Source organism: Phalangium opilio, unplaced genomic scaffold (assembly GCF_054372755.1).
Source record: "Phalangium opilio isolate 3A_F unplaced genomic scaffold, DU_Popi_V2 ptg000037l_1, whole genome shotgun sequence".
Taxonomy (NCBI): domain Eukaryota; kingdom Metazoa; phylum Arthropoda; class Arachnida; order Opiliones; family Phalangiidae; genus Phalangium; species Phalangium opilio.
In genome coordinates, this window is record NW_028324160.1 from 850,047 (window position 1) to 922,135 (window position 72,089).

General features: G+C 37.2%; 2 protein-coding genes and 1 long non-coding RNA gene across 3 annotated transcripts; all 3 read right to left on the minus strand.

Moving 5' to 3' along the window:
• Window positions 1-6,419: 6,419 nt before the first annotated feature.
• Window positions 6,420-7,261, minus strand: LOC149682867 (uncharacterized). The gene is made up of 2 exons (XR_016384199.1): window positions 6,669-7,261; window positions 6,420-6,574 (listed from the first exon to the last, which is right to left on the minus strand). It is a non-coding gene; the product is annotated as an uncharacterized LOC149682867 (long non-coding RNA).
• A 19,906-nt stretch (window positions 7,262-27,167) lies between these two features.
• Window positions 27,168-27,723, minus strand: LOC149682868 (uncharacterized). The gene is made up of 2 exons (XM_089871326.1): window positions 27,448-27,723; window positions 27,168-27,352 (listed from the first exon to the last, which is right to left on the minus strand). Exons 1-2 carry the CDS (start codon window positions 27,544-27,546, stop codon window positions 27,170-27,172), a joined length of 282 nt encoding a protein of 93 aa, XP_089727452.1. The 5' UTR covers window positions 27,547-27,723; the 3' UTR covers window positions 27,168-27,169.
• Window positions 27,724-37,343: 9,620 nt separating this feature from the next.
• Window positions 37,344-41,655, minus strand: LOC149682869 (cytochrome P450 3A5-like). Its single transcript, XM_089871327.1, has 14 exons — window positions 41,388-41,655; window positions 41,178-41,277; window positions 40,748-40,800; window positions 40,592-40,688; window positions 40,411-40,530; window positions 40,250-40,338; window positions 40,015-40,160; window positions 39,835-39,950; window positions 38,795-38,921; window positions 38,573-38,733; window positions 38,287-38,375; window positions 38,081-38,224; window positions 37,776-37,941; window positions 37,344-37,576 (listed from the first exon to the last, which is right to left on the minus strand). Exons 1-14 carry the CDS (start codon window positions 41,459-41,461, stop codon window positions 37,502-37,504), a joined length of 1,557 nt encoding a protein of 518 aa, XP_089727453.1. The 5' UTR covers window positions 41,462-41,655; the 3' UTR covers window positions 37,344-37,501.
• Window positions 41,656-72,089: the final 30,434 nt, after the last annotated feature.

A 72,089-nucleotide genomic window follows, 5' to 3' on the forward strand; every position in this document is an offset into this window, starting at 1 on the left:
AGCACTTTGAACAATTCTTGTAAACTGCATTTCAAGCTCTCTGCTGTACAACCTGTGTTAATAAGAATTAAATGTACCTGTGTTAATAAGAATTAAATGTACCTGTGTTAATAAGAATTAAATGTACCTGTGTTCATAAGAACTAAATGTACCTGTGTTAATAAGAATTAAATGTACCTGTGTTAATAGGAATTAAATGTACCTGTGTTAATAAGAATTAAATGTACCTGTGTTAATAAGAATTAAATGTACCTGTGTTAATAAGAATTAAATGTACCTGTGTTATTAAGAATTAAATGTACCTGTGTTAATAAGAATTAAATGTACCTGTGTTAATAAGAATTAAATGTACCTGTGTTAATAAGAATTAAATGTACCTGTGTTAATAAGAATTAAATGTACCTGTGTTAATAAGAATTAAATGTACCTGTGTTAATAAGAATTAAATGTACCTGTGTTAATAAGAATTAAATGTACCTGTGTTAATAAGAATTAAATGTACCTGTGTTAATAAGAATTAAATGTACCTGTGTTAATAAGAATTAAATGTACCTGTGTTAATAAGAATTAAATGTACCTGTGTTAATAAGAATTAAATGTACCTGTGTTAATAAGAATTAAATGTACCTGTGTTAATAAGAATTAAATGTACCTGTGCTAATAAGAATTAAATGTACCTGTGCTAATAAGAATTAAATGTACCTGTGGTAATAAACATTAAAGATACTTGTGTTAATAACAATTAAAAGTACAGTCGCGATCAAAAGTTTCCGGCCGTTTTCATTCGGTCGCCATTTTTTTTTCTATAATAGCTAGAGCGACGAGTAAGACGTTTTTGGAGAGGCTGAACCCTTGAAAACCCGATGCCATCAAAATTAATAGAAAATCTTGAAAAGAGCACGAGCAACACATGAATGTGTAAATTATCGCAAAATGACGTCACGAAATATTTCTTCGAATTTGTTGTGGTTGGTCTCAATTTATGCATAACGTTACTCAGAAAACGAATCTGTTTTCAAAATTAAAATCGGATTTGAACTTCAAAGGTTATTAAGGAAATAGTGACGCAAAAAACACTTTTTCATTAGTTAAAATTAAATTAGAGTCAACCCTACTATGCTTAAGCTAAAGCTGGGAAAAACAAGTTGGGGCACACCGTATTAAAATCTAGCTTCACCCTAGAACGTAAACTTATACAACTGTAATGGAAATGTTCACTAGTTGTCTAAATCGCGGATATTTGTTTAGACATGTGAAGGTGGAAGGGTAGACTAACGGGAGACGTCTGGAAACTTGAATTTCGTTTCGGTGGCGCTTATTGACGATTTCGACATTAAAGTCTCAAAGAGTCATGTTGGTAGGTGATTCGCAAATTTGAGAATCATCCACGCTTTGGATGACTGAATGAGAATTGAGTGCTTACCGATTCATGATCGACAGTGTCTCATAATGGCTGGTTGCTGGTCGGGGTTTCTAGACAGCCGGGCAGAATCTGAATGATTTTGTTTGGGTGACTACTGTTCAATAACAGTGATAGAACTGGACAGGGCGAATGTTTATAGAATGGAGTAATTGACGAAGGACGTTTAATGTCGGGGTTGGGCAGGGAATGTGGAGTTGTGGAATTGTGGCTGATATTGATCCTCAGCATGACAAAATATGCCCACGGCAACGTTGAAACCTCATTGCCAGCTTTTTGGCCAGGGAAAAACTACAAGGTAGGACACGTGTGACGCGTGATATTATTTAAGCAGACAGTGTCTGTTGCATTTGGACAACCGCCATAGAATGTTGTTGCGCAAAGATAGGGCAAAATTTGCATACCCGCGCGTTCAAGTTTACTTGACATATCAACAAGAAAAGTCGAAAGCACTCACTCACTGTGTTTGTAACGCGTAAGAGAATTTAGAAATAAGAGAGAAGCAACGGTTTTAGGTTTTTACCGGCTTTACGTGTTTATCTCATCGCATTGAGTTCCGATTTTAATTTTTTTGCCTTAGAAAATATAAGGAAGGAATAGCAGATAGACCAATTTTTAAAGGTTTCTGTTAATTTCAACCTCTCACGGCTTATACAACTCTGCTGCTGGAAAACAACTCTTATACTACTTAAGAAACTGTGTTTCACGTTTTTACCAGTGGGCAGCTGTCCGAATCGAGCAGGGCGGGTGAGCCGCTCCCAAACAAATTACCTTGAAAAATAATAGGCCTATTTCATGTTTTTATAGTTTGACCTATCAGAAACAGTACGAATCTGTTTGAAAGAGTATAGTGTTGAATCTCCTCTAGATGGGGTAGATTTCCCTTTTCGAAGCCCGATTTTTCCTCGTTAATCTTTACTATTTGCCTACTAAATTTTCAATTGTTAGGCAACAACTAGTCTGTTGTCAAAGCTACTTGAATTAAGGATATAGATTAATTTCAAAAGAAGGTTCGCATGCGGTTGCAGAGTTGTAGGATTGAGTTTCCGCTGGTGTAGTATTCCGCTTTCAAAACGGATCCCTTCTTACAAGTCAGTGGCGGCTCCTTTTGACCCGCCTTTCTATGTTTATCAGTAGGGTGTTTTCGTGGTTCAATGATTAGAAGAAACGGTGATAATAACGTTTCCCGAATCGAACTCAATTCGGTTTTGGCAGAATTTAATGTGGCCGCTATATATTTATATTGCAAATGTGTAAAATCAGTTTGGTGGAATCTGTTTTAATTAATTAATTCCGGTTCTGTGGGCATGCTTTATTTATAAATAGACCGAAAAATAACACAGTTGGAAAATAATGATAATGTTTATTCAATTTTATTTTGTTTTCGACTTCAAAGATTATTTTGTTTTCTACTTCAAAGATAATCATCCGGCACATTTTAAAGGAATCAGTGTTAATAATTAACTAATACTACAATTTATACTTAATAATGCGACCAGTAACCGCCATTATCGAACACTTCTCTTACTCGATTGGGCATTGACTCATTGTAGGATTGGAATAATTCCTCCTTCAGCTATAGATTTCGCCAAGCATTTTGCACAGCCTCCAACAACTCTTGGACATTTCTCACGTTTCTGTGGTCAATAACACGAACCATTTCCGCCCAAAGATTCTCAATTGGATTCATGTCGCATCCCTTAGCAGACCAATTCATGACCTTCAAATAAAATAAACCATTAACTACAAGGGCGCAATGTCCAATTGATTTAAATACTTATACAAAAGTAAACAACATAACTTACTCTAAATCCATGGATTTCCTTAAGCCTTTCCAATGCTTGGGTTGCGACGAACCATACGTAACCGAGGTTCAAAGAAGCGGTCGGTTTTCCGTAAACTGTTGGGGCTGGCTATCGGCAGCTAACTCCGGATGTCTTGTTCACATCCAAGGGAGAAATACCGCGCAACGATACGTCGAGTTATTGGAGAACGATGGCCTTCCAAGCATCCTGGAAAGGTTTCCCAACGGGGACTTTATGAACGACAGGGCCCCGATTCACACGGCAAGAATCGCAACCCAAGCATTGGAAAGGCTTAGGGAAATCCATGGATTTAGAGTAAGTTATGTTGTTTACTTTTGTATAAGTATTTAAATCAATTGGACATTGCGACCTTGTAGTTAATGGTTTATTTTATTTGAAGGTCATGAATTGGCCTGCTAAGGGATGCGACATGAATCCAATTGAGAATCTTTGGGCGGAAATGGTTCGTGTTATTGACCACAGAAACGTGAGAAATGTCCAAGAGTTGTTGGAGGTTGTGCAAAATGCTTGGCGAGACCTAAAGCTGAAGGAGGAATTATTCCAATCCTACAATGAGTCAATGCCCAATCGAGTAAGAGAAGTGTTCGATAATGGCGGTTATTGGTCGCATTATTAAGTATAAATTGTAGTATTAGTTAATTTTTAACACTGATTCCTTTAAAATGTGCCGAATGATTATCTTTGAAGTAGAAAACAAAATAAAATTGAATAAACATTATCATTATTTTCCAACTGTGTTATTTTTTCGGTCTATTTATAAATAAAGCATGCCCACAGAACCGGAATTAATTAATTAAAACAGATTCCACCAAACTTATTTTACACATTTGCAATATAAATATATAGCGGCCACATTAAATTCTGCCAAAACCGAATTGAGTTCGATTCGGGAAACGTTATTATCACCGTTTCTTCTAATCATTGAACCACGAAAACACCCTACTGATAAACATAGAAAGGCGGGTCAAAAGTAGCCGCCACTGACTTGTAAGAAGGGATCCGTTTTGAAAGCGGAATACTACACCAGCGGAAACTCAATCCTACAACTCTGCAACCGCATGCGAACCTTCTTTTGAAATTAATCTATATCCTTAATTCAAGTAGCTTTGACAACAGATTAGTTGTTGCCTAACAATTGAAAATTTAGTAGGCAAATAGTAAAGATTAACGAGGAAAAATCGGGCTTCGAAAAGGGAAATCTACCCCATCTAGAGGCGATTCAACACTATACTCTTTCAAACAGATTCGTACTGTTTCTGATAGGTCAAACTATAAGAACATGAAATAGGCCCATTATTTTTCAAGGCAATTTGTTTGGGAGCGGCTCACCCGCCCTGCTCGATTCGGACAGCTGCCCACTGGTAAAAACGTGAAACACAGTTTCTTAAGTAGTATAAGAGTCGTTTTCCAGCAGCAGAGTTGTATAAGCCGTGAGAGGTTGAAATTAACAGTAAACCTTTAAAAATTGGTCTATCTGCTATTCCTTCCTTATATTGTCTAAGGCAAAAAAATTAAAATCGGAACTCAATGCGAAGAGAAAAACACGTAAAGCCGGTAGAAACCTAAAACCGTTGCTTCTCTCTTATTTCTAAATTCTCTTACGCGTTACAAACACAGTGAGTGAGTGCTTTCGACTTTTCTTGTTGATATGTCAAGTAAACTTGAACGCGCGGTGATATGTCAAGTAAACTTGAACGCACGGGTATACAAATTTTGCCCTATCTTTGCGCAACAACATTCTATGGCGGTTGTCCAAATGCAACAGACACTGTCTGCTTAAATAATATCACGCGTCACACGTGTCCTACCTTGTAGTTTTTCCCTGGCCAAAAAGCTGGCAATGAGGTTTCAACGTTGCCGTGGGCATATTTTGTCATGCTGAGGATCAATATCAGCCACAACTCCACATTCCCTGCCCAACCCCGACATTAAACGTCTTTCGACAATTACACCATTCTATAAACATTCACCCTGTCCAGTTCTATCACTGTTATTGAACAGTAGTCACCCAAACAAAATCATTCAGATTCTGTCCGGCTGTCTAGAAATCCCGACCAGCAACCAGCCATTATGAAACACTGTCGATCATGAATCGGTAAGCACTCAATTCTCATTCAGTCATCCAAAGCGTGGATGATTCTCAAATTTGCGAATCACCTACCAACATGACTCTTTGAGACTTTAATGTCGAAAACGTCAATAAGCGCCACGGAAACGAAATTCAAGTTTCCAGACGTCTCCCGTTAGTCTACCCTTCCACCTTCACATGTCTAAACAAATATCCGCGATTTAGAAAACTTGTGAACATTTCCATTACAATTGTATAAGTTTACGTTCTAGGGTGAAGCTAGATTTTAATACGGTGTGCCCCAACTTGTTTTTCCCAGCTTTAGCTTAAGCATAGTAGGGTTGACTCTAGTTTAATTTTAATTAATGAAAAAGTGTTTTTTTGCGTCACTATTTCCTTAATAACCTTTGAAGTTCAAATCCGATTTTAATTTTGAAAACAGATTCGGTTTCTGGGTAACGTTATGCATAAAATGAGACCAACCACAACAAATTCGAAGAAATATTTCGTGACGTCATTTTGCGATAATTTACACATTCATGTGTTGCTCGTGCTCTTTTCAAGATTTTCTATTAATTTCGATGGCATCGGGTTTTCAAGGGTTCAGCCTCTCCAAAAACGTCTTACTCGTCGCTCTAGCTATTATAGAAAAAAAATGGCGACCGAATGAAAACGGCCGGAAACTTTTGATCGCGACTGTACCTGTGTTAATGACCATTAAAACAACCTGTGTTAATGAAATGTAAACATGTTTCTTAGCGACAGCACACTTCTACACACAATCGCCGCCTTCTGTTTCCAAACTTTTAGTCTCTCATTTCTTTCGGTTGGCCTATACAATTGAGCGTTTTATCGAAAACAAGATGAGCAAGCCATAATACAATATTCACAATTTTGTTGATTTTGGGGCTACTTTTGAAAGCTCATAACTCTAAAATGGCGTAATTTAGGTACATGGTTCTTTGGAATTTTTCACTCGGAGTGACTCCAAGAACACGCTACCTAAATTTGACCAGACTTTTCAAAAACACCCTGTATTTTACACAAATAGGCTAATGTTACTTCATTTGCGATGACAAATCCTGTATATTAAGATCAAAATATAGTGTAGCCTTAAACAATTATTATATTTTTGAAAAGATTCTAAATAAAATGGTAAATACATAGTATTTGATGTTGATTATAAAAATTAAAAGTTGGTATTATAGATTGAAGCGTGGACGTCATCAATATTGACTGTAGTAGCCCATTCGTGTGGCACTGTAAATTATACCACTGTTTTATTGGAAATATTTAGCTTAACAAAGAATCATTCACATTTATATTATTAGACAAGTTCAGTAACCATATTTACCAGTTGAACCACGGGCCACTAAACTAATACGACAGTTCACCTCTAGCTTTTCGTATACAATCGGCTCGTCCCTTCAAAGAAACGGGCTGCTATGTGAGTTAGGACGGGAAAAGGTGGTTAAACCGAACTTGTAATACGTACCGCAGCGCCATCTACCCCGAAATACATTTAACACGTGAACTTTGACTCTGTCTTCTGCTTCAGTTTATACCGATGGCTGGCGTGCTAAGACGTTTACATTTTTACCCTAGTGGTAGGATTTAATTTAACTTTGTAATTTAAATGGGTGTATATCTGTTTTGTATATTAATCACAATTATAAACTATTACATTTAAAATGTAAACTAACCTTTTGAAACACCACACCAGCAACTCACAGCCGTACAGATAGCCCGCTTTTCTCGAGCTACGGGATATTTAAAAATGGCCGCTTTCCTTCAAAAATACTATTCTCCAGCCTCACTCGGCTTACTACCGAAATGACGTTCTTCCGCTTTTTAAAAAAGCCCGCTAGAGGCGACACTAGTAAAAACCGTTTGCCTAGAGAGACGCACGATAACAGAGCTGGAATATCCTCATAGGTTAGTGGCCCGTATAGAGTATGCAGCCAGTATGGCATGCAAGATGGCGGCCACTGTTAAGTCGGAGGAGCCGTGTTTTTTTACGCTCTCGTCTTTTTTTGGTGGGGATATTATTTAAAGATATAAATGAAGACCATGATATAAAGTGCAAAGTTATTTATTTTCTTTAAAAGTATAGGTTTTAATATTAAAGATACATTTTCAATTTTCATTTTAAAATGTATTTGATTTATTCTAAAATAATTTCTTCTATCTTCGTAAGGAAGAAGATAAATTTTAATATTATTTTTAAATCTTACGCAAGGCATTAAGTTGTTCTTTGATATACAAAGCGTTAAGTTGTTTTCTAACGTAGAGTTCTAGGACTAGTCTTTCGAGATCTTTAGTTTTAACTTTAAAGGTATGATAAAGTTCTTCGGTGTTTTCCATGGGTTTTTCTGGTGTTTCTTCCTCGGTTTTAATGTCGTTATTTATATTTTTGGTGTATGTTTCTGTTTCATCAAAACTGAAGGGTATATTTTTTGTTTGCCCACCTCTAATAAAGTTGCATTTGGGGAAATGTTTTAAATGTTCTTCGTAGGGATTATCATCGGGTTTCCATGCTAATAATATTCCATCGCATTCGAAGCACTGTACTAGATCGTCGGTATGTAGGGAATAAAATCCCGCTCTGCTTAAAGTTTTTATATAGTTTCCGTCTTGAGGCCAGGAGTAAAAAGTACGATATCTCTGCAGCTCTAATCTTAACTGTTCCTGCTTCGTAGGACTCCAATGATCGGAATGACTCGCGCTACCGTCAGGTGTCAAGTCTAAACAGTATATGGCGAAGCCCGAGGCAAAGTCATCCATAGAGATATTGTTCCCCTTGTCGTTGTAGTGACTGTTTGACCCCGAAAATAAAATGTAGTAGCTTCGGACAAATTGCTTTTTACTGTAGTGGGGTTTTAAGGCTTTGGACGGGTATTGTTCGGAATTGATGAATGCTGCTAGATGATTGACATTATAATGTCCAAAGTCAAAGGGGTTACTATCCAAGGTTCCATTGTAAGAGGTGTGTTTACAATAGCGATTGTAACCCGTGAAGGCTGGGTACCTAGGTAGATGTTTCCGATTGATGTGTTTAAGATATTTGGCGCAATTGTGAATATTTTAGTTTCCGTTCTAGTGTAACTATATTGGGCGGCTTTAATGCTTAAAGCTTGTTCGTGAGCAAATAGAATTTTAGGAGCTAATTGAAGCTTTAAGACGTATAATACGGCTTCAACGATTACGGGTTTATAACCATTGCCTGACGCGTTAAGTTTACCCATAAGACAAAAACTAGCTTTGCTTCTATGTAATTTTAATTTCATAGAAACGCCGTTTATCAGGTATCGGGGGATATTGAACATATCTACGTAAAGGCTGAAATACATTTCAATTTCCTCGCATAATGCTGCGAGTTTCTGGCGTTTAACAAAACCCATATTTTCTGTAAGCGAATCCATGCTTCCACCTGTATCCTTGTAAAACAAGGAGGCACCCAAATGGGATTCTTTAGCTGCCGGACCGTATGACGTCAGGGCCGAAAGCGAAGCAGTGTACGCGTAGTTACTAGCAGCGGGTGTTGTTGCGCAATCGCCCAACTCCAAATCGACACGCTCAAATTGACTATGCTGAAAATTATTTACGGGTCCAACTTCGTCAGTAGCTGTTAAAGCAGTTCCATCTTCATTTACAATTTTAGTTCTGGTGTACAGCATTGTTAAGGCTGTATCCACGTATTCGCTACCGCTAGACGTTACTTCAAATTCAATAGGTTGGTCGCCATTCAAAGATGTCAAAGGTTGATAAGGAACCCATTTGGAATTTTCGATGGCTGTTTGAAGGGGAGGGGGAGCGAAAATATCGAAACCCGTGCTGCAAGCTTCAGTCATTTTTACGGAAAAAAAATATCACGAACCGTTTTGAACGAAAGTTTACGTTTATCTGATTTAAATTTGTTTGTGTTGTTTTGTTTTATAGATTTCTTTCTCTTTGGTATTTTTTTCTTTTTAGCTGGTCTTTTCTTTTGTTTCGCACCCCCTCTACCGTATTGTTGTTGTACATCATCCAGCGTTTCGATGAACCTTCTTTTAGCAGAAGTTTTCAGATCCTTTCCAGAGGCGACATCGTTTATAATCTCTGAAGATGTGCCCAGAAGCTGTTTACCAAGGAACTTTGCCCCTTTAATTAAGAAAGGTGATACGTATCTTCCGAAAGATTTCAAGAACGAGCCTATCCCGTGTCCATTTTGTCCGTGGCCGTGTTGTCCTTGTTTTCCGACGTAAAAACTCAGACCACCACCACCTGACATCGCTTGTTGAGTATAATAATCCGTGTAGACACATCTTTTGTTATCTAACGCGTTTGACTTGCGCATCTTAAATGAACTTTACAGTGCAACAGTCCAAACTGAAATAAAGCCGGTTCACCCATTACGTCCCTTTGTCAAAACATTATATTAGCGAGGTTGGCATTTATATAAAGGATCACATGGGTGAACCGGCTTTATTTCAGTTTGGACTGTTGCACTGTAAAGTTCATTTAAAGGCCGACTTCCCACGAAAAGGGTTCTTACGAACTGAAAACCGAGCATCGAGACTAACAATGGGGCGACCGTGCCGATTTTCGAGTTCATGCTGAGACCAAATTTTGAAGCGTTCTTACTAACTTAAAACCTTGCAAGGAGGGTTCTTGCGAACTGAAGATAAACAATAGAGGGTCTCTTAATATTTTTCCCCCAAATTTTGCATCCATCTGACGTAAAACTAGGGGTTCTTACGAACTGAAAACCGTGCAAGGCGGGCTCTAGCGAACTGAAGATAAACAATAGGGGATCCTCGGCTCTGACGGGAACCGATAGGTTCGAGGCTTATTGATATCCCCGCCTACTCTCTTAAAACTCATGGGTTGAATGAGTTGGGCTATTTGAATTTTAACTAAAATTTTGTTAAAAAATAACCCAGTAGCAGTTGAATAAACATTCCCTGGTAGTTTGGTATGGGGTTGCTTCAAAGCCCAGAAATTTGGTTATTGCAGTAACCCAAATTGGGTCATTTGCAATTTTAGGCAAACCTAGGATACAAATACACGATATTGTACACTAAATGGATGTTGAGGCGACTTTGTTACTCTTTCTCTATTAACTTTGAGTTGATAAACATGACTATCTTAAATATTAAAATAAATACAATTAATATTACACATTTTCTTCGATAGTTATTTACTTTATTGCGGGTTGCATCGTTTTTAAAAAATAACTATTGAATATTATTGAGATACAGACTAATATTGACGTTTTAAATGAAGTATACGAATGTTGTTTCGTCTTACTCAAATCGGTACATAAGGCTTCGAATCTTAGTAATGGATCAGAACAGCGCATTTGCGTGAACCTTTGGTGGAAGCCCCACCATTGGGAGGTTAAACGTTTCTCCACATATCCGAGACCTGTAAATGCGGTCCGGAAATTGAGAGCACATTTGCTCTGATTTTCTAACTGCGAATGCGGTGCCCTGGGGTGTAGCAACAGACGAAGTTAGAACCTCTCCGTGACATCCGTCAGGTAAAACTAATCAGCGATCTTAAAATATGGTGGAAGCTGAAATATGGAACGTGAGGTGGGAAAAAAGCTTAGCTTTGTAATAAACAGCAATTTGGGTTCTATTTTGAGAGGTTTTAAACAACAATTTGTGGCTACCTTTTATCCCAAAGTTGCGTCAAAATTACAATTAAACCTTGCTAGGGTTGTTTTTTTACCCAAATATGATTTTACAATTTAGCCAGTAATGTGGTTACTGTTTTGCCCAAATCTTAGTTATCGTTAACGTTGACTCAACATTGTGTTAAATAAACAACCAATTCTAGGGTCAAGGAACAACAACCCAAAAAATGGGTCGGTTAAATACTGACCCAGCAAAGAGTTGAAAAATAACCCACTTTGGGTCAGAAACAACCCAACATTTTTAAGAGTGATAGGTCGATTCTATTCGAAGTGAAGATCAACAAAAGTTGCTTCTATAATCGCGCTTTCAAAATTTATTTCGAGAGAAGGGCTATTGTATATTATCACAGAACAATTCTACTACAAGAAGGCGTGTTATTGGTATTTAAAAGGTAAATGAAAGTATTTTTCTTGTGGACATAGTAATGCCCCGTATCATCGAGGGGGGTATTAGCAGGGAGTAGGTATGTGTAAATGCGTGAGTATAAGCCTCTTCTTTGTAAAAAAGGGGTAGGAAACTCTCAGTATCGGTACATAAGGGGTTGCCGTTTATGCGCACTCTCAAGATCCAAAACGCCTAGAGTGCAGGTGCCGAAAAGCGATGGAAGGCAAAGTTTTACCCACGTGTCTTTCCCTCTTACATTGAAGAGACTTACTATGGAATTTTTCTGTTGCTACTCTAATCCTGCCCCTCAAGCGTAAAATTTCTATTGGCTTTGTTGTATTTGGCGAGATACCTTCACAAAACGTAGGACTTCAAATAGATAACCATATCGAAAATGAGTTCCAAAATGAAAAAAGTAACCCTCCAAGTTAGTGGAGAACAAGAAGAGGCCATTAAAAATCTTTTTAATAAGAACGGATGGAATTACCAAGAAAGCACAAGTATTATACAGCATAGATTTAATTTTCATGGCATAAAAACTTAATTTTTCCACGGTTTTCCGTATCAGAGTCGAAAACACAAAGAAAAAGAAAAATGAACGAAGTACTGCAGCCTTCCAGAATCTCGAGTGATATGTCACCAGTCCCAGAGCCTGAATTTCCGAACGATGGGTATATCGCAAAGCCCGAATGCGATCATTGTTTTCAAAGGCCCTGCGTTACATCGCGTCATTTTCCGTGGTTAGGCAACGGGCAAGAGCCACATCGAAACAATACCAGGATGAGAAAAATTAAATATAAAAAATACTGGTCGTGCCTTAGTAATCTGAGAGTATTCAGAGATCCGCGATATCTTGCGAGAAAGGTTGCTGGAGGTGAAAGAAATGAAGAATATTACATAACTCATCGAAGAGAAAGTATGCCAATATGTGTTGTAAAACAAGTGCGCCATTTATACCCAAATGTTCCTGGTGTACCATATATGGACCACCGCTGGGAATAAGGGCAAAATTTTAATTTGAAATAAATTTTTGAAACAATTTCAATGAAGTGTTATTTCATTTCTCATTAATGTCTAGGCAAAAATCCAATACATAATTTTTGCTAAAGGGGTTTTATGCCGTTCCCACAGTGTTGCCAGACCGTTGACGAGGCAGGAAAATGCAGAGAGAAAGGGTAGAAGTTCAGTTTGAACCGGTATTTGACTAACCTGCCTCACCAATTAAGGGACTGACAACACTGCATTGAAGTTATTGTTAAGAGAGATGGGAGGAAATTTTTTTAGCCCCTTTAGTGAAAACTATACAGTTGAATATACACAGTTAAAAATAATGGTGTTCAAAGCGTTTATATAGGGTTTATGATTTTCTCAGAAACCACTAAGGGTTTTATAGCACCAACTAAATGGTTTAAAAGGGTCGCCTTCGAAAATAGCAAACCATTACTGGTTTAAATCAACTTTGATAAACCGTTTCTGGTTTATAATAAGAAATGCCAGGGATCTGTGAAAAAAATTGGTTTCAATGTAGTCCCTTTCAAGATAACTCCTTGATGGTTTAAAAATGGTAATGCTAAAAACAGCAAACCATTAAGGGTTTAAAAGTGGTGCATAGGAAACAGCAAAGCATTACTGGTTTAAAAGTGGTGCGTTCAAAAAACTGCAAACCATTACTGGTTTAAAAGTGGTACCTACAAAAAACTGCAAACCATTAAGGGTTCACTGTTAGAAAACAAGGTTTACATAGGTTGAGCAAACAGCGTAAACCTCTTTGAGTAAAAAAAGAAGCAAGAGGGTCTTCTTTCTATTTTTAAAAAACATATAATACGTATGTGCTGAATACAAACTCATTTACTTGTGAAAAAACCTTGAAAGATAATAATGCTAGAATTTCAAATACCTTTGAGTTCCTGAAACTTTTAACAATTTAGCAATCCAATTAATAACAATTTAGCAATCCAATTAATAACAATTTAGCAATCCAATTAATAACAATTTAGCAATCCAATTAAAAATACTAATAATAAATTCATAAGAAAATAATATATAGCACCCTATAATTATGAATATAATATTTTCATATTACAACATTTGCTTTCAGATTTAGCGCGCTTACACTTTTGCACCCTTTGGGAGAAGTTTTGGTACTACAATAGGGGGGCACAAAACCAGCACTGCCGCCTAAGGGGTTCGCGAAAGGCACGATGCGCCGGGAAAAGATGGAATAAAATGCTGTTAACATATCTGAAATGAAGAGTTTCAAACTTGCAAGGAGCTATGAGCTATTTTCTTATGATAAACTAAAATAGACTTCTCCAAGTCAAGACCAAATTAGGAGGTTCTTCTTATAATCAAATAAACTTACCTTAAAGGGAGGGTGAAGTAGAAAATCAAGTGATTTTTTATTGATTCTTCTGCAAATTATAAGACCAGTCTGCATAGTGAAACACTCGGGAAATACTTCCGAATGATTTTAAAATTCAAAATAGGTTCAGATTTTAAGGATAATTTTAAACAAGGACGTCCAACCAATCGCGTAGCGCCCGGCCTTTTTGTTAACAAAATTCTCGTGGCAAGCGCCATGTCTCGCGCCACGATTGTCACGTCGCGCGCCTAATTTTATCAAATCTCGTGATAAATTTCATTCAACACGGAACGTGCCACGAGAATTTTGTTAATAAAAAGGCAGGGCGTTACGCGATTGGTCGGCAGTCCTTGTTTAAAATTATCCTTAAAATCTGAACCTAAGTTGAATTTTAAAATCATTCGGAAGTATTTCCTGAATGTTTGACTATGCAGACTGGTCTTATAATTAGTAGAAGAATCGATAAAAAATCACTTGATTTTCCACTTCTCCCTCCCTTTAATATTAGTTAAATCGTTTCCACGCAGCGAGAGATGTCCACGCAGCGAGAGATTTTTCTACGTACCGAGAGATTTGTCCACGTACCGAGAGATTTGTCCACGTACCGAGAGATTTGTCCACGCACCGAGAGATTTGTCCACGCACCGAGAGATTTGTCCACGTACCGAGAGATTTGTCCACGCAGCGAGAGATTTGTCCACGCAGCGAGAGATTTGTCCACGCAGCGAGAGATTTGTCCACGTACCGAGAGATTTGTCCACGCAGCGAGAGATTTGTCCACGCAGCGAGAGATTTGTCAACGCAGCAAGAGATTTGTCCACGCAGCGAGAGATTTGTCCACGTACCGAGAGATTTGTCCACGTACCGAGAGATTTGTCCACGTACCGAGAGATTTGTCCACGTACCGAGAGATTTGTCCACGCACCGAGAGATTTGTCTACGTACCGAGAGATTTGTCCACGCAGCGAGAGATTTGTCCACGTACCGAGAGATTTGTCCACGTACCGAGAGATTTGTCCACGCACCGAGAGATTTGTCCACGCACCGAGAGATTTGTCCACGTACCGAGAGATTTGTCCACGCAGCGAGAGATTTGTCCACGCAGCGACAGATTTGTCCACACAGCGAAAGATTTGTCCAAACAGCGAGAGATTTGTCCACGCAGCGACAGATTTGTCCACGCAGCGACAGATTTGTCCACGCAGCGACAGATTTGTCCACGCAGCGAGAGATTTGTCCACGTACCGAGAGATTTGTCCACGCAGCGAGAGATGTCCACGTACCGAGAGATTTGTCCACGTACCGAGAGATTTGTCCACGTACCGAGAGATTTGTCCACGCAGCGAGAGATTTGTCCACGCAGCGAGAGATTTGTCCACGCAGCGAGAGATTTGTCCACGCAGCGAGAGATTTGTCCACGTACCGAGAGATTTATCCACGCAGCGAGAGATGTCCACGTACCGAGAGATTTGTCCACGTACCGAGAGATTTGTCCACGCGCCGAGAGATTTGTCCACAAGCCGTTTCTTGAGCAAAGCTACACAAAGATGAAACCTCACTTCGTTCTAATATTAAATAAATAGCGTTAAAGCATACGACTCTTGCCATAAAATGAAACCAGGTAATGGTAAAATGAAACATAAATATCCCGTTTGATCGAAGGTAGAAGTTTTCGCATTGAACCGATTATAAATGTAAAAGTATTCACCAAGGTAAATCTTATAAACCTAACCGGTGTTTTCATGTGCGCTTTGATAGGAATGTTGTTCAATGGTGAACGGAAATAGAGTTTTCCATCAAAAAAAATTATAGATGGTTTGTGGGGAAAACCAAGCCAATACCTTTGGCTGTTCAGTTACTCAGCCTTGTAGCAAAACTGCTTTCTAGTGCCAGGGCTAGCGGAAAACATGGACGAAACAATACTGAAGGACGGATGGCAGCCCATAGAGCCCCATACTAAGCGACAAAACAACCAATGTTAAGCTTACTTCCCTCTTTTCAGCCCCAAAACGAAGGGGGGTTATGAAAAATAGTGAGTCAAATCCCGGAGAAAGCTAGCGCCATCTAGACAAAATAAGACGTGAACTGCTTCAAAAAAAAATAAAAAAAAAGATTTTTGAAATTTTGCAATCACAAATTTTTAAATTGCATGAAATTAAAACTAATTAATTCATGTTTAAAATAATAAAATTATTTAACCCTTCTACAATGAAAAACTTACCTGAGACTGAGAGGCTTGCCATTTCTGCTTCCAACCATTTTAAATTTCCATTTCAGTAATTCAGTTTTCGAAATTTGGATTTTGGAACGAGCCTGAATCCGTTGAACAATGAACCAATGATTACTGACTTTTTTGTCACGTGCCTAATGTCGTTACCCTGGTTTTTCAGAACATTGATTCCCCCATATGCCCCCCACTATCCGGTTTGCTACTATCTGCCGCTAGAAGGCCAATTAACAAGTATTTTTCAACTTTCTCCTGCCATTCGTCCTTCAGTATTGTTTCGTCCATGCGGAAAATAACAGAGTTAAAATGAAATTGTTTCGAGGGTACTGATGGTACCTAAAATAAAGATCACTGAATTTGGTAAATTGAGAAGCGAAATTAGTTTTTGGTATCAATTTAAGGAGGGAATAAATGAAGGGGACAATCTCTACAAGGGCGTTCAAGGTCCCTCTACGATATGGCAGCTTAGAGCTTAAGGCTGATCATCAGGGGTCTCCTAGAGCTCCCGGGCCCCTAGGTACGTGCCTGCAGTGCCTAGTGGATATTCCGGCACTGTGGCCCCTAAAATGCTGACTTATCTTCAACAATCCACTGTCACCATTGCCAAACGCAGGAGCCATTCAGAAGTCGTTACTTTCGAGGGCGGAGCTATAACTAGGCTATGCTTAGCTGAGCGGGCCCACCACTCCTCGACTATGGTAGCATCTATTGGCATTTGTTTAAACTAAACTACAGTGCATTAAGAGTATTAGCTAGTTCTAAAGCATATTAAAAATTCTGCAATTATACATTTTAAGTGCCACTCAAATTATCAAAATAAAATTATAATAATGATAAGTGCTTCTTCAAATTATGATTAGCTTTTGTTCAAAATAGTATACTAATATCCTAACGCTTCAAACATCGTTACGAATGTATAATCAGTCAATACACTACCGTATCTTCGATAAATATTGATTAACTACTGTCAAAACTAATAACAGATTTGCAGAAGTGTATGTCATAAACGTGTAATCGATAATGTTTTCTTCATAGACAAATTGAAAGATGATTCGTTTCTTATCTCAACTATATAGGGAGAGGGCAAACCCATTCTTGCCACGTCATAGGCTTATATCTCTTACCTCGATTCCATCCCCCTAACGGGGGAATTTCAATATCGCGCCTACAAACGCTCCCCTAAGTAGAGGTATAAAATGACGTCGGATGTTCTTTCCCTCCCTGACAAACGCCCTCTCCCTATATAGTCCATTAAGAAAAAAAAGGTTTTTAGCTAAGTGCATCGCACGCCCACTTAGCACTATCATGTTTTTGATCGATGTTTTCTTTTATGTCCTAGATACGACTTGAGAGAGTTTTTAGTGATAAGATTGAAATATTGAAAGAGAAACAAATTGAGTTTGATCGATTACTTTTTTGATAAAACATAAAACCAGGTATTTAGTACACTTTTACTTCATAGTATAAGATATTATACTATAAATCATAAGTTCGTAAGATATGATCCGTAAGTTTGTTACTGGTTACTGAGAGCTTGTCATAAAGTGACTTAGGTGAAAGGTCATAGTTTCTCGTAAAGTTATGCCTGGTAAGGCGCTATCAAAGGCTTAGTACATACCAAAAAGCAGAAGTGAGATGAGACCAGAAGTACTGAGCTAACCAAATTCTTCACTCGGCGAACGTGAATATTCTTGATAACACACCATTGGTTGGCCCTCTGGTGGCGGTTTCGGAATTTCCCCTCCAAAACGTGAGACGCTCGTGGTGGTAGACGGCCGAACTAGATTCAAGGAGCCGGGTCCGTGTTCCGCCGCTTTAGGTTGAGGGGAAGGGGGTAGGAAATATTTTTGGAACTCGACCAATTTTTTTCTCTTTAGTTTTAGCGCGTGGGAAGCGGCATAAAATCCTCAAGTTTGTTCACTAGTGCCAGGATCTACTATCAATGCTAGAGCCCTTCACTTCTAGTCTCATCTCACTTCTGCAAAAAGGGAGATGGGCCGCAAAATTAACCGATTGTAGGACTTCAATTCTCGCTTGTCGTTCTCAGTAACTCTCTAGCATTACGAAGCATATATATATATAAGTGTCATACTTATGTAACATAACTTATAAACTTATAAACTTATGTTTAAATAAGGAATTGTCACCGCTCAAACGTTTCATATGAAGAAACGGACAGCGGAAGAAGCATAATTCACTTCCTGTTTGCTTATATTTGTATTTAATGTACCAACCAATAAGAAGCTTTTCGATTATCACGTGCTCAAGGATACTCAAGCCTTTTTTTATTTTTTTTTCATTTCTAATCGGAAGAGCGTATAAAATGATGAATATGTCAATTAGAACCATATTAAAAAAACACGAGCAATTAAGCTTCCCATATGGACACTACGCGTTAGGCTTATCCGCGAGACACTGGGGTCTTTCAAATAAAAAAGAAAACAGTCAGGCCCCTTGATAACCTACTCGCAATGACTCTATTTAAACCTTGGTTTTACAAACGTTACCAGACTTGTCAACTGCTGGCCTAAAGAAACACAACGTGAGATACATTAAAGGCTATTTTTGGCGTTATCGTGCCGTTTTGCTAATTTTGAACTAAATATTCTCATTCCAGAAGAATTGTGTTCATTTTTTCTAGGGAAACCATACGTTTTCTCCTATGATTAGTACGTTTATCGATTAGTCAGAATATTCGCAATGCATGTCGATGTATAACAAAAGGTCACTCTCTTTGCATTGGAAGTGCCGTGACTGGTAATAATTTGTTATCAAACATGTTTGGCTAGGTAGTTGACGTTTCCATTTTCTTAACAGATCTTTGAAATTGTAAGTAATCTCACGCAAATGACTTCGGATCGTATTGTACACTTAAGAACTCTTCTAACCAATAAAACAGTTATCGAATACGTCACGGAGAAAGAGAAAGACCAGTAAAATCTGTGAATCAACGCGATGAAATGTTTGTTAAAGACTTGTGTTTTATTGGTGTTTTGTGATATATGCGTAGGAAATGGTGAGTTAAAAAATATTATTGTTTTTATTTTGTGAAAAAAAACACGTTACTTGAGAAAATGGCTTTTTCGTTTGTTTGTTAATTATTTTTTTACGCGCAGTCGCAATTCATTACCGAATTCGACGAAACTGCTTGTTAAAACATGCATTAACACCGGGGCAAGTTTTTAAAGTGGTTTAGCTGAATTCTTCAATGTTGGAACGGATTGAACCGCTAGTCATTAAACCCTAATAGTTTAGCTTATTTAAAAACGGGTGTGCCCAATTGAGTGTTTAGTATCTACATAGACAGGAGACCTTTACTGGCTTCCAGTCCTTTTAAACATTTATGTGTATTCGGTGTTAAAGTATAAAACGTAATTTAGTTATAGACTATGTAACACTTCAAGCGAAGAGGAAAATGTGTTTACCAGTTTCTGTTGAAATTCTTTTCACGCCATTGGAATTTCTTGAAACTACACATGTTGTGTTCGCATTTAATTCAAACTCGAATTGTAATACGATATATAATATGAAAAAATTCATTCTAACAGTAGTTCAAATATTATTTTGTAATTTAGGAAGAAGTCAAGCTAATTGTGTGGCCAGTCTTTTGTTCGAAGCTGAACTCGATTTAAATGTACCATTTATGTTCTGGGAGATTTTTAGTCACACTCCCCGGAAAAATTCAGTCCTTGACCAATTTCAAGAAATGTCATCGTATAGTAGTGTCGCTATTATACCTTTGGGAATTCCGAATACTAATCTTTTCGAATGGGTAATAATATTTTTCTCAGACTGTATATGGAACAGATCTGACGAACATTTATTGTTAGTACAATGTCGTTGAACTACTCGTGAAATCAGATGCGTCATTCTTAATTCTAGCACTATACTTGGTGTCAAAAACAGGGTGTTTCTGATAGGTCTGTAAGAAATTAGAACAGTGCCGGGTCAACACCCTCGGGGGCTCCAAGGTACTAGGCGTTCTGGGACCCACTGCGATATTACAGCTGAGAGCTTAAGACTGACCATCGGGGGCCCCTGGGCTTGTGGATAATCTGGCACCTGTTAAAAAGGTGCTCTTTGGGTGATTTTGAGACGAAAATGTTCTATGACATTTTGCAGTCCGGTCCACCGTTTTCAAGTTATCTTTGGAGTGTTTAAATTAGCCGTGTCTTTCAGTTTCTAAATTAAATTTAAGGAGTTCATCATATAGCACTCGAATTTTATCTTAAAACGATGGCCCGGGCGTCAAATTGTCATAGAACATTTTCGACTCAAAATCGCCCAAGAACATCCACCTTAATTTGAGTCAGATCTTTCAGAAACCACTTGTAGATCTGACATTTACCACACTTGAGTGTTATTCCGTCGTCAGTGTAGCAACATTTTACTCGTGGTAAGTGTTCGTCTTATCTGTTCTGTCCTGAAGATCCAGTCTAATGATTTGTTACTGTATTTAGATTAAATTCACAAAGGCTGAATATAGAGTATTTGACTGGTTGTGGATAAGTTACGAAATTAGGGAGTTGAATCGTTTGGAAAGACTTATTCGAGAAAATGGTCTTGGATGTAAATTCAACAGTTTATCACCGTACGACAAGAAACTGTGCAGTCACGACAAGAAACCGGTTAGTTGTTTTAACTTCAGTCGCCATGAGTTTAGCAGTAAATGCCTGCTCCTAAGTTTATAAAAAAAAGTCCGCTCGACATAGGTTAAAGGTTAGCTTAGCTCCAACTAGTGCCTTTCGTTGTAAGCCTTGAATATAGAAAAATCTTAATTACGGTTAACGCAATCTTACTTAATTCTTAAACGTTTAATAGCCAATGATCCAATGACCACGAGTTTCTTGTTCCCAAATTAAGGATTTTTGCAGATTTTCAACAGATAAAAAGATGGTGATATTAAAAATTGCCGAGGTCCCTGTTCTTCAGTGTAAAACTGAACGTGTGGTTTACGCTATGTGGAAATACAATGAAAATCATGAGTCACAATTGGTCTACAAAGCGAGTCACAGGAGCCTAATTGCCGATCGTAACATTTTAATTGGAACAATAACCATGGCACCTTTTATGGTTCTTGGAAATGACACTCGAGGGGAAATCATACCAATAACCGGAATCGATGAAGGACTGATTAAAGCTTTTGCTCAATATTTTAATTTTAAGTAATTGAACGTTTCTAAAATAATTCATGATAAATGTATTGATTTGAACTGAATTATCTCATGGGTACTCGCTACGAACTCCTCAAAACGTTTTATGGGGAAAGCCAACTAAAAATGGAACCTGGAATGGTCTTGTTGGCTTGATTCAAAGACAGGTATACAACGATTTTAGTTTATTAAAATGCTTAAGTTTAAATTTACCATGGATCTTATAGAAAAACTGGGGGATTGGTCGATGCAAAAAGCATAGCTTAAGCAAAGGGAGAATACAACTGTAGTATATCAAGACCATTCTGAATTTTATTTCAGCACTGTTTAAAGCTAGGGAAGCATTTTGCATGTCAGTGGGGGAAAACAAACATTTATATAACCTTATTAATATTAACCTTAAATATTAGGTTTTGTTGAATGAGTTGCTGTCTACTAGAAACTAATTGAGGCTAGGCTACAACCAAAATAATAGTAATTTCAGAAATGTAGGGGCTAGTCTGAGTCGTTTCAGAATAGTTACCTTCGAAGGTCCGCATTTTTATTGAATTGAACAAATTAAAGAGATCACAATTATTTCTATTTCTAGGAAATTGATTACGGATTTACGGCGTTATCCATCACACCCGAAAAACAAGGCGTGATTGATTATAGCATACCGAATTTCTTCGATTCAGTCACGTTCCTTACAAAAAAAACCCTGAAAACTGTCAGCAGTGTACGCTTTAGTTCTCCCTTACACGTTCGATGTTAGATTTATTTTTTATTGTAAAACTGAATAATTTAATTGTACGGATTGGCTTCAAAAATAGGTACGAATTCATTTATTTTTCAGGTTTGGATCTATGTTTTTATGACCCTGCTACTGGCGCCATTGATCGTTCACGTTGTATTTAAAATAATTCCTGTCCCTGAACGTGGAATCCCAGTTTGGGGTTGGTCACACGCTGCGTTGTATATGTTTGGTGCTGTGACTCAACATGGTCAGTTTTAATTAAATTGAACACAGCTCAAAATAAAAGTTAACTTTTGTCAAATAACCTATACAGGAAGTGGAACGGCACTTCCGCAACCAAATTCGACACGAATCATAATCGGATCATTTTGGTTGTTTTCATTAGTTTTCTTCACTGGTTACGCCGGGACTCTCGTTTCTTTTCTTAACTTCCCTTCGACTGAGGAACCCGTTGACACCATAGCAATTTTATTAAAAAACGCCAAGAATGGCCATTTTGAAGTGGGAACCATAGCAGATTCCCAGGTGTTGGAGATACTTAACGTAAGAGCTACTTAATCATTAAGTCATTTAAGTAATGAAATACCTGGTGGTAACATTCGACGGCGACCGGTCAAGATAGAACTAGTTCGTGTTGTGATGGGATAATTTGTACGGTGTTAATCGAAGCTAGCGTATAATTAATGCTAAATGCATTTACTCGAAGAAAACCAACAAATAAGTCATTGGTTACCTGTTTTAGAAAGTTATTGATTAGGCGCTGTACCTAGCATGACGTGAGGCACTTTTGCCATAATAGACCATTTCGAAGGCTCGAAAAGGCGGTGAAGTTCCTTTCGAACACAGCAGTACCATATGGTCCAATAGTATATCCGTTGCCCTCAGATACGAAGCCAGGAACGGGGAGTACTCCAAAGCAACACCCGGGTGGGGCGAGCGGTCGAGCATAATGTTTGAGGTTTAGAGCAACGAACCCATAAGAACCAATACATGAGACTCGTACTCCATAACCTTTATAAGGGCTAGAGCTCTGAGCCAATGGGGATTCCACATCAATGCCATTTCCAATATAAGGCCTAAGTTAAAAATATTTTTAGTACGTTTAAAAACACGTGTATTGTCCGGTGACCCATGACTTTTCTTCATTTGTTATGTTCAATTAATTTAATTTCTTAATTAACTCCTGTACAAACTATCCTTTCAGAACATCACGGATGAATACTTCCTAACTGTAACCATGTTTAATAATTACTTTTAATAGGGTTCGGAAGTCAAGGGAGTTTTCAAAATTCTAAAAACTGAAATGGAAGAATCTAGAACAGAAGCGATGGTTGCCGATCACGAATTGGCAACTCACAAGAACTTTGCTTTGATTTCAGCATCGTCCTTGATAGAAGATACTGCGGCCAAGATGGGAATGGATCGAATCCTATTCGCCAAGGATAGATTCTACTTTTTTCAGTATGGTTTAGGATTTCCTAAAGGGTCGCTTTTCAGAAGCTTGATCAATATTCCGTAAGATAATAATCCGTGTATAACAGTGTTTCCCAATGTTTTCGTTGCTGCAACATGTTTTACTCCATGTGATTTATCATTACATAGGAAATACGATTATCGAATTTCAGAGAACTCTGTTTTAAACAACTGGCCTTGTCCTATGCCACCAAAATGTTTAAAATAAATTTAAAGAATGTCACTAGACACCTTGTGTTATGCCCGTTTTCAATCGTGTATTATGTCAATTTGGTCAACGTGATGGTGTAGTTTTCATATCTCATCACATATTAATGTGTCGCAACACAGTGTTTGGAAAACCATGTTGTTATTCCATCTCTTATTCTTTAATTCTAGTCTTTGCAGACTAATTGAAGCCGGCATTATGAACAAAGGTTGGATGGATATGGTCAACAAACGAAAGATTCAATTTGGAATACGTAATGGGAGTGAAATATTAAATGAAGAGGATGAACTTTCCACCGAAAAAGCATTGCGTCTCAAAGACATTCAAGGAGTTTTCCTCGTTACCTCTTTCGCTTTAGCCACTTGCTTCGTCGCTTTCTTTGTGGAAACCGCTTGGGGTGTACTTGATCGGCAAAAGAGTGGAAACCGGGAAATTCTGTTGGAACTAAATAACTCTAAAACTAAAATGAAAGGGAAAAGTGGGGACAAATGCGTTCAATGTGATATTGGCCCACTTAGACACAGAAAATGAAATATGTGATGCTTTGGAGCACCATATTGTTCCTGTAGTAATCAAAAGTTTACTGTAAAACGTATAGAATTTTTAAACAATGACGCGAAAGCAATTGTCTGCTACATTATTTGTGAGTGTAATATTGTCAACTATGGAGTTAATCGTGCTAATATTCAATTGTTGGATATTTTTAGATCATGCTTGATCAGCCTGTTTTCTGTTATAGAAATGCTAGATTGGCTTGAAAATACATTGCAAGGAAATATAAGATTTAATCAATTATTGTTTATTATATATACAACTTGATACAATTAAGATTTAATGTCTATAAATGTACCTTCAAAATATTTGCATCTTTTGCTAACTCGTGAAACAACGAGTGCTTGTTTTTGAGCAGATTTTGCGATGTGTCAAACTCGACAACTTGACCTTGGTCGAGAACCATCACTCTGTGCAATGATTATTAAACGTTTCTGAATTATGCGTTGTATTGTTATAAGGGTAGTGTACAATACCTGTCGTAGTCCAATATGGTGTTTATCCTGTGCGCTATGGTGATAACTGCAGAGTTTACAAATTCTTTTCTGATTGTCGCTTGTATGAGATCGTCCGTGTCCATTATCTACAGAGGCCGTCGCTTCGTCCAGAATCAGGATTTTAGTGTTTCTCAACAATGCTCGAGCTAAGCATACCAGTTGGCGCTGACAAACGCTTTAAAAGAATAATTTTTAAAATTTTTGAACATAGCTTACTTGCAAAGCCAACACTATTACCTAAAGTTGCCTCCTCCTTCAATGAGAGCGTGATCGAGCCCCCGGTCAAGCGATTTGACGAAAGATTTGAGGTGGGAGTGTTCAAGAGCGACCCAAAGCCGGTGGTCATCGTGCTGGCCGAAGGGATCGAGGTTTTGTCTTATAGTGCCCGAAAAGAGGATGGGCTCTTGGGGAATGATGTTCAACCTCGATCGCAAATCCCATAATCCCATTTCACTGACATCTTCTCCGTCAACGAGGTCCAGTTCTTCGCGATATCTGGTGCAGTAATCGCGAAATACAATTCTCCCTCGTTGTGGCCATTCGGGAGAGAGGTTCAGTTCTAGTTTGTCCCATTCATCCTCCGATTCGAGCTTACAATATTTATAAATTCGTTCAACAGACACAAAACTCGTTTCTACATCAGTCAGCAACATAACTAGCCGCTTTCCAAACCCAATAAGCTAACACAAGATAAAAGAGAAATTGAGAAATTAAAATGTTGGATAAAAAAAAGAAATATTGGTAGCCACCCCAGCAGCGTTGCATAAGACAAATCCAACAAATCCCGGAGATAGAGATCCTTTATTAAGTACTGCGAAGATAGAGGCGCTAAATAACAAAACATTCTCCAGTAGGTTCAAACGTAGATTTAACCATCTGCAATTGAAAACAAAAATGGATGTTAATGAGAACATAGAAAACAAAACCGAAACAAAGCAACCCCAAAGTCCCAAAGAAATGAACTAAAATCAAAAAACCCACTAGGCCTAAATCATAATGAAACGAAAGATTCACAATCAAACCAAGGGCCAACAGAATGACAGTTATCATGATATGTATACGTATAAAAGTATTATGGATCCCCAACTAGCCCAAGCTGGCCACGAAATATGTGCTACCCCGGCGGAAAGAGCTAGGTCACGTGGGGAAAAGGCCCTATATCTCTCCGAAGAATCCTGAGAGGTGGGTTTGTGATTTCGCCCATGCGCAAAGAGAAAAAACACGAATTTCTCTCTCACCCACCAGGAAATAAATTAATGTATTCGTTACTATGAACTTATTATATTACTTCAATTTGATTTAACGTACCGTTGGGCTATATTCATCATGTAAGTCGCCGCATTGCTATCGTCTACTAGTTTGAGAAACCGAGACTCTAATTTATTTGCTGCGTTGCAAATTTGGATAACAGTAGTTCCAGATACTGAACTGGAAACGTGGGAAAAGGTAAATAAATACCGAATGCCTACAATCCTTTTTATTTGAAGACTGGTCTTCACGAAAAAACGCTAGAAATGAAAAATAAGTGTTCTGTAACGAAGTGAAAAATTTAAAATGAGCACTGATTAACCTGAATTAAACCAAACCCAATAAAAACAAGTATAACTGGTATAATGAAAACGGGTAATTGAACGGTAGTTGCGATGATCATTGCAAAGCTACCCACTAAGAGAAAGAACGAGGACCGCATCGTACTGAGTAGTTGCTTGTCCAAGGCATCTACATCTTGCGAGAAGCGATTTAGTATTAAAGAAAGATAAAGGTGAACGAAGAACACTATAAAGCATTTTTTGGTGGAATAACTTCGGTGCCTTGATCGAGGCGTATGCTGAAAAAGCCACCGAGGTGAATGATGTGACGCATATTCCAACACCTAGCAATCAATATGTTGTTAGACGCGTTTTTCTTAAGTCTATTTCCACTGTTGGCCCATATTTCGAGTCTTCAGTTCTTCACTCCACAAGGACATCCAATACAAAGAGCCCTGATAAAAGCTATGGTTAAATAATAGTAAAACCAGTATTGTAAGACCAAAATGGATCCCCATGGACTTAAAATAATCTTTGCATACAGCTAATGAGTTCTGAAAAATGGAATAATGAGTGGTATGAACCAAGAACACCTTTTTAGTGGTATCAGAATTAACAAATACGTACATGACCTTTCTGAAGGTTCTCCGCAGTGGCTAGTTTCGAAAGTCCTTCTATTTTGGAGTTGAAGTTAGTATGGTCTTTTATCGACTCTACTTGTCTTAGTGAAATAAGACTGCAAATGTGTGATGAATGCAATTAATAATCCATAGTCTAGGCCTAATTCATTTCAAAAAATAGTACCTTTCGTTGGAAACCGCGTCATGTGATGTTCGAAATAATCCCTGGCGATTCCCTCCCTACTCATGATCTCGTCGTACGTCCCCCTTTCTATGATCGCCCCGTTGCTCATGAAGACTATCTCGTCCACATATCGTAGAAATGTCAGAATGTGCCTCACCAAAATCCTGGTCTATTCGAGAAAGAAAGTTATCAAAAACATTAGGAGCGTAAAAACGTGCTTTCATTACTCGCTAATAGTTCAAATGTAAATCATAAGTTAATTACATTATTTCTAAGTAATCCATTTTTTCCAATGACTTCGTTGAATATATGCCTAGCAACGTGTGCATCCGCAGCTCCCAAGGGATCATCCAAGAGATAAATATCATCTGTTCGATAAACAGCTCTAGCCACGTTGACTCTTTGTTTTTGACCACCACTCAAATTGATACCCTACATGTTAGTACAACCAGTTACTTGGTTTCAAGAACGTTTAACAAAATCTTAAGCACCAATAAATTCTAAAGCTGATATATCATTTTACGAACCCTTTCACCGATTTCGGTCTCGTCATAGGCGGGTAGATGATTAAGATCGTATTGAAGGGCGCATGCGCGTATGACCTTGTTGTATCTTTCCTCATCCATGTCATCGATGAAGAGAATATTCTCCTTCAATGAAGTGTTCTGAATCCACGGCTGTTGAGGGACGTACTATATTTTTCCCGACACCCTCACTTGCCCATCCAATTTCTCCATCCCGCAGACCAACGCCGACAACAGGGAAGATTTTCCAGAACCAACGGGTCCAACAATGGCCACCAATGATCCTCGTGGTACTATTAAATTTATGTTTCGCAGAAATGGATGATCAATTTTATTCCAACTGAATGTGGCCTTCGACATTGCAACACCTGAAAATGTCATGAAGAGATATTGGTTAGAATACAATTACTCGCACTAGATTAATTCTAATTTACTAAAATTGTCGTTATTTAATCCTCGCTGTACGTATTGCACCGTTTCGTTGCTGTTTAAAACTTTGTTTATTCTTGATAGTGACACCTTGGTCTGCAATTTGAAATAATAGAATTAATCACCAAAAGAACAAAAAGGAGCCGAAATTCTTACCAGGACTGATGTATCAACAATATCTGGTAAAAAGAACAATGTAAGAGACAGCGATCGAATTAGTTGATACGAGACGAACATTTTGGTTGACGGCAGAACATGGTTTTCGTCGATCACCAGGAACGTACCAAAGCTCGCAATTGTAATCTGCAACATGTTAATCAATTCAAGTCTTGATGTTCCGCTAATCATCGATGACTGATTCGAGCATTCATGTGACGAAGAAACGGAACCTCTTGAAACCCACAAAAAACTTAAGGACTAAACTCTCCATATTGAACAAAAAATAACAGGAGTCTACGAAAAAGTACGCTGATTGTATTTACTAGGAAGGGTACTGCGTCCATGTTGACTGCGGACAATATTCCCTCTTTTCGCAATTTAGATATTTCCACATTTCTAAAGTTGGTCACAATTTTTTCGTACGATTTTTCCCACGCGAAAAGTTTCAAAAATCGAATACCGTTCAGTATTTCACTCATCATTTTCATCCTTTTGTCTTTAGTTTTCATTAGTTTCCCCTTTGAAACAGGCAATAAAAATCTAGTCAATATTGATTAAATTAAAAAATGAAAGCAAAGTTAATAAAAGCAGTTGTTAAACAAGTTGAAAAAACCAAAATATTACCTCTCCGAGTCAAGAGGTCTACTACTACAAGCTTATTTACCTAGATATGGAATTATTTCTCTTTTTTTTTAAGTAAAAATTTACGAATTATTGAAGCAGTATTCCAAGCATTTTACATCCAATAAGGATAAATCTTGGACACATGGAAATCAGTCAATGGGGAAATGAACAGGAAATGAAGTGTATAAATTTTGGAAAGATATAACCTTTATGTGTTTGTAAAGGCCCAATTGTCTACGCTTCAGCTGTTTACCCTATATACTCATAGCAACATTCACAACTGTTTTGTAGTGTAAACACTATCATCTTGTCTCACCTCAACAATATTCTTAGGTTGCCAACATGCGTGTTAAGGTTAAATAACACCTAAGTTGATTTGTGGCTAGACGCACTGAAAGTCTTGCGCACCATAAAATGAATGAAATCTCCGTAGCTAATACCCGTTTACCATTAGCCCTTTCACTGTTCTAATTGCCACCATGATCTTTTCTTCTATTAAAATTTCTAAACCTGATTATTTAAAAGTGTATTTAATTTTCGGCTCACTCTGAACCATTGTCTCTTCAATACAGACACGAAAATCACAACCCATAGTTTACTACTCCTTGGGCCTCAATTATTTACTCTTTAGTTCACTAGGCCTATTACGGATAATACTTGATTTAACCGACAGTGTGTAAGCCTTAGCGTTCTTCTTGAAATAACTGAAGCAAGGATTATTCTATATACAGATGTAGTATAGCTTAAGTAATATATAAACAGCCATTTCAAATAATAATATTAAAAAATGTCCTTTGGAATATCAAAATGAAACAGAGCTTTCAAGTTACAAAACAACTAAAGGCATCGTAATTACGAAAAATACTTCCACATATTCACTTTATATTATGGAAAGAGGGAATATTAAGGTTCTGTATGATTTCTTAACACATCAACACAAGCCTAACTGCTAACGGACGCACTAGTGTAACAATGGACGGACACACACAGACAAAAACTTGCTTTTTAACTCTTTCCGTATTAATTTTGAGTTGAGAAACAAGATTATCTTAAATATTAAAATAAATATAATTAATATTAAATATTTTCTTCGTTAGTTGTTCGCCTTATTGAGCGTTACATCGTTTTGATAAAGAACAATTAAACATTTTTGAGAGACTTGACTAATATTGGCGTTTGAAATGAAGCATACGCCGGTTGCTTCGCCTTACTCAAATAGGTAGTATATAAGGGTGTCGAACTACAGCTAAAAGCAAGAACAACCGCAATTGCAAAAACGTTTGGTGGACAACCCACCCTAGGGAGGCTAGACGTTTCTCGTAACCCTAGCTGATCGCCGCGAATGTCTTAAACCCAACGATGACGATGGAGTTAGAAGCCAATGTGACAGATTGGTGTCTATGTGGAATAGAGGAGGACCAGTAGATGGTGGTGTTTAGAAGACAGTATGTACAGACTGGTGTCCAAGTGGGATGGACAAAGACCAGAAGATGGTGGTGATTAGAAGCCAGTATGTACAGAATGGTGTCAAAGTGGAATAGACGAAGACCAGAAGATGGTGGTGATTAGAAGCCAGTATGTACGGACTGGTGTCCGTGTGGGATGGACACAGACCAGAAGATGGTGGTGTGAGAACTCAAGTAGAGGAGCCATTTCCGTGACTGTGAAAGCAGTTCGGAAATGGCGAACACGTTTGCTCTGATTTGGAAACTGCGAGCGCGGTCACGTGGGTAACAACAGACACACACAGACACACCCAGACAGACAGACAGACAGACAGACAGACAGACACGGCCGTTACAGAACCTCTCCTGGACTACGTCACACGGAATGGTAAAAATACAACTCCAAGGAACGAGTTTTCTATGTTACGGCCGAGTTTATTATCTTACTATTCCCAAATAATAAGAAAGGTTATGGAAATTCTTGTATCCATAATGGTTTATGGCTGGAACAAGACTCTAACTAACCTGAAATTACTTTCCCTTCCCTGATTGGCTTACGAGCGTAGTTGTGACGATCAATGTCGTGAGGGTCTGGGGAACAAAATAACAGTTCCGAGTGTAATTATTATTGGGGAAGTTTGCATATTATGAAATAGAATTAAGCTATTCACACTCTAGCAGACAACGATATGGAAAGTTAAAGTGATGTAATCTTGGGACTATTTTTAGTGCTAGCTGATTTTATGCTTTCATTTTCCGGGTATTTTTGAGGTTGGTCGGACAACTGTCCTGGAACCATATGGCACCCTTCTCTTATTATCCCCTCTGGTATTATATGCCAGATTCTCTTGGCGCCAACCAACTTTTGCCTGTTGTTTCTTGAGGTGATTTCACTACCAATTCCATATTTTTTTATCAATCGAAGACATAATTTAAAATAGCGAACTGTTCTGCCAATGTCTCCCTCGCAAGTTTCTGTATTCCCCCTCCCCCTGTCCGGGGGCTAAATTCATTATTATTGATAAGTGGCCTATTACCATGCTGTGTTGGCATCGTAAATATCTTGCAATGTCGTGGTCGGTGGGACGAGCGGAGGGAAGTCCAATATTTTGTACAGCCTTCGCCCTTACGGTTCAATAATATGTAAAACAGAACACAATACCCATCCTGGGTGCAACCGCACTAACAGAGTTGGGCATTATACAGCCAGCCAGAGGAAAAGGTCCTGAGGGATAACGGTTAGGTCATAGATTTGATCGCAGCATGATAATAGGCCACGTGTCAGTTATGGAACAAAGCTCATTGGAGAAAAGGAGGAGCTGGTCCCTTGGAGTTCAATTTTAATCTTGTGAGATTTTTCGTATGGCATCAGCAAAAGTTGAGTTCATTTAATTCTCTCACCAATATTCTGGTTCTTACCGATTACAATCAACTGATTCACCGTTTTTCGAATATTTGTCGAAATTTTCGACGGACAGATTTGCGCAGTCGCTAACAAGTGGCATCATCTGAACAGACAAATGAATTCTGTGAGATATAATACCTCGAGAGTTTTAACATTTTATGATTTCGGGAGTACCCTTTTTAATCTCCCTGATGTAAATGCCGGAGTCATTGTGTTGCGTACGTTTCTCCACTTATGGTCGCCAGCCATTACCGAAACCATGTTTTCCACAATGGGATCACCAGGATTGAAAACCTTTTATATTTAAATAACCATTTAGACAAGCTCGTGGTAGTTTCTATGAAACTTTAACTGACTCTTCTTGTCGGGAAGCTTGAAAAATCCTTTACGAGAATAGATTTTATCAATTCTGGATCAGCAACGTATATAGCTGGGTTCATGCCAGAGTATGCACTATAAAATTATGGTAACTTACTTAACAACAATTCAAATGAAAGACCAATTAATGGAAATCTTACCCAAAAACTCGACCGTATTTCTCGTATAGCTCTTTGTCGATTTCATGGAGGAGCTAATTAAATGAATTAATAATTAATTACTTTTGAAAATTTGGGCATGGGGTAACTATTTGGGAATTGAACCATCTTAGGACCTTTTTTATATCATAAGCGCATCATACCTTGAAGTATCCACGTCTGAATGGAATGTGTAGTCTATACTCCCCTCTTTATCATATCCATAATTTTAAAACACTATCTTTGAAAAACAATTCGCCTCAAATGCCGACTAGGGTTTCTTTTCTCTTAATTTTCTACCTCGAAATCATGTATACAACTGCGCGTTTGTCATTTGTTAGCATTTGTCTAGGGATGTTCGTGAATTTGAAGTTTAAAAGAAAACAAACTAACGTAACAACTAAAATACTTTATTAACAATTAAAAGAGAACGGTTGGATATGTTTAGCTTACGACTGAGGCGATATAATAACAACTGCTCTAATTTTTAGTGCACCTTCCTTATAAAGTCAAGTTAAAAAATATGTAGTTATCTCTGTATTAAATTTATACATTAAAAAACCATAAAAAAATATTATTGTTCACAACAAGGGATGTGAGTCGTTAATTTACCAAATACTGCGGTTAATTACCGATTGTAAAATACCGTATTTTTACTGTTGTAAATTACCGTCGAATGGCGAAAACATCTAAAAGTTAAGTTATACAGGGTGTTTCTGATAAGTCTGCCATAAATCAAGGGGCGTGTTCTTTGGGTCAAACTGAGTGGAAAGTGTCAAAGAACATGGGGTGTACAAGAATTTGCAACGAAGATATGGCCCCCCAAACATTGGCCCCTAAAACAAGAAAATATTCGAATATGTAGACTAAAACAAATTCAGCCTTATCAACTTGTTTAGAAATAATGAGACAATTTCAATAGTTTCCCTCTAACATCGTTATTGAACTTTCACCTGGCAGAAGTGTATTAAATGAGTAGAAGTATGCCTACTCTAGTAAAGTAAATTCAAAGTATCATGGTACCTTTCGGTTGGTATTACTTTTATTCTTAACAAGTTAACATGGACGTTACAGGTATTGTTCAAAATGTCCACCAACGGCGTTAAGACAAACATGAACCCGTCTTTCGAAAGATTCTTGGACATGTTGGAAGATTCCTGGCATGTTCCTGATTGTTTGACAACCTTCAATAATTCGTCTTCGCAAGTCTTCCTCATCACGGACTTCATTCTTGTACACGATGTCTTTGAGATGACCCCAAAGATAGAAATCGCACGGACTTAAATCCGGAGATCTGGCTGGCCACGCAACTGGTCCTCCACGCCCAATCCACCTAAAATTAAACGTAGCATTAAGATGTTCTCTAACTGCACGGCTGAAATATGGGGGTGTCCCGTCGTGCATAAACCACATGTCACGAAGTAATGCTAACGGTATGTCCTCGAGTAGTTCAGGTAAAGTGTCTCTTAAGAACGTGAGATATGCTTCACCATTTAGTCTGGGTGGAAGAAAATGCGGACCTAGTAAATGATTACCGACAATGCCGCACCATACGTTTAAAGAAAATTGCTGTTGGTGACTTCCAACACTAGTTGCGTGTGGGTTTAATTGGCGCCATTCGTGATGGTTGTGATAGTTCAGAATTCCATCCCGGGAAAAATGTGCCTCGTCGGTTACTAAAAGGACCCGTGGAAATTGATTGTCCTCTACTCTGGCCAAAAACCACTCGCAAAAGTCGATGCGTCTTGGATAATCTGCCGGGTTAAGAGCTTGCACCTTTTGAATATGATACGGGTGAAACTGATGTCCGCGGAGAATTCGCCAGACCAAAACGTGATTAACATGTAATTGTCGTCCAACTTGTCTGGTACTTGTCGAGGGGTCCTCATCGAACATGGCAAGGACGTCTTCCTCGATTTCCTCCATGTCTTCTGGAATGTCTCGCTCTCGAACGTTGTTGGGTTGTACTTGTCCGATGTCCCTCAAGCGCCTGTCAACAGCCTCGAACGTACGACGATTTGGTATGCGTCGTTGCGGAAATTGTTCTGGTATCGCCGCTGTGCTTCCACTGAATTGCCCTGCGCCAGTCCTTACATGAGATGCATGTCTGCATATTCTGCATTGGTATACGCCATACTGTACTACCACACGTTCGTTCGAAGTGATACTGTGACGTTATCAACAACATCGCGTTACTTTATAGCAAACCACCGTTTAGTTTTTACGTTTGCGTCATGACTGTCAGCATTGTTTTTTATTCACGGACTTCATTCTTGTACACGATGTCAAAAAATCTTTGAGATGACCCCAAAGACTTTTTAGCAAACCACCGTTTATTGTTTACGTTTGTGAATAAAAAACAATGCTGACAGTCATGACGCAAACGTAAAAACTAAACGGTGGTTTGCTATAAAGTAACGCGATGTTGTTGATAACGTCACAGTATCACTTCGAACGAACGTGTGGTAGTACAGTATGGCGTATACCAATGCAGAATATGCAGACATGCATCTCATGTATGGACTGGCGCAGGGCAATTCAGTGGAAGCACAGCGGCGATACCAGGAACAATTTCCGCAACGACGCATACCAAATCGTCGTACGTTCGAGGCTGTTGACAGGCGCTTGAGGGACATCGGACAAGTACAACCCAACAACGTTCGAGAGCGAGACATTCCAGAAGACATGGAGGAAATCGAGGAAGACGTCCTTGCCATGTTCGATGAGGACCCCTCGACAAGTACCAGACAAGTTGGACGACAATTACATGTTAATCACGTTTTGGTCTGGCGAATTCTCCGCGGACATCAGTTTCACCCGTATCATATTCAAAAGGTGCAAGCTCTTAACCCGGCAGATTATCCAAGACGCATCGACTTTTGCGAGTGGTTTTTGGCCAGAGTAGAGGACAATCAATTTCCACGGGTCCTTTTAGTAACCGACGAGGCACATTTTTCCCGGGATGGAATTCTGAACTATCACAACCACCACGAATGGCGCCAATTAAACCCACACGCAACTAGTGTTAGAAGTCACCAACAGCAATTTTCTTTAAACGTATGGTGCGGCATTGTCGGTAATCATTTACTAGGTTCGCATTTTCTTCCACCCAGACTAAATGGTGAAGCATATCTCACGTTCTTAAGAGACACTTTACCTGAACTACTCGAGGACATACCGTTAGCATTACTTCGTGACATGTGGTTTATGCACGACGGGGCACCCCCACATTTCAGCCGTGCAGTTAGAGAACATCTTAATGCTACGTTTAATTTGAGGTGGATTGGGCGTGGAGGACCAGTTGCGTGGCCAGCCAGATCTCCGGATTTAAATCCGTGCGATTTCTATCTTTGGGGTCATCTCAAAGACATCGTGTACAAGAATGAAGTCCGTGATGAGGAAGACTTGCGAAGACGAATTATTGAAGGTTGTCAAACAATCAGGAACATGCCAGGAATCTTCCAACATGTCCAAGAATCTTTCGAAAGACGGGTTCATGTTTGTCTTAACGCCGTTGGTGGACATTTTGAACAATACCTGTAACGTCCATGTTAACTTGTTAAGAATAAAAGTAATACCAACCGAAAGGTACCATGATACTTTGAATTTACTTTACTAGAGTAGGCATACTTCTACTCATTTAATACACTTCTGCCAGGTGAAAGTTCAATAACGATGTTAGAGGGAAACTATTGAAATTGTCTCATATTTCTAAACAAGTTGATAAGGCTGAATTTGTTTTAGTCTACATTTTCGAATATTTTCTTGTTTTAGGGGCCAATGTTTGGGGGGCCATATCTTCGTTGCAAATTCTTGTACACCCCATGTTCTTTGACACTTTCCAATCAGTTTGACCCAAAGAACACGCCCCTTGATTTATGGCAGACTTATCAGAAACACCCTGTATAATTTTTGGGTTTACTGAATAATATTTTTTGAAGTTGGCAATTTGACAATGCCAGACCCTTTGTTTTATATTGCAGTTTAGTCGATATTTAAAAATATTGATTTGTTTGCACGCTACTATGGTTACCCAGTAAATTCTATATTACTAAACCTAACTTACCTTTCCTGTTAGAATTCCATCTGCGTTTCCCAAAAGTGGTATAGGTGAATCAAATGGTATGGATTTTCCAACCCAATAATGGTTCCTTTTGAAGTATATCCTGAGAATATTGTTGTGTATAAATTATTATGGTTGTTATTGTTTTTGAAAGTTAACTGTATTATCCAAAGATGAAATTTTAAAATATTAATCTCACCAGTATCCTCCCCAAAACACACAAATAAATGCTAATAACGCCCCGGTAACTTCCAATCCTTCGTTAAAACCCATTTTGACGTCTATAACAATTCGCAGTGTCTGTTTGAACCGTAAACACAGATGAAAGACCACAGTCGTAAATATATGTGATATAATTTTTCTTATCATAAATTATGTCACGCAATCATCCTATCAATTGTCCTTAGATATATCAAGGAGGAGCCGTAAAGGAGATGTATTTTTAGACTGGCAACCGTAATTCTTAACTACTATAACAGGATAATAGGGGCATGGGGAAAGACTTCTGACGTAAAGAGTGGCATCAGATTTTCCGCAAATGCGCACGAAGAACTGCCATCTCGTGAATGATGACGTGTTCGTGGTTATATACCATCCCATTCTTACACACGAGCAGGAGGCTACCCTTTTATCCTTTTAAATTATTTCCCTCTCGACAAGAGACAACAACAGACGAAGCTCGAGTGCACCCATTAGGCCTTCCGACTTGCACTTCCTCTAGCGGTGGTTCTTGGCGCGAGAGAAATAACCCAAGAATGAAACCCGTCCCTGTGATGTATGCTTCTGTTATGTAATGGGCTTAATTTTTGTGTGCAAGGGACTCTAAAAATTGAAATTCAATATACAAACAGTAATCCATGGGACAAGAATTAAGGAACCAATGTAACCGTTTTTCTTTAGTGGCCCTGAATCTACCCACTAAGATAAAAAATATTAGCTTAATGATTAACTGTCAGTGTCGCAAATCTTTGTCTTTCATCTGTGCCAAATGTTCTGAAACTCTTAATCTTTTAAACAAAGTATAACAAAATAAATAATTGGAAAAAACTCAGTCATCAATTACGAAGACGTGTAATACTAACTTTAACAACTTTTGGTAGTTAAGAGACGTTTCATATAAACTATAGAGAATAATTTCAATTGAACGCCATAAAAAGATAAATAATAAATTTTCCCAAAAGCAAAGAAAGTTGAGCCCACTAAAAATTAATGTACGTGTAAATAGCTGGCTATGGAATTGACTTCATTCAATCTCCAAATTGACAAATACTAATTATATATTTTATTATCATAATGAAATATTCCATTCGACATATGTGATAACATAAGAAAATTGAGGTAATTATGATGACAAAGAGTCAATAATATTGGTTAAGTGTGTGCAGCGTGTTGACACCGTGTATAGAAAACTTCAGCATCAGGTTCTTCGTTCAACGTGTAGAATCACATCTTTCGGTTGCAGTAAACCTGAGTTTCGGAATTCTATTGGTATCTGTAAATAAAAACCGAATTTTAACGAACTTCATTCATTAGTGTTGTAGACCATTTCGATGTATCTTAGAGGCGCATGCGCAGTCTATTTACATCATGTGAGTGAGCGGAGACGGCAATGTATCAGATCCTATGTATGTCCCGATACTGAGGGTTGCCTACCCGTTTTTTAGGTCGAAAAGGTCTATTTACTAACTCACTTTGGTTTTTGCGGATGGCGAAAATTCAAAGTGTTTCAGGACGTGTAGTAAACATAATTTCACTTCCATCAGAGCCAATCTCATGGCTATGCAATTCCTGGGTCCCGCTCCGAATGGAAGATATGTGTAAGAGTTAGCGATAGTTGTTCTTCCTTCACCCAAAAATCTATCGTTATAAATTCGGCAAGTATATTAGATTAGTGTAAAAATAAGTATTGATCCAGGTATTTTAGTTTTGCGCTCTTTAAAGCTGTGAAACTATTGTTCCGATCCCTGCTGAATGACTTCTTTTACAACGACTTTACCTTTCTGGCATAAACCTTTCGGGCTCAGGGAAAAATTCCGGATCATGATGCATTGCGTATGCTGGAATCTCCACAATCATTCCCGGTGGGAGTGTCACTCCAGTGTTTCCAAGTTCGTATTCTTTGACGCAAGTTCTCTCAAGCCTTCATAAACATTCAATTTAGTATAATTTCCCAAAGATCGGCCTACATCTTGGTTCATGTACCTTGTTGCTGGTGGGACAAGTCTTAGAGCTTCGTCTATAGCTGCCCCGATGTATTTAGCTTCAGAAAAAGCTTCAAAATCGATGGTCGTCTAGAAGAATTTTCATAATATATATTTTATTTAGCAGGGTTTTAACAATGGGCTCATTTATTGTATTTTCCTAAGATAAATAAGAATCTACAGATTAATTTAATCTGGCTTTTCTATAATTAGATATGATCTAATGTAGATAAAGATGAACCTTTCGGATATATGTGAAAAATATAATTTTATTTTATTTCACCAACCTTGTTTTTCCAAATTCTATCAACTTCATCCAAGGCTTTCTTTTGACAGTCCGGATTGGTGGCAAGGAAGTACGAGGTTGAGGTTAAGGCCGTAGCTGTGGTGTCATAGGCGGCCAAGAAGAATAGAATGGTTTGTGCAAGAAATTCATCCATGGTCAGAGCTATTTCGAGAATGATAAATCAAATTTGAATGCTGCATATCATTAAGTTGGGATTTAATACGTTGTCTCTTGATGTCATCGATGCTATTAATACTGGGGTCCGCATGACCGTTTTTTGTGTCTTTGCTTGCTCCATCATTTTCCTCTCTAAGACTGTCCATCATGATTTGTAGAAAATCATGTCGAACCTGAGAACATTATTTTGTTTGTAATACTCTCAAGTAATTCACTGTAACTATAGATCATTCCATTAAACACTTGCAAAGAAGCATAAACCACAGGGTCGGGACTGTCATCGCATTCTATAGCCCTAGCGCCAAGAGGCAACACCAGAAGGAGGCCGCGTTCAGTGCACCTGGGAGGATGACCAACTCGCACTGCCACTTACATTCTGCTTTTGGCGCAAGGAAAAAAGCCTCCGATGACGGCCACGCCCCTTTGGTGTTCGTTTCTCTTATGGAATTAAAGGAATGGTTTATATTATCAGATTTTGGTCGAAACTACGAAGTTTTTGTAGGAATTAATCATGGCAGCTATACTGAGAGAAATCGAAATGGCCATAATTATAACAGTACGCGTCAAAAGAGTGTGACTCGCCGTATAGATATTATTACGAATTCATATCAGCCATTTCATCATTCTGTGTCTAGTTCGGCCTGGAAACTACACTCAAAAACTTTACTGTTCTATACCCATTCTTGTCGGTTTGATTTACTAAAGGAGAATTTATAAGATATTTATAAGATGGGAGACATAGTCTCGGAGAAAATGCACATAGTCCTCCGTTCCTAAAACGGTACTTTGCCGTTCCCCTGTTACCATGGTTACCGTTACCCCCAAGAGAGCGTATATTCTAGCGCATGCGTTCAAGCCTCCTTTATCCTGCCTCACGAGCTTGTTTATAATTTTGAATAACCCTCGTTTCCGACAACGATCACGTGTTGCGCGCCTTTAAGAACGGCTTGCGCGTCGAAGTTGCGCGCCATTGTATGCGGTATCTGCCTCGGTTTAGTGACCACCCCTTTCCAGAACGGGTCTCTCGTTTTGTTGATTTACTCTTGTACTCAAAATGTATTAGCAAAGATACTTCTTTTCAAATACCTCTTTGTTGGCTTGTCTTCTCTTAACAATTTCTAACGTGATATCCTTGAAAAAGTCCATTGTGTCTTGAGGGAAGAAAGTCATACCAACCTTGCGGGCAAACTTAGGTGTGAGCACTTATTAAAAATGAGAAAAGCTTTGAAATTTGCGTTCAAGAGTTGGTGATTTAGTAGATCTTACGAGGCAAAATTTGTTTCCAGCTAAGTTCCGCGGAGAATACTTTTTTAGCGTGCTCTACGAACTTATTGTCAGGATCATTGTAAGAGTCTAGTTTGGTCCCAAATGCCACGTTGGCGATGACATCCAACGTGTAACTTCCATACATTCTGAGTCAAAAAATTATAATATTATTCTTATTGTACCAACAACCGAAAGTAAGTTTATTTAATTCTGTTCTGGATATTCTTGTTCTTACCGTCTGCAGTCGACTGGTTCTCCGTCTCTAGAGTATTTGTCAAAGTTCTCTACGGATAACTTTGCACAGTCGCAAATAAGAGGCATCATCTTATCATACAAATGAATTCCGTAAGATATAATGTCTAAAAGATTTTTTGGTTTTTTCGGTTTGCGAAGTACCTTTTTCAGTCTCCCCGATGTAAATGCCGGAGTCATTGTGTTACGTATGTTTCTCCACTTATGATCACCAGCCATTGCCGAAACCATGTTATCCACAATGGGATCACCAGCATTAAAAACCTTTTTATTCAAATAAGAAATTAGACCAACTTATATTTGCTTCTGGCTAAACTTAACTCACTCTTCTGGTAGAAAAGCTTGAAAAATCTTTCACGAATATGGACTTAATTAATTCTGGATCAGCAACGTAAATAACTGGGTTGACACCGGAATATGTACTGAAAAATGTTAATGGCTTAGCAATAGTAAACGAATGGAAAATAAATTAAAATTTCACCCAAAAATCCGTCCATATTTCTTATAGAGCTTTGTATCAGTTTCATGGAAGGCCTAAATTATAAATTATTTTTAAAAAAAAATTTTAGTCATTGAATTATCACAGCGTATCTTCTAAAGCGTATTCTATGCCCTTTCTAAAATTGGTTTCAAATGGGATCTGATAACAATTTTATAAAATGTTATTTTCACTAAGTCAATTGTTTTACAATGCTATCCAGTTTGCCTATGAAATTTAAAAAAAGGATTCTGATCCTTTCTCTCAAAATCTAAAATTGAATTTGGCCAATTTCGAATTCAGAAAAGACCGTAGTTTGATTAAAAATAATCGATTTATGGGCTATTATACCTTTATGGTTAAATCTGACGGGGGTCCATTTGGAAACCAATCAAATATGAAAATAAATACCCAGTAGGCTAAGGTAACTAACCTTTCCGGATATGAGTCCAGCGGCGTTCCCCAAAAGAGGTATAGGTGAATCTGACGGTATGGATTTTCCAACCCAATAATGGTTCATTTTGAAGTATATCCTAAGAATTTTGTTATTAAAAATTTAACGTCTTATTACTCTTTGCCACGTTCTTATTGTGTATTAAACTTAAAGTTGTCTGAAAGAATATAAATAAAGTGTTTATCTTACCAATAGCCTCCCAAGAAAACGCAAATGAATGCTATTAACGCCCCAGAAACTTCCAATCCTTCGTAAAAACCCATGTTTGACGCCTACTAACCCGAGGTTTCTAGTGAAAATTTAACACCCTTGAAACACAATAGCAACCGAAATAGCTATGACATAATTTTTTCTTATCATAAATGATGTAGCTCAATCATCTTATCAATTATCTTTTTATCACCTAGCCACTTATATAAAAATATAACCTTAATGATTGAGGATGAATGTCGCAACTCTTCGTCCTTCATTTGTGTAAAATTTTCGAAAGCTGTATTACAATGTATAAACAAAGTATATCGTTCTAAAAGGCGGCGTTATCAATTTCACAGATGCCTTAAAAGCTTTAACAACTTCATTTTCTTTTTATCGCTAGAGACGTCTCCTTTAAACTATAGAGAAACATTTTATATTGTAGCTTCCATAGAACGCCTTTAAAGATGTTTTAAATTATTTCTAATCATCAGGGATCGATTTAATTTCAGAAGTAGGAATGGAGAACGGTTAGTATTTACTTCAGTCCGACTAATAGCCCAGTATCGAGCCCCTCCCTCCAAGACGTAACGAATAATTCAAATTATCTTATTGGCTCACTTATACTAGGTTTTGATGAGGTTGCTGACGAGGACGACGAAAAATACGTAATTCCTTTTTACCTCTGTGGCTATGACCCGCCTTCTCTTTCATACCCCCTCCGGCGCGTGGAAGGGTGTCCGGGACTATGACGCGCACCCAGATTACTCTGTTATCTATTCATACTTCTAAAATTAAATATATCCCTGAAATCATAGAAAATCCTACAATCTAACAAGTTGGGAAAACCAAAATATTACCTCTCCGAGTCAAGACGACTACTTACAAACGTATTTACCCAGATATGGAAATGTTTCTTAAGTTAAAATTTATGAAACATTAAAGCAGTATACAAAGCACAGCAAATATACTGTAAATCAGACGACATTTTACATCCAATAATGATATACTTGTACACATTAAAATCATCCGATGGGGGAAAAACGGGAAATGAAGAGATAAAACTTGGGAGGGATATTACCTTTACGTGTTTGTAAAGGCCCAATTTTCTACTCCTCAACTGTATGCCCTCTATGTTCAAAGCCATATTCACAACAGGGTTGCATTGTAAACACTATCCTTTCGTTTCATCTCAACGATTTTCTTAGTTTGTCAACATGACTGTTAACGTTACATAACACCAAAGCTTATTTGTGGCTACACACACTGAAAGTAAATGCGTACCATAAATAGCATGAAAAAACGAAGCTATTATCCGATTACGATCAGACCTTTCACTGGTCTGGGCTGCGTTCAGCAGAGCTCACCAAAAAGACAGCGGATTTTGGAAATGTTTACCGGTAAGGTCTGTCGTCATAGCTTTTCTCCGGTCATCGGCGTTTTATAAATGACGCTAGCGCAATAAAGCGTGCAAGGTACCAAGGCTTAACAAAAATTGTATTATAACATATTTATAGAGATAGATAACAACTTTTATAATTAAAATTAGAAACTAACATATCTTTTAAAATTCTCGCGTGATCAACTGTTTTCACGCCAATTAAATAGCTATAGTCCCATAGTGCTATTTGTATTAATTCCTCCATGGTTTTTTCGCCAAGCTGAGAACTATGCGTTTTTTATAGAGATAGATAACAACTTTTATAATTAAGATTAGAAACTAACATATCTTTTAAAATTCTCGCGTGATCAACTGGTTTCATGCCAATTAAATAGCTATAGTTCCATAGTGCTATTTGTATTAATTCCTCCATGGTTTTTTCGCCAAGCTGAGAACTATGCGTTTTACGTCACGTTATCCCAAGAGCCGACTATTTTCTTTGAAGACCGCGCTAGCTCAGCGCTAAGCACCGTGACGTCAAAATTCAAAAACAAAATCCCGTTATGTAGGACACTGCTAACAGCGCTGGGCTCTACTGAACGCGGCCCAGACTTCCACCATGATTATATAATCTAAGCCTAATTATTTAAAAGTGTATTTAACTTTCGGCTCACTCTGAACCGTTAATGTCTCTGCATTACAGAAACGAACACCAAACCCAAGCGTTTACTATATCGTTCACTAGGCCTATTGACAAATAAAAGTTCATTTGACCAGCATAGTAGCGTTGTGCTTGTATTCACCTTAGAAAGGATTATGCTATAAACAGATGTAGTATAGCTTAAGTAATATATAAACATTCATTTTAAATAATAATATTAAAAAAAAATCTTTGGAATATCAAAATGAAATAGAGCTATAAAGCTACAAAAGTACTAAATACATCATAATTACGAAAAATATTTCCACATATTCACTTTATATTAAGGATAAAGGGAATATTATGGTTCTGTAGGATTCCTTTACACATCAAAACAAAACGAACTTCTAACGCAGCGCACTACTGTAACAACGGACGGACGGACACACACAGACAAAAACATAGACTGCTTTTTAACTCTTTCCGTATTAATTTTGAATTGAGAAACAAGATTATCTTAAATAATAAAATAAATATAATTAACATTTAATATTTTCTTCGTTAGTTATTCGCCTTATTGAACGTTACATCGTTTTAAAAAAGAACAATTAAACATTCTTGAGAGACTTGACTAATATTGGCGTTTGAAATGAAGCATACGCCGGTTGCTTCGCCTTAATCAAATAGGTAGTATATAAGGGTGTCGAACTACAGATAAAAGCAAGAACAACCGCAATTGCGAAAACCTATCGTGGACAACCCACCCTAGGGAGGCTAGACGTTTCTCGTAACCCTAGCTGATCGCCGCGAATGTCTTAAACCCAACGATGACGATGGAGTAGAATCCAGGTGTGCAGACTGGTGTCCATGTGGGATGGACAAAAACAAAGATCAGAAGATGGTGGTGTAGAAGCCAGGTGTGCAGACTGGTGTCCATGTGGGATGGACAAAAACAAAGACCAGGAGATGGTGGTGTTAGAGAAGCCAGTGTGTACAGACTGGTGTCCATGTGGGATGGACAATGACCTGAAGATGGTGGTGTTAGAAGCCAGTAAGTACAGACTGGTGTCCATGTGGGATGGACAAAACAAAGACCAGAAGATGGTGGTGTTAGAAGCCAGTGTGTACAGACTGGTGTCCATGTGGGATGGACAATGACCAGAAGATGGTGGTGGTTAGAAGCCAGTATGTACAGACTGGTGTCAATGTGGGATGGACGAAGGCCGTATGATGGTGGTGATTAGAAGCAAGTAAGTACAGACTGGAGTCCGTGTGGGATGGACAAAGACCAGAAGATGGTGGTGTGAGAACTCAAGTAGAGTAGCCATTTCCGTGACTGTGAAAGCAGTTCGGAAATGGCGAACACGTTTGCTCCGATTTGGAAACTGCAAACGCGGTCACGTGGGTGTAACAACAGACACACACACAGACACACAGACAAACACACAGACACACAGACAGACACACACGATCGTTACAGAACCTCTCCGTGACATACGTCACTCGGAGAGGTAAAAACATGTTCGTGAAAACAGCTGACTCATTGAAATTTCAAATTTGACAAATAACTATTATATTTTTTAATATCATAAAGAAGCATTGGATTATACATAAGTGAGAAATCGTGTAAAAAATATATTGCAGCACGCTGTTAGATTTGAGCATTAAAAATCAAAGTGCTAAATTTATCTCAATATGTTAATGTGAGGAAAACTTTATCAATTTCTTCGTTTCACGTCCAAAATCACATCTTTTGGTTGTAAAATACCTGCGTTTATTTCTATTGGAATCTATAACGAAAGGTTGGATTTTAACGAATTTTATTGTTAAGTATTATTTTAAGACCAACTTTTGTTTTTGCGGATGGCGAAAATTCGAAGTTTTTCAAAACGTGTAGTAAACATAATTTCACTTCCATCAGAGCTAATCTCATGGCTATGCAATTCCTGGGCTAAGCTCCGAATGGGAGATATGTGTACGAGTTAGCGATAGAAGTTCTTCCTTCACCCAAAAATCTATTGTTATAAATTAGGAAAGAGTCTGGGATTAATTCAAAACTATGGAATGATCCAGGTTTTTCAGTTTTTACGCTATTTAGAGCTGTAAAACTATTGTTCAGATCCCTGATGAGTGACTTTTTTAACAATGACTTTACCTTTCTGGCATGAACCTTTCGGGCTCTGGGAAAAATTCTGCATCATGATGTATAGCGTATATGGGAACCTCAACGATCATTCCGGGTGGGAGTGTCACTCCAGTGTTTCCAAGTTCGTATTCCTTGACGCAAGTCCGCTCAAGCCTTTATAAACATTCAATTGTATAATTTCCCAAAGATCGGCCTATATCTTGGTTCATTTACCTTGTTGCTGGGGGAACAAGTCTTAGAGCTTCGTCAATAGCTGCCCCGATGTATTTAGCTTCGGAAAAAGCTTCAAAATCGATTGCCGTGTAGAGAAAATGGTCAACATTAAATTACTACAGTCAGGTTCATGTTATGTTGAGGTTTCGATTGGTTAGGTTCATGTAATGTTGAGGTTTTGATTGGTTAGGTTCATGTTGTGTTGAGGTTTTGATTGGTTAGGTTCATGTAATGTTGAGGTTTCGATTGGTTAGGTTCATGTTTTGTTGAGGTTTCGATTGGTTAGGTTAGTGTAATGTTGAGGTTTCGATTGGTTAGGTTCATGTTGTGTTGAGGTTTCGATTGGTTAGGTTCATGTTGTGTTGAGGTTTCGATTGGTTTGGTTCATGTTGTGTTGAGGTTTCGATTGGTTAGGTTCATGTTGTGTTGAGGTTTCGATTGGTTAGGTTAATGTTGTGTTGAGGTTTCGATTGGTTAGGTTCATGTTGTGTTGAGGTTTCGATTGGTTAGGTTCATGTTGTGTTGAGGTTTCGATTGGTTAGGTTAATGTTGTGTTGAGGTTTCGATTGGTTAGGTTCATGTTGTGTTGAGGTTTCGATTGGTTAGGTTCATGTTGTGTTGAGGTTTCGATTGATTAGGTTCATGTTGTGTTGAGGTTTCGATTGGTTAGGTTCATGTTATGTTGAGGTTTGGATTGATTAGGTTCATGTTATGTTGAGGTTTGGTTTGATTAGGTTCATGTTATGTTGAGGTTTGGTTTGATTAGGTTCATGTTATGTTGAGGTTTGGTTTGATTAGGTTCATGTTATGTTGAGGTTTGGTTTGATAAGGTTCATGTTGTGTTGAGGTTTGGTTTGATTAGGTTCATGTTATGTTGAGGTTTGGTTTGATTAGGTTCATGTTATGTTGAGGTTTGGTTTGATTAGGTTCATGTTATGTTGAGGTTTGGTTTGATTAGGTTCATGTTATGTTGAGGTTTGGTTTGATTAGATTCATGTTATGTTGAGGTTTGGTTTGATTAGGTTCATGTTATGTTGAGGTCTGGTTTGATTAGGCTCATGTTATGTTGAGGTCTGGTTTGATTAGGTTCATGTTATGTTAAGGTCTGGTTTGATTAGGTTCGTGTTATGTTGATGTTTCGATTGATTAGGTTCATGTTATGTTGAGGTTTGGTTTGATTAGGTTCATGTTATGTAGAGGTTTCGATTGATTAGGTTCATGTTATGTTGAGGTTTCTATTGATTAGGTTCATGTTATGTTGAGGTTTCGATTGATAAGGTTCATGTTATGTTGAGGTTTGGTTTGATTAGGTTCATGTTATGTTGAGGTTTGGTTTCATTAGGTTCATGTTATGTTGAGGTTTGGTTTGATTAGGTTCATGTTATGATGAGGTTTGGTTTGATTAGGTTCATGTTATGTTGAGGTCTGGTTTGATTAGGTTCATGTTATGTTGAGGTCTGGTTTGATTAGGTTCATGTTATGTTGATGTTTCGATTGATTAGGTTCATGTTATGTTGAGGTTTGGTTTGATTAGGTTCATGTTATGTTGAGGTTTCGATTGATTTTGTTCATGTTATGTTGAGGTTTCGATTGATTAGGTTCATGTTATGTTGAGGTTTCGATTGATAAGGTTCATGTTATGTTGAGGTTTGGTTTGATTAGGTTCATGTTATGTTGAGGTCTGGTTTGATTAGGTTCATGTTATGTTGAGGTTTGGTTTGATTAGGTTCATGTTATGTTGAGGTTTGGTTTGATTAGGTTCATGTTATGTTGAGGTTTGGTTTGATTAGGTTCATGTTATGTTGAGGTTTGGTTTGATTAGGTTCATGTTATGTTGAGGTTTGGTTTGATTAGGTTCATGTTATGTTGAGGTTTGGTTTGATTAGGTTCATGTTATGTTGAGGTCTGGTTTGATTAGGTTCATGTTATGTTGAGGTCTGGTTTGATTAGGTTCATGTTATGTTGATGTTTCGATTGATTAGGTTCATGTTATGTTGAGGTTTGGTTTGATTAGGTTCATGTTATGTTGAGGTTTCGATTGATTTTGTTCATGTTATGTTGAGGTTTCGATTGATTAGGTTCATGTTATGTTGAGGTTTCGATTGATAAGGTTCATGTTATGTTGAGGTTTGGTTTGATTAGGTTCATGTTATGTTGAGGTTTGGTTTGATTAGGTTCATGTTATGTTGAGGTTTGGTTTGATTAGGTTCATGTTATGTTGAGGTTTGGTTTGATTAGGTTCATGTTATGATGAGGTTTGGTTTGATTAGGTTCATGTTATGTTGAGGTTTGGTTTGATTAGGTTCATGTTATGTTGAGGTTTCGATTGATTAGGTTCATGTTATGTTGAGGTTTCGATTGATAAGGTTCATGTTATGTTGAGGTTTGGTTTGATTAGGTTCATGTTATGTTGAGGTTTGGTTTGATTAGGTTCATGTTATGTTGAGGTTTGGTTTGATTAGGTTCATGTTATGTTGAGGTTTGGTTTGATTAGGTTCATGTTATGATGAGGTTTGGTTTGATTAGGTTCATGTTATGTTGAGGTTTGGTTTGATTAGGTTCATGTTATGTTGAGGTTTGGTTTGATTAGGTTCATGTTATGTTGAGGTTTGGTTTGATTAGGTTCATGTTATGTTGAGGTTTGGTTTGATTTGCTTCATGTTATGTTGAGGTTTGGTTTGATTAGGTTCATGTTATATTGAGGTTTGGTTTGATTAGGTTCATGTTATGTTGAGGTTTGGTTTGATTAGGTTCATGTTATGTTGAGGTTTGGTTTGATTAGGTTCATGTTGTGTTGAGGTTTCGATTGGTTAGGTTCATGTTATGTTGAGGTTTCGATTGATAAGGTTCATGTTATGTTGAGGTTTGGTTTGATCAGGTTCATGTTATGTTGAGGTTTGGTTTGATTAGGTTCATGTTATGTTGAGGTTTGGTTTGATTAGGTTCATGTTATGTTGAGGTTTGATTTGATTAGGTTCATGTTATGTTGAGGTTTGGTTTGATTAGGTTCATGTTATGTTGAGGTTTGGTTTGATTAGGTTCATGTTATGTTGAGGTTTGGTTTGATTAGGTTCATGTTATGTTGAGCTTTGGTTTGATTAGGTTCATGTTGTGTTGAGGTTTGGTTTGATTAGGTTCATGTTATGTTGAGGTTTGGTTTGATTAGGTTCATGTTATGTTGAGGTCTGGTTTGATTAGGTTCATGTTATGTTGAGGTCTGGTTTGATAAGGTTCATGTTATGTTGAGGTTTGGTTTGATTAGGTTCATGTTATGTTGAGGTTTGGTTTGATTAGGTTCATGTTATGTTGAGGTTTGGTTTGATTAGGTTCATGTTATGTTGAGGTTTGGTTTGATTAGGTTCATGTTATGATGAGGTTAGGTTTGATTAGGTTCATGTTATGTTGAGGTTTGGTTTGATTAGGTTCATGTTATGTTGAGGTCTGGTTTGATTAGGTTCATGTTATGTTGAGGTCTGGTTTGATTAGGTTCATGTTATGTTAAGGTCTGGTTTGATTAGGTTCGTGTTATGTTGATGTTTCGATTGATTAGGTTCATGTTATGTTGAGGTTTGGTTTGATTAGGTTCATGTTATGTAGAGGTTTCGATTGATTAGGTTCATGTTATGTTGAGGTTTCTATTGATTAGGTTCATGTTATGTTGAGGTTTCGATTGATAAGGTTCATGTTATGTTGAGGTTTGGTTTGATTAGGTTCATGTTATGTTGAGGTTTGGTTTCATTAGGTTCATGTTATGTTGAGGTTTGGTTTGATTAGGTTCATGTTATGATGAGGTTTGGTTTGATTAGGTTCATGTTATGTTGAGGTCTGGTTTGATTAGGTTCATGTTATGTTGAGGTCTGGTTTGATTAGGTTCATGTTATGTTGATGTTTCGATTGATTAGGTTCATGTTATGTTGAGGTTTGGTTTGATTAGGTTCATGTTATGTTGAGGTTTCGATTGATTTTGTTCATGTTATGTTGAGGTTTCGATTGATTAGGTTCATGTTATGTTGAGGTTTCGATTGATAAGGTTCATGTTATGTTGAGGTTTGGTTTGATTAGGTTCATGTTATGTTGAGGTCTGGTTTGATTAGGTTCATGTTATGTTGAGGTTTGGTTTGATTAGGTTCATGTTATGTTGAGGTTTGGTTTGATTAGGTTCATGTTATGTTGAGGTTTGGTTTGATTAGGTTCATGTTATGTTGAGGTTTGGTTTGATTAGGTTCATGTTATGTTGAGGTTTGGTTTGATTAGGTTCATGTTATGTTGAGGTTTGGTTTGATTAGGTTCATGTTATGTTGAGGTCTGGTTTGATTAGGTTCATGTTATGTTGAGGTCTGGTTTGATTAGGTTCATGTTATGTTGATGTTTCGATTGATTAGGTTCATGTTATGTTGATGTTTCGATTGATTAGGTTCATGTTATGTTGAGGTTTGGTTTGATTAGGTTCATGTTATGTTGAGGTTTCGATTGATTTTGTTCATGTTATGTTGAGGTTTCGATTGATAAGGTTCATGTTATGTTGAGGTTTGGTTTGATTAGGTTCATGTTATGTTGAGGTTTGGTTTGATTAGGTTCATGTTATGTTGAGGTTTGGTTTGATTAGGTTCATGTTATGTTGAGGTTTGGTTTGATTAGGTTCATGTTATGATGAGGTTTGGTTTGATTAGGTTCATGTTATGTTGAGGTTTGGTTTGATTAGGTTCATGTTATGTTGAGGTTTGGTTTGATTAGGTTCATGTTATGTTGAGGTTTGGTTTGATTAGGTTCATGTTATGTTGAGGTTTGGTTTGATTTGCTTCATGTTATGTTGAGGTTTGGTTTGATTAGGTTCATGTTATATTGAGGTTTGGTTTGATTAGGTTCATGTTATGTTGAAGTTTGGTTTGATTAGGTTCATGTTATGTTGAGGTTTGGTTTGATTAGGTTCATGTTGTGTTGAGGTTTCGATTGGTTAGGTTCATGTTATGTTGAGGTTTCGATTGATAAGGTTCATGTTATGTTGAGGTTTGGTTTGATCAGGTTCATGTTATGTTGAGGTTTGGTTTGATTAGGTTCATGTTATGTTGAGGTTTGGTTTGATTAGGTTCATGTTATGTTGAGGTTTGATTTGATTAGGTTCATGTTATGTTGAGGTTTGGTTTGATTAGGTTCATGTTATGTTGAGGTTTGGTTTGATTAGGTTCATGTTATGTTGAGGTTTGGTTTGATTAGGTTCATGTTATGTTGAGCTTTGGTTTGATTAGGTTCATGTTGTGTTGAGGTTTGGTTTGATTAGGTTCATGTTATGTTGAGGTTTGGTTTGATTAGGTTCATGTTATGTTGAGGTCTGGTTTGATTAGGTTCATGTTATGTTGAGGTCTGGTTTGATAAGGTTCATGTTATGTTGAGGTTTGGTTTGATTAGGTTCATGTTATGTTGAGGTTTGGTTTGATTAGGTTCACGTTATGTTGAGGTTTGGTTTGATTAGGTTCATGTTATGTTGAGGTATGGTTTGATTAGGTTCATGTTATGATGAGGTTAGGTTTGATTAGGTTCATGTTATGTTGAGGTTTGGTTTGATTAGGTTCATGTTATGTTGAGGTTTGGTTTGATTAGGTTCATGTTATGCTGAGGTTTGGTTTGATTAGGTTCATGTTATGTTGAGGTTTGGTTTGATTAGGTTCATGTTATGTTGAGGTTTGGTTTGATTAGGTTCATGTTATGTTGAGGTTTGGTTTGATTAGGTTCATGTTATGTTGAGGTTTGGTTTGATTAGGTTCATGTTATGTTGAGGTTTGGTTTGATTAGGTTCATGTTATGTTGAGGTTTGGTTTGATTAGGTTCATGTTATGTTGAGGTTTGGTTTGATTTGGTTCATGTTATGTTGAGGTTTGGTTTGATTAGGTTCATGTTATGTTGAGGTTTGGTTTGATTAGGTTCATGTTATGTTGAGGTTTGGTTTGATTAGGTTCATGTTATGTTGAGGTTTGGTTTGATTAGGTTCATGTTATGTTGAGGTTTGGTTTGATTAGGTTCATGTTATGTTGAGGTTTGGTTTGATTAGGTTCATGTTATGTTGAGGTCTGGTTTGATTAGGTTCATGTTATGTTGAGGTCTGGTTTGATTAGGTTCATGTTATGTTAAGGTCTGGTTTGATTAGGTTCGTGTTATGTTGATGTTTCGATTGATTAGGTTCATGTTATGTTGAGGTTTGGTTTGATTAGGTTCATGTTATGTAGAGGTTTCGATTGATTAGGTTCATGTTATGTTGAGGTTTCTATTGATTAGGTTCATGTTATGTTGAGGTTTCGATTGATAAGGTTCATGTTATGTTGAGGTTTGGTTTGATTAGGTTCATGTTATGTTGAGGTTTGGTTTCATTAGGTTCATGTTATGTTGAGGTTTGGTTTGATTAGGTTCATGTTATGATGAGGTTTGGTTTGATTAGGTTCATGTTATGTTGAGGTCTGGTTTGATTAGGTTCATGTTATGTTGAGGTCTGGTTTGATTAGGTTCATGTTATGTTGATGTTTCGATTGATTAGGTTCATGTTATGTTGAGGTTTGGTTTGATTAGGTTCATGTTATGTTGAGGTTTCGATTGATTTTGTTCATGTTATGTTGAGGTTTCGATTGATTAGGTTCATGTTATGTTGAGGTTTCGATTGATAAGGTTCATGTTATGTTGAGGTTTGGTTTGATTAGGTTCATGTTATGTTGAGGTCTGGTTTGATTAGGTTCATGTTATGTTGAGGTTTGGTTTGATTAGGTTCATGTTATGTTGAGGTTTGGTTTGATTAGGTTCATGTTATGTTGAGGTTTGGTTTGATTAGGTTCATGTTATGTTGAGGTTTGGTTTGATTAGGTTCATGTTATGTTGAGGTTTGGTTTGATTAGGTTCATGTTATGTTGAGGTTTGGTTTGATTAGGTTCATGTTATGTTGAGGTCTGGTTTGATTAGGTTCATGTTATGTTGAGGTCTGGTTTGATTAGGTTCATGTTATGTTGATGTTTCGATTGATTAGGTTCATGTTATGTTGAGGTTTGGTTTGATTAGGTTCATGTTATGTTGAGGTTTCGATTGATTTTGTTCATGTTATGTTGAGTTTTCGATTGATTAGGTTCATGTTATGTTGAGGTTTCGATTGATAAGGTTCATGTTATGTTGAGGTTTGGTTTGATTAGGTTCATGTTATGTTGAGGTTTGGTTTGATTAGGTTCATGTTATGTTGAGGTTTGGTTTGATTAGGTTCATGTTATGTTGAGGTTTGGTTTGATTAGGTTCATGTTATGATGAGGTTTGGTTTGATTAGGTTCATGTTATGTTGAGGTTTGGTTTGATTAGGTTCATGTTATGTTGAGGTTTGGTTTGATTAGGTTCATGTTATGTTGAGGTTTGGTTTGATTAGGTTCATGTTATGTTGAGGTTTGGTTTGATTTGCTTCATGTTATGTTGAGGTTTGGTTTGATTAGGTTCATGTTATATTGAGGTTTGGTTTGATTAGGTTCATGTTATGTTGAGGTTTGGTTTGATTAGGTTCATGTTATGTTGAGGTTTGGTTTGATTAGGTTCATGTTGTGTTGAGGTTTCGATTGGTTAGGTTCATGTTATGTTGAGGTTTCGATTGATAAGGTTCATGTTATGTTGAGGTTTGGTTTGATCAGGTTCATGTTATGTTGAGGTTTGGTTTGATTAGGTTCATGTTATGTTGAGGTTTGGTTTGATTAGGTTCATGTTATGTTGAGGTTTGATTTGATTAGGTTCATGTTATGTTGAGGTTTGGTTTGATTAGGTTCATGTTATGTTGAGGTTTGGTTTGATTAGGTTCATGTTATGTTGAGGTTTGGTTTGATTAGGTTCATGTTATGTTGAGCTTTGGTTTGATTAGGTTCATGTTGTGTTGAGGTTTGGTTTGATTAGGTTCATGTTATGTTGAGGTTTGGTTTGATTAGGTTCATGTTATGTTGAGGTCTGGTTTGATTAGGTTCATGTTATGTTGAGGTCTGGTTTGATAAGGTTCATGTTATGTTGAGGTTTGGTTTGATTAGGTTCATGTTATGTTGAGGTTTGGTTTGATTAGGTTCATGTTATGTTGAGGTTTGGTTTGATTAGGTTCATGTTATGTTGAGGTTTGGTTTGATTAGGTTCATGTTATGATGAGGTTAGGTTTGATTAGGTTCATGTTATGTTGAGGTTTGGTTTGATTAGGTTCATGTTATGTTGAGGTTTGGTTTGATTAGGTTCATGTTATGTTGAGGTTTGGTTTGATTAGGTTCATGTTATGTTGAGGTTTGGTTTGATTAGGTTCATGTTATGTTGAGGTTTGGTTTGATTAGGTTCATGTTATGTTGAGGTTTGGTTTGATTAGGTTCATGTTATGTTGAGGTTTGGTTTGATTAGGTTCATGTTATGTTGAGGTTTGGTTTGATTAGGTTCATGTTATGTTGAGGTTTGGTTTGATTAGGTTCATGTTATGTTGAGGTTTGGTTTGATTTGGTTCATGTTATGTTGAGGTTTGGTTTGATTAGGTTCATGTTATGTTGAGGTTTGGTTTGATTAGGTTCATGTTATGTTGAGGTTTGGTTTGATTAGGTTCATGTTATGTTGAGGTTTGGTTTGATTAGGTTCATGTTATGTTGAGGTTTGGTTTGATTAGGTTCATGTTATGTTGAGGTCTGGTTTGATTAGGTTCATGTTATGTTGAGGTCTGGTTTGATTAGATTCATGTTATGTTGATGTTTCGATTGATTAGGTTCATGTTATGTTGAGGTTTGGTTTGATTAGGTTCATGTTATGTTGAGGTTTCGATTGATTTTGTTCATGTTATGTTGAGGTTTCGATTGATTAGGTTCATGTTATGTTGAGGTTTCGATTGATAAGGTTCATGTTATGTTGAGGTTTGGTTTGATTAGGTTCATGTTATGTTGAGGTTTGGTTTGATTAGGTTCATGTTATGTTGAGGTTTGGTTTGATTAGGTTCATGTTATGTTGAGGTTTGATTTGATTAGTTTCATGTTATGTTGAGGTTTGGTTTGATTAGGTTCATGTTATGTTGAGGTTTGGTTTGATTAGGTTCATGTTATGTTGAGGTTTGGTTTGATTAGGTTCATGTTATGTTGAGGTTTGGTTTGATTAGGTTCATGTTATGTTGAGGTTTGGTTTGATTTGGTTCATGTTATGTTGAGGTTTGGTTTGATTTGGTTCATGTTATGTTGAGGTTTGGTTTGATTAGGTTCATGTTATGTTGAGGTTTGGTTTGATTAGGTTCATGTTATGTTGAGGTTTGGTTTGATTAGGTTCATGTTATGTTGAGGTTTGGTTTGATTAGGTTCATGTTATGTTGAGGTCTGGTTTGATTAGGTTCATGTTATGTTGAGGTCTGGTTTGATAAGGTTCATGTTATGTTGAGGTTTGGTTTGATTAGGTTCATGTTATGTTGAGGTTTGATTTGATTAGGTTCATGTTATGTTGAGGTTTGGTTTGATTAGGTTCATGTTATGTTGAGGTTTGGTTTGATTAGGTTCATGTTATGTTGAGGTTTGGTTTGATTAGGTTCATGTTATGTTGAGGTTTGGTTTGATTAGGTTCATGTTATGTTGAGGTCTGGTTTGATTAGGTTCATATTATGTTGAGGTCTGGTTTGATAAGGTTCATGTTATGTTGAGGTTTGGTTTGATTAGGTTCATGTTATGTTGAGGTTTGGTTTGATTAGGTTCATGTTATGTTGAGGTTTGGTTTGATTAGGTTCATGTTATGTTGAGGTTTGGTTTGATTAGGTTCATGTTGTGTTGAGGTTTGGTTTGATTAGGTTCATGTTATGTTGAGGTTTGGTTTGATTAGGTTCATGTTATGTTGAGGTCTGGTTTGATTAGGTTCATGTTATGTTGAGGTCTGGTTTGATTAGGTTCATGTTATGTTGAGGTCTGGTTTGATTAGGTTCATGTTATGTTGATGTTTCGATTGATTAGGTTCATGTTATGTTGAGGTTTGGTTTGATTAGGTTCATGTTATGTTGAGGTTTGGTTTGATTAGGTTCATGTTATGTTGAGGTTTGGTTTGATTAGGTTCATGTTGTGTTGAGGTTTGGTTTGATTAGGTTCATGTTATGTTGAGGTTTGGTTTGATTAGGTTCATGTTATGTTGAGGTCTGGTTTGATTAGGTTCATGTTATGTTGAGGTCTGGTTTGATTAGGTTCATGTTATGTTGATGTTTCGATTGATTAGGTTCATGTTATGTTGAGGTTTGGTTTGATTAGGTTCATGTTATGTTGAGGTTTCGATTGATTTTGTTCATGTTATGTTGAGGTTTCGATTGATTAGGTTCATGTTATGTTGAGGTTTCGATTGATAAGGTTCATGTTATGTTGAGGTTTGGTTTGATTAGGTTCATGTTATGTTGAGGTTTGGTTTGATTAGGTTCATGTTATGTTGAGGTTTGGTTTGATTAGGTTCATGTTATGTTGAGGTTTGGTTTGATTAGGTTCATGTTATGATGAGGTTTGGTTTGATTAGGTTCATGTTATGTTGAGGTTTGGTTTGATTAGGTTCATGTTATGTTGAGGTTTGGTTTGATTAGGTTCATGTTATGTTGAGGTTTGGTTTGATTAGGTTCATGTTATGTTGAGGTTTGGTTTGATTAGGTTCATGTTATGTTGAGGTTTGGTTTGATTAGGTTCATGTTATGTTGAGGTTTGGTTTGATTAGGTTCATGTTATGTTGAGGTTTGGTTTGATTAGGTTCATGTTATGTTGAGGTTTGGTTTGATTAGGTTCATGTTATGTTGAGGTTTGGTTTGATTAGGTTCATGTTATATTGAGGTTTGGTTTGATTAGGTTCATGTTATATTGAGGTTTGGTTTGATTAGGTTCATGTTATGTTGAGGTTTGGTTTGATTAGGTTCATGTTATGTTGAGGTTTGGTTTGATTAGGTTCATGTTATGTTGAGGTTTGGTTTGATTAGGTTCATGTAATGTTGAGGTTTGGTTTGATTAGGTTCATGTTATGTTGAGGTTTGGTTTGATTTGGTTCATTTTATGTTGAGGTTTGGTTTGATTAGGTTCATGTTATGTTGAGGTTTGGTTTGATTAGGTTCATGTTATGTTGAGGTTTGGTTTGATTAGGTTCATGTTATGATGAGGTTTGGTTTGATTAGGTTCATGTTATGTTGAGGTTTGGTTTGATTAGGTTCATGTTATGTTGAGGTTTGGTTTGATTAGGTTCATGTTATGTTGAGGTTTGGTTTGATTAGGTTCATGTTATGTTGAGGTTTGGTTTGATTAGGTTCATGTTATGTTGAGGTTTGGTTTGATTAGGTTCATGTTATGTTGAGGTTTGGTTTGATTAGGTTCATGTTATGTTGAGGTTTGGTTTGATTAGGTTCATGTTATGTTGAGGTTTGGTTTGATTTGGTTCATGTTATGTTGAGGTTTGGTTTGATTAGGTTCATGTTATGTTGAGGTTTGGTTTGATTAGGTTCATGTTATATTGAGGTTTGGTTTGATTAGGTTCATATTATATTGAGGTTTGGTTTGATTAGGTTCATGTTATGTTGAGGTTTGGTTTGATTAGGTTCATGTTATGTTGAGGTTTGGTTTGATTAGGTTCATGTAATGTTGAGGTTTGGTTTGATTAGGTTCATGTTATGTTGAGGTATGGTTTGATTTGGTTCATGTTATGTTGAGGTTTGGTTTGATTAGGTTCATGTTATGTTGAGGTTTGGTTTGATTAGGTTCATGTTATGTTGAGGTTTGTTTTGATTAGGTTCATGTTATGTTGAGGTTTAGTTTGATTAGGTTCATGTTATGTTGAGGTTTGGTTTGATTAGGTTCATGTTATGTTGAGGTTTGGTTTGATTAGGTTCATGTTGTGTTGAGGTTTGGTTTGATTTGGTTCATGTTATGTTGAGGTTTGGTTTGATTAGGTTCATGTTATGTTGAGGTTTGGTTTGATTAGGTTCATGTTATGTTGAGGTTTGGTTTGATTAGGTTCATGTTATGTTGAGGTTTGGTTTGATTAGGTTCATGTTATGTTGAGGTTTGGTTTGATTAGGTTCATGTTGTGTTGAGGTTTGGTTTGATTAGGTTCATGTTGTGTTGAGGTTTGGTTTGATCATTCATGTTATGTTGAGGTTTGGTTTGATTAGGTTCATGTTATGTTGAGGTTTGGTTTGATTAGGTTCATGTTATGTTGAGGTTTGGTTTGATTATGTTCATGTTATGTTGAGGTTTGGTTTGATTAGGTTCATGTTGTGTTGAGGTTTGGTTTGATTAGGTTCATGTTGTGTTGAGGTTTGGTTTGATTAGGTTCATGTTATGTTGAGGTTTGGTTTGATTAGGTTCATGTTATGTTGAGGTTTGGTTTGATTAGGTTCATGTTATGTTGAGGTTTGGTTTGATTAGGTTCATGTTATTCTATGAGAGCGGTAGCTCTCTTAGATAAGACTTCATACTGCTCTTAATGTATAAGGAGGGTTTTTTGTTTGGATGTAACTTTTTTTGTATTGTATTAACTGTTTTGAAAAAAATCCACAGAACTACAATTCTGGCCCTCAATATGTGGTTAAAATTTCAAAGAGATCCATTAATTAGTTTATTTTATAAAAAATAAAGTTGCTAAGGGTGGTTTTCATTTCCATAAAATTAATCAGCCCTTTTGACGAAAAACTGGAAATTTCCCATAGAAATAACATGGGATTTTTTTCGCAAACAGCCATTTTGTCCAGGCACTTATAGACATAACTATACATTTGTTAGACTTGAAAACGGTTTTAAATGAAAGGTACAACATTTTACTTGGCGCTAGGCGATTTTCATTAACTATAATTAAGTCTAAGTGTGTTTAATTTAAAATTTTTAAAACCATTCCAATCTGCGATATTTTAGAATGGATAAGAGTCAGTTTATGATAATAGCACGGTTAAGGCTATTTGGTCCAATTTTCGTAGTGGTTAGAAAACAAGAGAACCTAAGCTTGTGTTAGCTAACAAGTTAAGTTGGTAAAAGACCACACACATATATATTAAGTTAACAAGATTACCTACGACTGGAAATTAAGCTAGGTTACTTACGACTGGAAATTAAGCTAGATTACCGACGACTGGTAATTAAACGAGATTACCGACGACTGGTAATTAAGCTAGATTACCTACGACTGGTAATTAAGCTAGATCAGCGACGACTGGTAATTGAGCTAGATCAGCGACGACTGGTAATTAAGCTAGATTACCGACGACTGAAAGTTAAGCTTGATTACCGACGACTGGTAATTAAGCTAGATCAGCGACGACTGGTAATTAAGCTAGATTAGCGACGACTGGTAATTAAGCTAGATCAGCGACGACTGGTAATTAAGCTAGATCAGGGACGACTGGTAATTAAGCTAGATTACCGACGACTGGTAATTAAGCTTGATTACCGACGACTGGTAATTAAGCTTGATTACCGACGACTGGTAATTAAGGTAGATTACCGACGACTGGTAATTAAGGTAGATTGCCGACGACTGGTAATTAAGCTAGATTGCCGACGACGGGTAATTTAGCTAGATTGCCGACGACTGGTAATTAAGCTAGATTAAAGACGGTTGGTAATTAAGCTAGATTAAAGACGGCTGGTAATTAAGCTAGATTACCGACGACTGGTAATTAAGCTAGATTACCGACGACTGGTAATTAAGCTTGATTACCGACGACTGGTAATTAAGGTAGATTACCGACGACTGGTAATTAAGGTAGATTGCCGACGACTGGTAATTAAGCTAGATGCCGACGACGGGTAATTTAGCTAGATTGCCGAAGACTGGTAATTAAGCTAGATTAAAGACGGTTGGTAATTAAGCTAGATTAAAGACGGCTGGTAATTAAGCTAGATTACCGACGACTGGTAATTAAGCTAGATTAAAGACGGCTGGTAATTAAGCTAGATTACCGACGACTGGTAATTAAGCTAGATTACCGACGACTGTAATTAAGCTAGATTACCGACGACTGGTAATTAAGCTAGATGCCGACGACGGGTAATTTAGCTAGATTGCCGAAGACTGGTAATTAAGCTAGATTAAAGACGGTTGGTAATTAAGCTAGATTAAAGACGGCTGGTAATTAAGCTAGATTACCGACGACTGGTAATTAAGCTAGATTACCGACGACTGTAATTAAGCTAGATTACCGACGACTGTAATTTAGCCGGATTACCGACGGCTGGTAATTACGCTAGATTACCGACGGCTGGAAATTAAGCTAGAATACCGACGACTGGTAATTTAGCTAGATTACCGACGGCTGGAAATTAAGCTAGATTACCGACGACTGGTAACTAAGCTAGATTACCGACGACTGGTAATTAAGCTAGATTACCGACGACTGGTAATTAAGCTAGATTACCGACGACTGGTAATTAAGCTAGATTACCGACGACTGGTAATTAAGCTAGATTACCGACGACTGGTAATTAAGCTAGATTACCGACGACTGGTAATTAAGCTAGATTACCGACGACTGGTAATTAAGCTAGATTACCGACGACTGGTAATTAAGCTAGATTACCGACGACTGGTAATTAAGCTAGATTACCGACGACTGGTAATTTTTTATATTGGACTTACGGCGTTTTTGTCGTGATTCACGCCGTTAGAGGGATATTAAGCAAGAAAAACATGGCGTTTGAGCTCTCGGTTAGGTACTTGTGGATTCTTGTGGGTGCTTGTAGGTACATTTGGGTATTTGTATACTTGCTTGTGGGTACTGGTAGGTGCTTGTGGGTACTTGTGGGTGCTTGTAGGTACTTGTGGGTTCTTGTGGGTACTTGTGGGTACTTGTGGGTGCTTGTAGGTACTTGTGGTTTCTTAAGGGTACTTGTGGGTTCTTGTGGGTACTTGTAGTTGCGTGTCGGTTTTTGTAGGTACTTGTGGGTGTTTGTAGGTACTTGTGGGTGTTTCTAGATACTTGTAGGTGTTTCAAGGTACTTGTGGGTGTTTCTAGGTACTTGTGGGTGTTTCTAGGTACTTGTGGGTGTTTCTAGGTACTTGTGGGTGTTTCTAGGTACTTTTGGGTGTTTGTAGGTGCTTGTGCTTACTTGTTGGTACTTCTGGGTACTTGTGCGTGCTTGTAGGTACTTGTGGGTTCTTCTAGGTACTTGTGGGTGTTTCTAGGTACTTGTGGGTGTTTGTAGGTACTTGTGGGTGTTTGTAGGAACTTGTGGGTGTTTGTAGGAACTTGTGGGTGTTTGTAGGAACTTGTGGGTGTTTGTAGGTACTTGTGGGTGTTTGTAGGTGCTTAATTGTAGGTGCTATGCCCGGGTGCTTGTAGGTGCTTGTGGGTACTTGTGGGTGCTTGTTGGTAGTGGGTACTTGTGGGTGCTTGTAGGTGTTTGTAGGTACTTGTGGGTGCTTGTGGGTACTTGTGGGTGCTTGTGGGTACTTGTGGGTGCTTGTGGGTGCTTGTGGGTGCTTGTGGGTACTTGTAGGTGCTTGTGGGTGCTTGTGGGTGCTTGTGGGTACTTGTGGGTACTTGTGGGTGATTGTAGGTACTTGTGGGTGCTTGTGGGTACTTGTGGGTGATTGTAGGTACTTGTAGGTGTTTGTAGGTACTTGTAGGTACTTGTGGGTGTTTGTAGGTACTTGTGGGTGTTTGTAGGTATTTGTGGGTGTTTGTAGGTACTTGTGGGTGCTCGTAGGTACTTGTGGGTGCTTGTAGGTACTAGTGGGTACTTTTGGGTGCTTGTAGGTACTTTGCCTCCTCCATAGGATTAACATTACACTAAATTTTCGAAGCTCGTAACTCTGGTTATATTAGAGATACGGGGATATCCTTTGATTATGTAATAGTCCTATTTGCCCCTTCCCTCATTCGTTAACATTTGCTCCATAGGATAATCCATATACGGGAAAAACCTGGAAACCTCAGGGAAGTATATGGGAAAAAGCCTGGAAATCTCAGGGCAATTTGTTTTCCAAAAGTTGTATGAACCCTGTAAACTGGTCCGTGATCATACAAGGATTTTTTAAACTGGACATTAGGCCAGCGACTTTCCTGACTTGGAATAAATAAACTGGTCCGTGACCATTGACCAGAGCACGTCGTCTTCTAAACTAAAGAAGTCGATAATTAAATTAGAATGGAGTGGAAACCACCATACCTATAGCGTTGCCTGTGTACCCCCACCTACGGCACCATAGTCCTCCCAGCATCCTCAGCGTTTAGGTAGGGTCGTACTGGACGAAATTGTAAAGGGCGCTCCCTCTATCTTCAAAATAGAAGCTAGTTCTCATACAAATAAAATGGCGCTACGTGGCAGCACTTAGCAATCGCCTACCGAAAGGTAGGGGCGTGCGTGAGGTGCATTGGGATAGATACGGTGCCGCAGATTGCAAATTATTATTTACAATCCATTTCAACTCCCTTATCCCTGTCCCAACCCCCGCGACTTCCAACAACTAGCATAGCCCACTCGATCACGTTCTCTTTTCCCCGGCTACATATTTTGTGGATGGCACTTTTTAGGCGTATTAACAATCTTGGATCATCTTTGGGAACTTTTAGGGGAGCCCTGATTATATTTTGTTTAAGGTTTTAAGCTTAACATCAAACAGACATTAGTTTATGCTACAAAAAAGTTTGATATTGACAATCTCGGATCGTCTTTGTGAAGTTTTAAGGATATCCGAATTTCATATTGGGCTTATGACAATTTTGAGCTAAAGGTTAAACGGACATAAATCAGCATTTTTAAAAATTTTGTAAAATTGTCAATTTGGTCCTATTTCTGGAATTTTTTTTGGGGGGGGGGGGCTCGCGTTTCAATAAATGATTGTAAAAAATTGTATTATGTTAATTACAATAAGAATGCAAACTTTTAATGATTTACGTTTTTCTTTAAGTATCATTATAAATAAATGTCTGATTGAGCTAAAGTTATGGTCCCCTTTATATATGTTTCTGCTTAGTGCAGATTTTGAAAATGTAAAACAGTTTCTTAACATTCTTAATTAAAATGAAGACTGAAGGAACAGATATTAATCAAAAATGTCTTGATTAGAATCAAGACCTAAAAAGTATCGATAAGACTGAGGTTATCACTTGTCTGAAGGATCAGATATTAATTTTTCTTTTTAATTGAAACTTAAATGCATGCTTAAGAAAAAACAACGTTCCATTACCGTTTTCCGTTGAAATAAATTATTTTACTGGTAATCAATTTCAAAAATTTACTTATCTCGGCTTTTCGACCACAATTCCATTCCCCGAAAACATTTTATCATTACATTAATTACTTTTGGGAGATAACGTGTCAAAATAACCTATAAAACAATAAAAAACTGTAATAGAGGTCTGTTCAGATATGACAATTTGACAAAACCCTTTTAAAAGTTACAAGCACTATATAACCCTTTCGAGACTAACAGGACCTGAGCAAACTATAGCTTAACCTGCTACTAGTACGACCAGGGAGAATTGATATAAACTGGAGTTGAGATTTCATCATGTGCAACCTGCGGCCCTGAAACTCTCCCATAGTGTGTAGTAGTGTGTAGAATTTAATTTCTTCGCTGTTATCTGCCAAAATCAATCTATCTAGGTAGTGCCGCCTCCTCACTTGAATTTTTCATGATATATTAAGGTTTGAACGAACGAAATTCTAGATTACTATTTCTCTACCATGTCCCTCTGCTAACTTGAAGCAAACTTTCCTTTCTTTTTGCTGCTCATTACCGCTGCCATTCCCTTGACTTTCAGTTCGTTATAACTACTATCATGAGTTTATTTATTTCAAACCAAAATATAAAAAAATGGATTCTTTTTCCATTTGTGCTACTTAGAATTATAAATGTATATAACGTTATGCAGTGCCGAATCAAATACTCTCTAACCATTGTTAGAAATTAGAGAGAGAAATTGGGCAGTAACACTGATCATGCCCTGAACTATGAGAAAGAACAGTACGACGGTTGACTAAAGTACACTTGATATTACATCATTTTGCAAAACCGCGAGTAAAAATCTTGCTGTCCCTATTGAATTTGGCGCCATTGGTTTTAGAATAATTAAAATGTTCCACTGCGAAGCGTGCCGGTCACGAATTGGGATGTAACGTCTTTAGGAACCTTTTAAACGCAAAACCATACACGTACTCTCCCAAAAGTAATTAATGTAATGATAAAATGTTTTCGGGGAATGGAATTGTGGTCGAAAAGCCGAGATAAGTAAATTTTTGAAATTGATTACCAGTAAAATAATTTATTTCAACGGAAAACGGTAATGGAACGTTGTTTTTTCTTAAGCATGCATTTAAGTTTCAATTAAAAAGAAAAATTAATATCTGATCCTTCAGACAAGTGATAACCTCAGTCTTATCGATACTTTTTAGGTCTTGATTCTAATCAAGACATTTTTGATTAATATTGAGGTTTGGTTTGATTAGGTTCATGTTATATTGAGGTTTGGTTTGATTAGGTTCATGTTATGTTGAGGTTTGGTTTGATTAGGTTCATGTAATGTTGAGGTTTGGTTTGATTAGGTTCATGTTATGTTGAGGTTTGGTTTGATTTGGTTCATGTTATGTTGAGGTTTGGCTTGATTAGGTTCATGTTATGTTGAGGTTTGGTTTGATTAGGTTCATGTTATGTTGAGGTTTGTTTTGATTAGGTTCATGTTATGTTGAGGTTTTGTTTGATTAGGTTCATGTTATGTTGAGGTTTGGTTTGATTAGGTTCATGTTATGTTGAGGCTTGGTTTGATTAGGTTCATGTTGTGTTGAGGTTTGGTTTGATTAGGTTCATGTTATGTTGAGGTTTGGTTTGATTAGGTTCATGTTATGTTGAGGTTTGGTTTGATTAGGTTCATGTTATGTTGAGGTTTGGTTTGATTAGGTTCATGTTATGTTGAGGTTTGGTTTGATTCGGTTCATGTTATGTTGAGGTTTGGTTTGATTAGGTTCATGTTGTGTTGAGGTTTGGTTTGATTAGGTTCATGTTGTGTTGAGGTTTTTTTTGATTAGGTTCATGTTATGTTGAGGTTTGGTTTGATTAGGTTCATGTTATGTTGATGTTTGGTTTGATTAGGTTCATGTTATGTTGAGGTTTGGTTTGATTAGGTTCATGTTATGTTGAGGTTTGGTTTGATTAGGTTCATGTTATGTTGAGGTCTGGTTTGATTAGGCTCATGTTATGTTGAGGTCTGGTTTGATTAGGTTCATGTTATGTTGATGTTTCGATTGATTAGGTTCATGTTATGTTGAGGTTTGGTTTGATTAGGTTCATGTTATGTTGAGGTTTCGATTGATTAGGTTCATGTTATGTTGAGGTTTCGATTGATTAGGTTCATGTTATGTTGAGGTTTCGATTGATAAGGTTCATGTTATGTTGAGGTTTGGTTTGATTAGGTTCATGTTATGTTGAGGTTTGGTTTGATTAGGTTCATGTTATGTTGAGGTTTGGTTTGATTAGGTTCATGTTATGTTGAGGTTTGGTTTGATTAGGTTCATGTTATGATGAGGTTTGGTTTGATTAGGTTCATGTTATGTTGAGGTTTGGTTTGATTAGGTTCATGTTATGTTGAGGTTTGGTTTGATTAGGTTCATGTTATGTTGAGGTTTGGTTTGATTAGGTTCATGTTATGTTGAGGTTTGGTTTGATTAGGTTCATGTTATGTTGAGGTTTGGTTTGATTAGGTTCATGTTATGTTGAGGTTTGGTTTGATTAGGTTCATGTTATGTTGAGGTTTGTTTTGATTTGGTTCATGTTATGTTGAGGTTTGGTTTGATTAGGTTCATGTTATGTTGAGGTTTGGTTTGATTAGGTTCATGTTATATTGAGGTTTGGTTTGATTAGGTTCATGTTATATTGAGGTTTGGTTTGATTAGGTTCATGTTATGTTGAGGTTTGGTTTGATTAGGTCATGTTATGTTGAGGTTTGGTTTGATTAGGTTCATGTAATGTTGAGGTTTGGTTTGATTAGGTTCATGTTATGTTGAGGTTTGGTTTGATTAGGTTCATGTTATGTTGAGGTTTGTTTTGATTAGGTTCATGTTATGTTGAGGTTTGATTTGATTAGGTTCATGTTATGTTGAGGTTTGGTTTGATTAGGTTCATGTTATGTTGAGGTTTGGTTTGATTAGGTTCATGTTATGTTGAGGTTTGGTTTGATTAGGTTCATGTTATGTTGAGGTTTGGTTTGATTTGGTTCATGTTATGTTGAGGTTTGGTTTGATTTGGTTCATGTTGTGTTGAGGTTTGGTTTGATTAGGTTCATGTTATGTTGAGGTTTGGTTTGATTAGGTTCATGTTATGTTGAGGTTTGGTTTGATTAGGTTCATGTTATGTTGAGGTTTGGTTTGATTAGGTTCATGTTATGTTGAGGTTTGGTTTGATTAGGTTCATGTTATGTTGAGGTCTGGTTTGATTAGGTTCATGTTATGTTGAGGTCTGGTTTGATTAGATTCATGTTATGTTGATGTTTCGATTGATTAGGTTCATGTTATGTTGAGGTTTGGTTTGATTAGGTTCATGTTATGTTGAGGTTTCGATTGATTTTGTTCATGTTATGTTGAGGTTTCGATTGATTAGGTTCATGTTTTGTTGAGGTTTCGATTGATAAGGTTCATGTTATGTTGAGGTTTGGTTTGATTAGGTTCATGTTATGTTGAGGTTTGGTTTGATTAGGTTCATGTTATGTTGAGGTTTGGTTTGATTAGGTTCATGTTATGTTGAGGTTTGATTTGATTAGGTTCATGTTATGTTGAGGTTTGGTTTGATTAGGTTCATGTTATGTTGAGGTTTGGTTTGATTAGGTTCATGTTATGTTGAGGTTTGGTTTGATTAGGTTCATGTTATGTTGAGGTTTGGTTTGATTAGGTTCATGTTATGTTGAGGTTTGGTTTGATTTGGTTCATGTTATGTTGAGGTTTGGTTTGATTTGGTTCATGTTGTGTTGAGGTTTGGTTTGATTAGGTTCATGTTATGTTGAGGTTTGGTTTGATTAGGTTCATGTTATGTTGAGGTTTGGTTTGATTAGGTTCATGTTATGTTGAGGTTTGGTTTGATTAGGTTCATGTTATGTTGAGGTTTGGTTTGATTAGGTTCATGTTATGTTGAGGTCTGGTTTGATTAGGTTCATGTTATGTTGAGGTCTGGTTTGATTAGGTTCATGTTATGTTGATGTTTCGATTGATTAGGTTCATGTTATGTTGAGGTTTGGTTTGATTAGGTTCATGTTATGTTGAGGTTTGGTTTGATTAGGTTCATGTTATGTTGAGGTTTGGTTTGATTAGGTTCATGTTATATTGAGGTTTGGTTTGATTAGGTTCATGTTATATTGAGGTTTGGTTTGATTAGGTTCATGTTATGTTGAGGTTTGGTTTGATTAGGTTCATGTTATGTTGAGGTTTGGTTTGATTAGGTTCATGTAATGTTGAGGTTTGGTTTGATTAGGTTCATGTTATGTTGAGGTTTGGTTTGATTAGGTTCATGTTATGTTGAGGTTTGGTGTGATTAGGTTCATGTTATGTTGAGGTTTGGTTTGATTTGGTTCATGTTATGTTGAGGTTTGGTTTGATTAGGTTCATGTTATGTTGAGGTTTGGTTTGATTAGGTTCATGTTATGTTGAGGTTTGGTTTGATTAGGTTCATGTTATATTGAGGTTTGGTTTGATTAGGTTCATGTTATATTGAGGTTTGGTTTGATTAGGTTCATGTTATGTTGAGGTTTGGTTTGATTAGGTTCATGTTATGTTGAGGTTTGGTTTGATTAGGTTCATGTAATGTTGAGGTTTGGTTTGATTAGGTTCATGTTATGTTGAGGTTTGGTTTGATTTGGTTCATGTTATGTTGAGGTTTGGTTTGATTAGGTTCATGTTATGTTGAGGTTTGGTTTGATTAGGTTCATGTTATGTTGAGGTTTGTTTTGATTAGGTTCATGTTATGTTGAGGTTTAGTTTGATTAGGTTCATGTTATGTTGAGGTTTGGTTTGATTAGGTTCATGTTATGTTGAGGTTTGGTTTGATTAGGTTCATGTTGTGTTGAGGTTTGGTTTGATTAGGTTCATGTTATGTTGAGGTTTGGTTTGATTAGGTTCATGTTATGTTGAGGTCTGGTTTGATTAGGTTCATGTTATGTTGAGGTCTGGTTTGATTATGTTCATGTTATGTTGATGTTTCGATTGATTAGGTTCATGTTATGTTGAGGTTTGGTTTGATTAGGTTCATGTTATGTTGAGGTTTCGATTGATTTTGTTCATGTTATGTTGAGGTTTCGATTGATAAGGTTCATGTTATGTTGAGGTTTGGTTTGATTAGGTTCATGTTATGTTGAGGTTTGGTTTGATTAGGTTCATGTTATGTTGAGGTTTGGTTTGATTAGGTTCATGTTATGTTGAGGTTTGGTTTGATTAGGTTCATGTTATGATGAGGTTTGGTTTGTTTAGGTTCATGTTATGTTGAGGTTTGGTTTGATTAGGTTCATGTTATGTTGAGGTTTGGTTTGATTAGGTTCATGTTATGTTGAGGTTTGGTTTGATTAGGTTCATGTTATGTTGAGGTTTGGTTTGATTAGGTTCATGTTATGTTGAGGTTTGGTTTGATTAGGTTCATGTTATGTTGAGGTTTGGTTTGATTAGGTTCATGTTATGTTGAGGTTTGGTTTGATTAGGTTCATGTTATGTTGAGGTTTGGTTTGATTAGGTTCATGTTATGTTGAGGTTTGGTTTGATTAGGTTCATGTTATGTTGAGGTCTGGTTTGATTAGGTTTATGTTATGTTGAGGTCTGGTTTGATTAGGTTCATGTTATGTTGATGTTCCGATTGATTAGGTTCATGTTATGTTGAGGTTTGGTTTGATTAGGTTCATGTTATGTTGAGGTTTCGATTGATTTTGTTCATGTTATGTTGAGGTTTCGATTGATTAGGTTCATGTTATGTTGAGGTTTCGATTGATAAGGTTCATGTTATGTTGAGGTTTGGTTTGATTAGGTTCATGTTATGTTGAGGTTTGGTTTGATTAGGTTCATGTTATGTTGAGGTTTGGTTTGATTAGGTTCATGTTATGTTGAGGTTTGGTTTGATTAGGTTCATGTTATGATGAGGTTTGGTTTGATTAGGTTCATGTTATGTTGAGGTTTGGTTTGATTAGGTTCATGTTATGTTGAGGTTTGGTTTGATTAGGTTCATGTTATGTTGAGGTTTGGTTTGATTAGGTTCATGTTATGATGAGGTTTGGTTTGATTAGGTTCATGTTATGTTGAGGTTTGGTTTGATTAGGTTCATGTTATGTTGAGGTTTGGTTTGATTAGGTTCATGTTATGTTGAGGTTTGGCTTGATTAGGTTCATGTTATGTTGAGGTTTGGTTTGATTAGGTTCATGTTATGTTGAGGTTTGGTTTGATTAGGTTCATGTTATGTGGAGGTTTGGTTTGATTAGGTTCATGTTATGTTGAGGTTTGGTTTGATTAGGTTCATGTTATTTTGAGGTTTGGTTTGATTAGGTTCATGTTATGTTGAGGTTTGGTTTGATTAGGTTCATGTTATGTTGAGGTCTGGTTTGATTAGGTTCATGTTATGTTGAGGTCTGGTTTGATTAGGTTCATGTTATGTTGATGTTTCGATTGATTAGGTTCATGTTATGTTGAGGTTTGGTTTGATTAGGTTCATGTTATGTTGAGGTTTCGATTGATTTTGTTCATGTTATGTTGAGGTTTCGATTGATTAGGTTCATGTTATGTTGAGGTTTCGATTGATAAGGTTCATGTTATGTTGAGGTTTGGTTTGATTAGGTTCATGTTATGTTGAGGTTTGGTTTGATTAGGTTCATGTTATGTTGAGGTTTGGTTTGATTAGGTTCATGTTATGTTGAGGTTTGGTTTGATTAGGTTCATGTTATGATGAGGTTTGGTTTGATTAGGTTCATGTTATGTTGAGGTTTGGTTTGATTAGGTTCATGTTATGTTGAGGTTTGGTTTGATTAGGTTCATGTTATGTTGAGGTTTGGTTTGATTAGGTTCATGTTATGTTGAGGTTTGGTTTGATTAGGTTCATGTTATGTTGAGGTTTGGTTTGATTAGGTTCATGTTATGTTGAGGTTTGGGTTGATTAGGTTCATGTTATGTTGAGGTTTGGTTTGATTAGGTTCATGTTATGTTGAGGTTTGGTTTGATTAGGTTCATGTTATGTTGAGGTTTGGTTTGATTTGGTTCATGTTATGTTGAGGTTTGGTTTGATTAGGTTCATGTTATGTTGAGGTTTGGTTTGATTAGGTTCATGTTATATTGAGGTTTGGTTTGATTAGGTTCATGTTATGTTGAGGTTTGGTTTGATTAGGTTCATGTTATTTTGAGGTTTGGTTTGATTAGGTTCATGTTATGTTGAGGTTTGGTTTGATTAGGTTCATGTTATGTTGAGGTTTGGTTTGATTAGGTTCATGTTATGTTGAGGTTTGGCTTGATTAGGTTCATGTTATGTTGAGGTTTGGTTTGATTAGGTTCATGTTATGTTGAGGTTTGGTTTGATTAGGTTCATGTTATGTTGAGGTTTGGTTTGATTAGGTTCATGTTATGTTGAGGTTTGGTTTGATTAGGTTCATGTTATTTTGAGGTTTGGTTTGATTAGGTTCATGTTATGTTGAGGTTTGGTTTGATTAGGTTCATGTTATGTTGAGGTCTGGTTTGATTAGGTTCATGTTATGTTGAGGTCTGGTTTGATTAGGTTCATGTTATGTTGATGTTTCGATTGATTAGGTTCATGTTATGTTGAGGTTTGGTTTGATTAGGTTCATGTTATGTTGAGGTTTCGATTGATTTTGTTCATGTTATGTTGAGGTTTCGATTGATTAGGTTCATGTTATGTTGAGGTTTCGATTGATAAGGTTCATGTTATGTTGAGGTTTGGTTTGATTAGGTTCATGTTATGTTGAGGTTTGGTTTGATTAGGTTCATGTTATGTTGAGGTTTGGTTTGATTAGGTTCATGTTATGTTGAGGTTTGGTTTGATTAGGTTCATGTTATGATGAGGTTTGGTTTGATTAGGTTCATGTTATGTTGAGGTTTGGTTTGATTAGGTTCATGTTATGTTGAGGTTTGGTTTGATTAGGTTCATGTTATGTTGAGGTTTGGTTTGATTAGGTTCATGTTATGTTGAGGTTTGGTTTGATTAGGTTCATGTTATGTTGAGGTTTGGTTTGATTAGGTTCATGTTATGTTGAGGTTTGGGTTGATTAGGTTCATGTTATGTTGAGGTTTGGTTTGATTAGGTTCATGTTATGTTGAGGTTTGGTTTGATTAGGTTCATGTTATGTTGAGGTTTGGTTTGATTTGGTTCATGTTATGTTGAGGTTTGGTTTGATTAGGTTCATGTTATGTTGAGGTTTGGTTTGATTAGGTTCATGTTATATTGAGGTTTGGTTTGATTAGGTTCATGTTATGTTGAGGTTTGGTTTGATTAGGTTCATGTTATTTTGAGGTTTGGTTTGATTAGGTTCATGTTATGTTGAGGTTTGGTTTGATTAGGTTCATGTTATATTGAGGTTTGGTTTGATTAGGTTCATGTTATATTGAGGTTTGGTTTGATTAGGTTCATGTTATGTTGAGGTTTGGTTTGATTAGGTTCATGTTATGTTGAGGTTTGGTTTGATTAGGTTCATGTAATGTTGAGGTTTGGTTTGATTAGGTTCATGTTATGTTGAGGTTTGGTTTGATTTGGTTCATGTTATGTTGAGGTTTGGTTTGATTAGGTTCATGTTATGTTGAGGTTTGGTTTGATTAGGTTCATGTTATGTTGAGTTTTGTTTTGATTAGGTTCATGTTATGTTGAGGTTTAGTTTGATTAGGTTCATGTTATGTTGAGGTTTGGTTTGATTAGGTTCATGTTATGTTGAGGTTTGGTTTGATTAGGTTCATGTTGTGTTGAGGTTTGGTTTGATTAGGTTCATGTTATGTTGAGGTTTGGTTTGATTAGGTTTATGTTATGTTGAGGTTTGGTTTGATTAGGTTCATGTTATGTTGAGGTTTGGTTTGATTAGGTTCATGTTATGTTGAGGTTTGGTTTGATTAGGTTTATGTTATGTTGAGGTTTGGTTTGATTAGGTTCATGTTATGTTGAGGTTTGGTTTGATTAGGTTCATGTTATGTTGAGGTTTGGTTTGATTCGGTTCATGTTATGTTGAGGTTTGGTTTGATTAGGTTCATGTTGTGTTGAGGTTTGGTTTGATTAGGTTCATGTTGTGTTGAGGTTTGGTTTGATTAGGTTCATGTTATGTTGAGGTTTGGTGTGATTAGGTTCATGTTATGTTGAGGTTTGGTTTGATTTGGTTCATGTTATGTTGAGGTTTGGTTTGATTAGGTTCATGTTATGTTGAGG

Bases quoted from the DNA above. Each gene is read 5' to 3' on its own strand.
- LOC149682868 (XM_089871326.1), bottom strand. From the start codon at position 27,546: ATGGATGAGGAAAGATACAACAAGGTCATACGCGCATGCGCCCTTCAA. The intron at 27,353-27,447 runs GTTCGTAAAATG...ACTAACATGTAG, and splicing joins AGACCGAAATCGGTGAAAGG to GGTATCAATTTGAGTGGTGG.
- LOC149682869 (XM_089871327.1), bottom strand. From the start codon at position 41,461: ATGGGTTTTTACGAAGGATTGGAAGTTTCTGGGGCGTTAATAGCATTC. The intron at 41,278-41,387 runs GTAAGATAAACA...CAAAATTCTTAG, and splicing joins GTTTTCTTGGGAGGCTATTG to GATATACTTCAAAATGAACC. The intron at 37,577-37,775 runs GTGAGTTAGTAA...TTTTATTTACAG, and splicing joins CGCCATCCGCAAAAACCAAA to ATACCAATAGAATTCCGAAA.